Source organism: Conger conger, chromosome 1, assembly GCF_963514075.1.
Source record: "Conger conger chromosome 1, fConCon1.1, whole genome shotgun sequence".
Lineage (NCBI taxonomy): Eukaryota > Metazoa > Chordata > Actinopteri > Anguilliformes > Congridae > Conger > Conger conger.
In genome coordinates, this window is record NC_083760.1 from 69,190,106 (window position 1) to 69,262,194 (window position 72,089).

General features: G+C 37.2%; 7 protein-coding genes across 9 annotated transcripts; all 7 read left to right on the forward strand.

Moving 5' to 3' along the window:
* Positions 1–4,125: 4,125 nt before the first annotated feature.
* On the forward strand, positions 4,126–6,088 carry hoxa13b (homeobox A13b). Its single transcript, XM_061257758.1, has 2 exons — positions 4,126–4,775; positions 5,034–6,088. Exons 1-2 carry the CDS (start codon positions 4,133–4,135, stop codon positions 5,276–5,278), a joined length of 888 nt encoding a protein of 295 aa, XP_061113742.1. The 5' UTR covers positions 4,126–4,132; the 3' UTR covers positions 5,279–6,088.
* A 9,724-nt stretch (positions 6,089–15,812) lies between these two features.
* hoxa11b (homeobox A11b) lies at positions 15,813–18,045 on the forward strand. Its single transcript, XM_061255483.1, has 2 exons — positions 15,813–16,594; positions 17,349–18,045. The coding sequence occupies exons 1-2, from the start codon at positions 15,982–15,984 to the stop codon at positions 17,579–17,581; spliced, it is 846 nt and encodes a 281-aa protein (XP_061111467.1). The 5' UTR covers positions 15,813–15,981; the 3' UTR covers positions 17,582–18,045.
* A 4,834-nt stretch (positions 18,046–22,879) lies between these two features.
* Positions 22,880–26,028, forward strand: hoxa10b (homeobox A10b). The gene is made up of 2 exons (XM_061258087.1): positions 22,880–23,680; positions 24,539–26,028. Exons 1-2 carry the CDS (start codon positions 22,909–22,911, stop codon positions 24,811–24,813), a joined length of 1,047 nt encoding a protein of 348 aa, XP_061114071.1. The 5' UTR covers positions 22,880–22,908; the 3' UTR covers positions 24,814–26,028.
* A 3,211-nt stretch (positions 26,029–29,239) lies between these two features.
* hoxa9b (homeobox A9b) lies at positions 29,240–31,290 on the forward strand. Its single transcript, XM_061246531.1, has 2 exons — positions 29,240–29,874; positions 30,376–31,290. Exons 1-2 carry the CDS (start codon positions 29,337–29,339, stop codon positions 30,612–30,614), a joined length of 777 nt encoding a protein of 258 aa, XP_061102515.1. The 5' UTR covers positions 29,240–29,336; the 3' UTR covers positions 30,615–31,290.
* Positions 31,291–36,649: 5,359 nt separating this feature from the next.
* On the forward strand, positions 36,650–56,694 carry LOC133131236 (homeobox protein Hox-A3a-like). Of its 2 annotated transcripts, XM_061246496.1 has the most exons (5): positions 36,650–36,751; positions 40,037–40,128; positions 50,117–50,168; positions 53,864–54,442; positions 55,903–56,694. In XM_061246496.1, exons 4-5 carry the CDS (start codon positions 53,980–53,982, stop codon positions 56,676–56,678), a joined length of 1,239 nt encoding a protein of 412 aa, XP_061102480.1. In that variant the 5' UTR covers positions 36,650–36,751; positions 40,037–40,128; positions 50,117–50,168; positions 53,864–53,979; the 3' UTR covers positions 56,679–56,694. The 2 variants fall into 2 exon arrangements, with proteins under 2 accessions (XP_061102480.1, XP_061102489.1); XM_061246505.1 differs by lacking the exons at positions 36,650–36,751; positions 40,037–40,128; positions 50,117–50,168 and adding an exon at positions 51,525–51,769.
* Positions 56,695–60,653: 3,959 nt separating this feature from the next.
* hoxa2b (homeobox A2b) lies at positions 60,654–62,584 on the forward strand. Its single transcript, XM_061246518.1, has 2 exons — positions 60,654–61,026; positions 61,583–62,584. Exons 1-2 carry the CDS (start codon positions 60,663–60,665, stop codon positions 62,311–62,313), a joined length of 1,095 nt encoding a protein of 364 aa, XP_061102502.1. The 5' UTR covers positions 60,654–60,662; the 3' UTR covers positions 62,314–62,584.
* Positions 62,585–65,322: 2,738 nt separating this feature from the next.
* LOC133137848 (homeobox protein Hox-A1a-like) lies at positions 65,323–68,011 on the forward strand. 2 transcript variants are annotated; one of them, XM_061256242.1, is made up of 3 exons: positions 65,698–65,825; positions 66,101–66,320; positions 66,575–68,011. In XM_061256242.1, exons 2-3 carry the CDS (start codon positions 66,128–66,130, stop codon positions 66,937–66,939), a joined length of 558 nt encoding a protein of 185 aa, XP_061112226.1. In that variant the 5' UTR covers positions 65,698–65,825; positions 66,101–66,127; the 3' UTR covers positions 66,940–68,011. The 2 variants fall into 2 exon arrangements, with proteins under 2 accessions (XP_061112217.1, XP_061112226.1); XM_061256233.1 differs by having other exon boundaries at positions 65,323–66,320.
* The last annotated feature ends 4,078 nt before the right edge of the window (positions 68,012–72,089 follow it).

The following is a 72,089-nucleotide window of genomic DNA, read 5'->3' on the forward strand; positions in this document are numbered from 1 at the left end:
CATTTTGATGTTACTGATTTGTCATTCGGACACGTTTTTTTGGCAAACATTTTGTTGTTGTTGGTGGTGGTGGTCTGTGTGTGCGTGTCGTGTTATATAAGTGAGATTAATACACCAAACCACAGTATATAATAAATATATTTGCCTATACAAATACAATTACAAAGTTTCAATCAACCCTTCATTTTGACACAACAAAGCCTCAACAAAAACGAATATCTGACCTCTCAAGCAGAGAACGGTTCCATTTTAACATGTTTTTCATGTTTGTCAGTCATTTTTGGTGACAGGTTTAATGCATTCAGTTACATCAGGGTATTTCTAAAAATGAATCTAGTAAGTCTGGGCAACGGAATATATCAGTCTTAGTATTTTTGAAATAGACTAGAAATTTTGGTTAGCTACCATAATATAGCAGCGATCCACCGATTGATGTGATTATACTGTTTTATTTTAGAGCGCTATTATAAGTAAGACACGCCCAATCATATTAACACTATTGAATTACACTCACACAAATGAACACAACGCACAAATACATTTCACAAAAAAGAATTCGCGCTTACGTTCTGAGTACTTTAAGTCAAAACTTACTGTTACTTTAATTATTTCAATGTTGTACTTAAGGAATAGGCAAGATGATGAAATACTTGGCCTAATTATTCTTTAAATTGTTATTGAATGAATACATAATAATCAAACGATAGCCTACGTACATATTTTATTTAAACCATAAAAATAGTCGCATTTCGTATGGTTAGGTGGATGTCAGCTTTAAGATATAAAGCTCTTATTTGGATCAGTAACAATATCTTAAGTCTATTAGCTTATTGAAGGCCTAGACAACCATTGTGGTACAACCTCCGAAACAGATGTATGTCAAATCATATTAATGGTGTTTTCATATAGTGTTTTTGAAGTTCTAAGTAGGCCTAAGTGTTCATTTACGTAATTATTTACTTTTTTAAATTATTTATTCATTTCACGCTGTTGATCATGAATTTAGTTTGGCTGAATAGGCCTACGTGCGTGCATGCAAGTTCAATTAGGCTTGCAAGCGTATATTGTGTCAAAATGTGAACTGTACAAGCAACTTTAACATTTCAAAGCTATGTAGGCTTCATATTACTTTTGTCGTCGTTTTGGCTAAGCCCAAACGTTAGGACACCATTCATCCTCTCTAATTTAATATTAACACGACGTTATTTAGCCTATGTTATGAGACGAAGGTTTTGCCTTTTTAATGCAGGTTTCTTATCTGAATCCTCTCAGGTCTGGATCATATAACAAGGTTTGTCATATTAACACGGCTCTACTCTTTACAAACGTATGTATCTATTGAACGTTTTGTGTAGCCTATTTCCAGAACTAAACTCCATACACTGTTGCTAGGACATTACTGCAATTGTTGAATTTGTGATTTTGCAGAGCATCACAGTCATATGTGGTTCTGGACACTCTCCAGTTGTGCTGCTACTAAACTTTAGACGGCAGTGTAATGAAAGCCTCCATGATGACCACTGCCACGCAATGGGCCTCCCTTGCAAGTGTGCGTTATTAAATGTCCTGGTACCGATTTGATTCTCTATGAAAACACATTTTATCAGTTTATTTTTCCTATTGTTTACAGCATGAGATAGAACATCATGTATATATCGTTTATTATGTACATACAATATTGGCGATTTATGCTACCTTGTTAAAGGATTTTCAAACAATTTCCTCTAGAACATTTTACAGAGTAATCATACTTGCCACTGAGATATGTACCCACGTGTAGGAATACATTGAATCATTAATTTAAACATGGCGTCTTAGTGAAATGTGAGATTCTGAAATAATGTCCCTCAATGGCTGAGCGTGAGTGAGGTTAATATTTAATCTGACGCTGGTATTCTCCACGTTTAGACATATAGCCTACAGGATCTGTCAATGAAGACTTGTGCTAGACGTACATAAATACTACTACATTCTGTAGTCAATTTCATATTTTTAAAGTCGCTAAGAAATAACATTTTATCATATCCTTATGTGTAATAAAGCATTTCCTTGATTACTATTTTTTATATTGTTATTTCCAAAGTATTTTGCTGGCCGCATAATGTTATTTTGTACACACTTTTTATCATGCACATGCAATGCTTTTGCAATTACGATTTTTGCATAATATTAAAGCATTGCACTGAACAGATTATTCCTGATTAAAACGACATTATATAAAAGCTGAAATACTGATAACACAATTAATTCAAGATTTTGGTGTCTGCATATAGGCCCACATTTTACGACTTTAATTCAGTAGGCCTATTGCTTAATATATATACGTTATCTAATTTTAAAGGAATGAAGCACAAAAATAACGTATAGTAGGGCTGCTAACTTTATAAAAGAACGAAATGAAAAGTATCATTAGAGAGCACATGAAAGTGAACAGTCTGCTTTTAATTGTCTATAATCGCAACATTGCGCTGATAAATATCAGTTATTCTACATCATTTTGCTGTCTCAAGGAAAGCTTCATGTTCCAGAGTGAATGTTTACATAGTTTGTTTTTCTTTTCATATCTAAAATAGGTCTATATACAGCCCCACATTTTATTTGCGCTCATATTACCTTTGGAAAAGAGCCACATTGGTAAACACAAACAGGCACACCGGATGCCCATGCTTTTATCTTGAAAAGGCGTCTTTGAGGGATTACATCATTTTCACACCTCTTTGCTAGAACTTGCAAGAACACCGACAGGCAAGTAAATGAACATATCACCGAATCAGAAAAGAAATGGTAAAGCCATATTTTATCGAAAGGTAAAGATAAAAAAAAGTGTAAAAGTGTAAAAGTGTAAAACAAGGGTACACTAAAGGCTTACACAAAACACGAGATAAGCCTGTTTTCTCACCAACCCTATGAAGAATTCGAAGCAGTCCCTCAAAGTTTGAATGACAACAATCACTTTGGCTAGACTGCAACTTTCAACTTGACCTTGGCCTCGAGCCGTGTGTCTAACCCGTATGTAAAACAGCGTTGCCAAATTGTGGGCTGCTTTCGGTCTCATATACTACGTTCTACAAGGCGTGCACATTTTTGTTCATGTACCTTGAAGGCTACTGTTTAAAATGTATATTTATGGGAATGTTCACTGTTTTCAATTCAGCTTGTTAAAACATTTTACTTTCTGTGTTTAGTATCTCGCTCACACGCAGACAATTACCGTGAATATTGTTTTACATTAATTAGAAAAATCTCAGTATATGCTCAATGGCACATAAACAGGCCCCTTAGTACAAGATTGGATTACAGTACGCTACATATGTGTGTTAAATGTGCCTCTAAATAATGCACTTTGGGGAAATCTGTTTTAATGAATCCCAAACAAATGTTGGACCGAATTCACCAACAAAGAAAGAAAGTTTGAAAAGTCAAGAACTAGTTTAATATTTAAGCAAATTATTCGCCCAATATCTACATTTGCTGTTATTGCAGTGATGGCACTGCTTCTTGGTTTGGTCGATACAGTAATTCAAGCAAATTTCATTCGCACACACTATTGTCAATAGCCTAAGGGTAGGGTATCTTTATACAGTCCAAAAGCCATGTTGCTAGCCTATTACACAGTGTAGAAATGAATGATAAGCATTTTTTATTTTTTTATTGACATTTTCCTGTAGGCTATATGTGCGCCTAAATTAGCTCCTCTAATTGTGTAATGAATGGGAGGGACGGGGTTTACCTAGTAACGTTTCAATGTTAAAATGTATGCTTTACGCATAGCTAGTGGACTGAATTCAGAAATTGTCATTTAAAAAATTTCAAGGATTAATAAAGTCGTATGATAATCAAAGGAGAAACACTCGCTTCAGTTACATTGCTCCCGTAGCCTAATAGTTTGAATAAAATTGTACAGATTTAATGTGGACAGGGGTTATAGATTTACAACGTCGCATTTTGTACACTGGGATTTTCTTCGTTGAAAGGGTTTACCAGCTTCTTTGCATATCACGTGCCTCCTACCAGCCAATAAACAGACGGCCGTGGTGCGCACGGTCGCGTCAGTTACTCAGAGATTCAGTATCTCTTTTTTCAGTCTTGGAGCTTTTTAAAAACAGCTAGTAGTCTCAATGTCGGACGTGCTATGACAGCGTCATTACTTCTCCATTCCCGCTGGATTGACCCGGTGATGTTCCTCTACGACAACGGTTTAGATGAAGTGAACAAAAATATGGAAGGATTTGCGGGAGGCAATTTTGCTGCAAACCAGTGCAGGAATCTGATGGCGCATCCGGCATCACTGGCCCCGAGCGCTACATACACGTCGAGTGAGGTGCCAGCGTCTGGCATGGGCGAACCTGTCAAACAGTGCAGTCCCTGTTCCGCCGCACAGAGTTCCACCAGCGCCTCTCTACCCTATGGCTATTTTGGCAGCAGCTACTATCCGTGTAGGATGTCACACCACAGCAACATAAAGTCGTGCGCACAGCCTTCTTCATATGCAGAGAAGTACATGGAGACATCTGTCTCTGGGGAGGAATTCACCTCTAGAGCCAAGGAATTCGCTTTCTATCAAGGTTATACCACCGGTCCTTACCAACCTGTTCCCAGCTATTTGGACATGCCTGTTGTGCCCACCATGAGCGGCCCCACAGAGCCCAGACACGAGTCTCTGTTGCCCATGGAAAGTTACCAACCGTGGGCTATCACCAACGGGTGGAACAGTCAAGTTTACTGTCCTAAGGAGCAGGCGCAGCCCAACCATCTGTGGAAGTCGTCAATTCAAGGTACAATGGGATGTCGCCTCGAATGCTTGAATGGTATTTCGTAGCCTACGTATTATTTGTACGGAAGCAATCGCCACACTTTATTTTAACATTACATTATATTAAACTACCATAGCCTACATGTAAACGATGATCTGTGATAAAATTTACTATGCGCAACAAGTAGGTATTATCATTAAATCAATTCAAGTAGTATACATGTCCAGTTTTTCTCTTTTTTTTGGAGATAAACAGCGTGTTATTCTCTATCTTGTTCAGACGCAGTGACTCACGCGGGAGAAGGCAGCTCTATTCGACGTGGAAGAAAGAAGCGTGTGCCATACACGAAGGTACAGCTGAAGGAACTGGAGCGGGAGTATGCCACTAATAAATTCATTACGAAGGACAAGCGAAGACGGATATCCTCCCAGACCAACCTAACCGAACGACAAGTCACAATCTGGTTTCAGAACAGGCGAGTAAAAGAGAAGAAAGTCGTCAACAAATTCAAGACCGCCAGTTAGCTTTTACAAAAATTAAGAAGAACAAATGTAAAGCTGACTTGAAGATTGTTCTATTTGAAAAGCGAAGCAAAACAACACCTTATGATGAACCATAAAACAGGCCACCACTTTAGTGGATTGTTTCGAATTGGAGTGGTACCCGTCATGCTGGTTGCTGGCCGCCTTAGTTCTCGTGGGTCTGAAGCTAAAATGGAAAATGTTAGACCTCCATCTTGATGTTAAACATTACTTCAGAGAAACGTCGTTCATCCGCTTGACATCTACTTGCCCCAAAGAGTCGGAGATATTACAATTTTCTTTTAAATGCAAATCTCTAGATGCGCTATGCTTAGAATGCACAGGAAGCCAATAAGTATAAAGTGTCTATTTAAACATACAAAAAAATCTTTATTTAAAGTGGCACATGTCTCAAAGAAATTGCAAGAAATGTGTGGTTGAGAATCAACAATGCATTCTACATAAACGGTCGTTTAAAACTCACGTTTGATGAAAGAATCAAATGCTGTCCTTTTCAGCGTTTCTATAACTGTGTGATAGTTTACCTGATTTGCAATTATTGTCATAATCAGGTGCTGATGCAGTGTCACTTATATTTCAAAATATCTATTGGGAACCCAAGGTATTGAGATGTGCCCGTGTACCATAGCTTTTCTATAACATTGGCTTTGTTGTAAATAAAACCAAAGCTATACGAGAAAATTATTAAATATTTGAATTGCTCCATTTATGTGTGTCTACAAACATAGTCAATCTCCACACAAATAAAAGCTGAAATTGTGAAATTGAATGTGAATTTTGAAGAAAATGTTAAAAAGCCTGTCTTTTAATTATTCTAAATTATTTTACAATGTGGCTTTCCATTTTATAGCACATTGTGGATCGTTTCCAACTGAGAACCGAGAAAAATATATTTAACAATGAATAGGCCAAGCAATATATATATATATATATATATATATATATATATATATATGTTTTACTTTGCTCAAGACCTATGGTGAATTATTATTATTATTATTATTATCATTATTATTATTATTATCTATGGCTAATTATTATTATTAACTAAGGCATAACGCCATATTTTCAAGACTATATTGGTAATAATGTACTTCACCTTGAGAAAAACGTGAAGTTTGAGAACAGCCAAATATAAGAATGGCAATATGTAGTGTAGAACAATGTCGCCATCTGGTGATAGAGATGTGGCATTACATTCGTTTTTTAATACTAGCGCGCAGGCGCTGGCATTCGCTTGAAACACTCCCCCCCCCCCCCCCCCACACACACACACACACATCAAAGAAAAATAAATCAACAGGTTAAAAATAATAATGGTGGGATGACATATACACACGTGTGGTGTTTGAATAGATCTCTGGTCGAATGGCTGCTGTTTTGTGAATGAGCGTTACCAGCCAAGTTACCAGTTACCAGCCTTTTAACCTCGGCTACTTGTAGCTAGTAGCATTCACTGCTACATGCACTTATGAGGTTAGTCACTGTTCAATTTCCTCAGAGGCATCAGAAGCCTACAAAAAGAGAGATATGACATGTTCTTTAGGCCAAGCCTCCAGAAGACACCTTTCATTTCTATAAATTAAACAAAAACAATACAAATGTATCAAAACACGCAGTAGCCTACACTGATATTATTAATTATCTACTTTAGATGTAGGCCTATGTATGTATGTGGAAATGCTTTCAGGGTTTTTTATTATATATATCAAACTTGAATTATTGGACATATTTATTATATTCCTTTATTTTTTATTTTAATTGCTCGATAGTATCGCACTACTTAAGGTGTGCATCTAGACGACATGCGCTTTGGTTCATTTCGAGTATTGTAAATTAATGCAAGATTAATGGTTTATCCTTTGAATAAAATGTGGTGCAAGCTTCTTTTTGTACACATAATTGTGCCTGCAGTGCTCCCTCAAATAAGCAACATATGAAACCCCTTGAAATTTTAACAAATCCTTTACATTGGCTTTAAGATTGCCGGAATGAGTGCTCAATTTATATTCTACATTTAGGTTCTACATTTACATCTCCCGCACAGCGTTTCCGTTTATCAAAATGAACGGAAAATGTTGAATGCCAAATGTTCATTTGGCGATGTTAATTATCCATTTGTATGTATGCAGCTGTTGTCCATTAGGTACTGTATGCATTTGCACGCCTATATCCAGGCCGACGTAAGGCTACTTGAAATGTAGGCTACTTTTAAATTGAAATCTTGATTTTGTTACAGTTAAATATTGTGACCATTGTCGAAAGTCATCTTTGTACGCTTATCACGATGCGCTCCAATAAGTGGATGGGAAAAGCACGATTAAAATATAACGGTTCTCATTAAATCTTTAATTTATCAACATTAAATTCTTCAAGCGTCATTTATCAGAAGTGAGGAGTAGCCTAATCTGAATTGGCCTCCCATATACAGTAAAGGTTTTAGGGTTAATCTGACTCTAGTAGAGTCCAAGAGGGATCACATGTACTCCATCAGAATTGGTTTAACGCTGCACACTTTACTGTGGAGGTCGCCCTAAACTGCAAAACCGTTTTGGAGTATTATAGAGAATGTCTTATCTTATAGATTTGTAAACCCATTCGATCTTAAAATGGAATTACGTTTCATTACAGTTTTTCATATGACAAGTATCTTTTTCACTAAAATGATTTGTTATAGTATATGCATTCATGGTGGATACATGTAGGCGCGTGTAGGAATAAATAAGTGAATAGTATATATTTTAGAGAGACGTACATTTTTTATACAATAAAGTAACATGTAAATTGACGGGCATTCACAGAATTGGCCTTGATATTATTTTCTACACCAGCAATAAAATAAAAATGGTGGATATAGGCTACGGCGCATTTTAAAAAGGCCATCATTTTTCATTTCATTCATTTTGCATTTTGTTCTTATCATTTGACAATTTAAGAATTTAAGAAAACACACCGCGTCGAGGAAGGTCGAATTATTTTGACTGAATTAGATTTTGAATAGTCTCATATGTGAGCTGGTAATACGCATTGTGGGGCTAGATGCAAGCTATTATCATCTAGAATGATTTTCACAATTGAGCACTGCAATATTTGTATAGGTAGGTAAGGTATTCATATTCCTATGTGCAACATATATTTATTTTCGATTTATGCAGCTGAATTAATGCTACTTCTGAATGAATACAGTAGCCTTCTGCATTTAAAGCAGTAAATATAGGTGTATTCACGGAGAACGTCATCTTGCAATGCAAAACATTTTGTATAAAGTTCGGCTTGTATTCTCAGTTAAATTGAGCTTTTTCATAAGCTGCCATAATCAATGTTGACCACCGACAGAATCATGAGTTTGGTCTTAGGCTATATTTCCAAGAGTGGAAATGCTAGTTACGTTATTATGAATTACTCATATTATTGTTAATGTGAGTATAGGCTAATGTTATATAGGCCTACAATACATTTCTGTGCGTAGGCCTTTTATATGTAAGTTCTTTTTCTAATGTAAGGCAATGGTTGTAATATAATGTTTTATATTATAAGAACATTGTGTTTAGTTTACAATATAATCATGTTAGCATGTGTTCTTCTGCTAAAGAAATTGAAACGATCTAAAATGAAAATCAATGGAATTTTCCTTTGTGTAATTTCTCAACAGCTAAGCATAGAAATTCTGCAAATGTTAAACTTAGTGGCCCACTCCCCTCAGTACATATCACGGCCTAATCACGGTTCGCCCGACTGCATTGATGGAGAGAGGGAAATTATGGCTAGAGATGATGGGTGGACTCGGACGGGAGTCAAACGCGGCCCTCGCAAAATAACTATTACTCCAGATTTTAGTGGCATTTTACTGCCACCCACTGGCTATATCTGTAAAGGCAGCTCAAATACGGTAGCAAACTATTGACTATTATCGAGCCAACAGCTCCAAGTGCAATGGAGTAGGCGGCCTACAATAAAAGCAAATATGAAGGCGCCGTACATTGGGAACAACGCGTGGAATAGGCCTATACATCCAATATATAAATATGTCCATCATGCTGAAAAATAAAAAGCTCACGAAAATATAATCAATCATAGAACCCATGAGTCTTGTGTGAAAAGCTATTTTGAGGGTATGAAACCACATACTTTTCACAGCACGTTGTTTTTTCAGCACAACCTCGCGCATGCCTTGTCGGGAGCTCGTATCTTTGTCAGAGTGACATAGGTACGTTAGTAGGCTACTACTTTCCGTTTTCCACAGACGCTGAACAAAATAATATTCGACTCATGCTTTGCATCTACCAGCTAATATTTTTGACGTAGCCCTTATTGACCCTTAATGGCAGTGTTTTAAATCACTTGATCTGAAGTTTGATGAATAGAAAGCAAGGCTTACCATATATAGATAGTATTTAATTGTATATAGCTGTTTGAAGCCAGGAGTTGTTCCCCTGCCGCGTGTAATGTCTTACATTTAACACAATCTGTGTGCCAGTCCTTTATTTCTTTGAAATCAGCTTTTTTACAATGTAAGTATTTGTGATAGCCATAGCTTGAATTAAAGGCCCACAGCAACAACAACAACAACAACAACAACAACAACAACAACGATATAGCAGTTGGCTTAGTAGTAATGTCACTGTAAAATAATAATAATAATAATAATAATAATAATAATAATAATAATAATAATAATAATACGAAATAATGTAATTCATGATTCAAATAATAGTGAAACTGCTAATTAAATAAAAGTTTTACTAATTGTAGTACAATTATTTTAGAACAGTTTGATACGAAATGACGTTTATATAAAACGTTTTATAGTAATACCATTTCATATTAGCCTACCAGATTTAGTCAAGTTAAAATGACTTGGGTCACTTAAACGGATAGTCTTCGTATTTAGCTTGCCGTCTTTTCATTGGTTCGAAATATTGATGATTTCATATATGAATGTGATGTATGAATTTGTTCATGTGGCATAGCTCCAACGAGTGTTTTTTTCTGCTGTTCCATAGTGTAGAAAAGCCTATTTGTGTGTGTGTATGTATGTATGTATTTGTGTGTGTGTGTGTCAGTGTGTGTGTAATGGCAGGTATGTAATCTCCAAAGTGTATACGCTATACTGTTTATTGTCATCCAGGATACATGGGTTGGTATTAACACAAGCTAGAAAAGAAGTACAGGCTGCAGTCGAAAAGCGACAGAGATACAAGTACCTTTTGTAATAACGGCTTGAACTTTTCAGGTCGTAGACTCGCATTACACAATATAACAAACTAAATCCAGGAATGAAATATGACAAAAAATAATTTGAAAAGTGACGGATGCCCACATCCTTGAACATGGCCTTTTCTGAAGTTTTTCATAGACATAAAAATAATTCAATCAAGAATGGGAAAGCTTAAAGACTAAATATGCAAAACTAATAGGCAACAACATCAATAATAATTCGAAGTATTATTATTGTTTTTATAATAACAACAACACCGTGAATGTAGACTGCTGAAGGTAGTGAAAGACTGGATAAGTACAGTCTGGATACGTGGGGATACGTCTCTGTTGTCTCAAAGGGCACTTCAGGTCTTCACTCTTACACAATCTGTATCCCTGAGGAGGTTACATTTCCAAAGGTAACATTAGCCAAGTTTAGTGGCAATGTCCTGAGTGAAATCCCAAATGCTGAAATGTTCTCCAGTACAATTTCAGGACTGGTTGCTTTCAAAAAAAGCAGTCCTTTGGTGTCCCAAATCCCAGATTTAACGGGTAGGCTAATTAAAATAAGTCGACTCCGAAGAATGTAATGTAACAAACACGAATAACTGGCTTGAAAGACAGCTAAAAACAACAGGAAGGCACAGAAAAAAACAAGACGCCATGGTGAAATCCGAGATAAAGGAGGCCTCGGTCGTGACTTTGGACTTATGATCATTCACTGTTCGTTTGTGACTTGAAGCCGTCTCTGGTGCTTAAGGAGTTTCGTCATTTTTCGTCACAAAAAGTGAATTTAACACTTTTTTTACACTATTCCTCCATTTTGAACACGGTGTTATGTCTGCAAATGTGTCATCATTCACCTGCGGAAAACGACAAATTTAAGAGGAGGACATGTCATCAGAAAAATGCTCAAACTGTAAATGGCCATATCAAAACAACTGCACTTGGTTTATACTCAGGTACATTCATGCATTATTTCACAAATTCATAATGGATTTGATAATATGTACTACACTATAACATATACATAATAACATTCAAGTTCAAAAGCAATGTCGGCCAAAGCTCAATACAAAGTTCAACTTCCAAACGACGACTGATTAAATCATATAGGGAAGTTACATCAATGTGTTATTTAGTCTACATCGTTATTTCCCTTGAAGTGCTATAAAGCCTATAAGTTGTATGAAGTATACACAATTCAGAACACTTACTTTCCATAGTTGATATCTCATTTCAACGTTCTTCAACGCGAGGTGATATCATATCAAGAAGCTAGACACAATGGCAATCATGATGATACAAAAAAAAAAAAAGATTAATATTAATATTATATTTAAACAAAAAAAAATGTCATGGGCAGAAGGCTGTCTAGGAAATTAAATGACAACGTAGGCTATATGTCTGTGTTCTATCAAATGTATAAAAACATCAAAGGTATTGCGTTTGCTGTTTTAAATGACTGTTCGACACTTGAGTTCTACCCATGGTTTTAGCTACTTTGTTAAATGAAGGTCAGTTTTCATATTACACTGAGCACGGACTGTTAGTTTAAGAAGCCTATGGGAGAGTCTGGATATACTGATAGTCTCTTTTTTAAATTTTTGCGGAAAGTAGCAATTTATAGCCTACACCTATGATTAAGAGCAAACCGAGACATTGTAAAATATAAATGGCAATATACTACTAAGGCTACTATATGCAGAGTTGATATCATTTAAATGCGACATTCTCAACGAATATGAAGCGTTTGTCCTCATCTATTTTCACATTATCTATATTCCTGAAAAGGAAAGTGAAATATTTTTGCATATAGGCGTATTTGAAGTTATATTATATATAATTAATGCCAGCATAACGACTGCAAATTGAATGCTTGTATTATTGCCTACATGCAATGTGGATACAATATGCTGTTTAAATATGTAGAGCTATAAACTATAGATTATTGATATCACACTTAGTTGGACAAGGTAATTCTATATTTTGATTGGAACAGAGGTGATTTGTGAATGACTATCAATCTCTTATTTTGATGAATAAAAATAAATAGAACATCTTCTATAGCATAATCCTTTCAGAATAGCATTACGTTTAACACATCTTAGTTATTTGCCAACAGCGATGATCCAATTTCACATTTAACAGACGGGATTTTCACATTAAGTTTTGTGAAAAACGAATGGCGCACTGTATGTAATTTTGTTTCATCGTGTTAAAAATAACAAAGCTAAAACAAACATACTTCTAATGTATTTTAATAGGCCTACCTTATCTGATATACCTTATTAGATTCAGCATTATATACAGGTTTAGCATAGTGATCCCTAGACCAATTTACACGTTCTTAAAACGAATTAGTAATATGGAAAACATCAGCCGTGGTAGCTCCGTAGCTCAGTGACTGCGGTAGTGTCGGTGACCTTCTCCCACCCGAACTTGAAGTCTGTCCACGAATTCAGCTCTGAGAAGGCCTTTGCATAGATTACAAAGTGTTTAAGCAACTAAAGAAGCACAAAATAAAGAAAGAAAATACCGAGCTATATAGATGAGCCGTTAAATGTATAGCCTATCTAGTCTATTAAAATAGCTTATTTTATAGGCCATACACATTCGAGAGTTTGGCCTAGACACTACACAAATGCTTTGTGTTGAATCAACTCTTGCAGAATACATGTAGACCTAGTCCATATTGGTTTACTATTTGCTATGTTAAAGTGGAATGAACACTGGACTCTGACTGTGTAATACTTCTGACAGAAGTTCAAACACAAGTTTGCTGTGTCTATGCGATCATTGTATTATTTAACATATCCAAACTATCTATATAATTTATTATTATGTGTGTAGGGTACTTGTAACATTACTTCGTGCGTTGTATTTTACCTTTAAGGCTTATTTGTGCTGAGTTGGCAACAATGGGGGGGAATCCTTGCTGCTGGACGCATCAGAGTTCACGAATTCCATGTAGGTGGCGTCTCCTGATCACGCTTGGTCAAGTCTGTCATGTCTGAGCCGACAAAAGCCAATGTTGGCTGCCAAAAGCGCGAAAACACAGGTCTGTCTCGAGCTGCTTTTACTTTTCGTAGACACCTTGTATTCAATTATATCTTAAAAGCCGAATACAACTGCACGAATTTGTTTGTATTCGCGCATAGGTGGAGCTTGCGGCCGCAAAAGTGGAGACTTTGTTGTGTTATTTCAATCATTTAAATGCGTAATCTCCTAACAAGACGACAGATTCTGTATTATTTGCTTAAAAAACGATCGCCTTTGATGTAGACTGCATTTTAATGTCCAGTTAACAATATTGCACTGTAATCCCGCAGTTGTACTACCCAAGTCAATTCCATCTGCTTTGTCTGTGCGCCGTGTAGGCCTTGATCATTTAACCGTAGCTCAGCAGTGGACGCAGAGACCCTGTGGTTTTAATCCTTGTTTAGGCTTCTCATTCACTTGACTCAAGTTCCAGTAATTCAAACCTGTAGCAGTGAGCGCTCTCCACCACAGGCACACACGCACAAGAACAGTGATTTATTTAAAAATCAGATCCATGGAAAATTCACCACTATAATAAACTGAAATCTAACACCGAATAGCACTGATAGGCCTGCACGATACGTTTCTAAAAACATTCCTATGTTTAAACCTATTATGGTGGCATATGAACGTTAAACACATTTAACATGTTTGATTACAGTTCAAACACTGATAGGTATATATGTGTAATAATATATAATATATTATTTCCTAGGCCCAATTTTATTTTGGTTAATTTTGCACGAGCAACCTATTAACCACACTGAGTTTTGCTTAATACGTTCTTGCTGGACACGTATGTTTGTAATCTTGGCCAATGTGCAGCCATGGCACAATTAATACATAAATTAGTAAATTCAATCCCCTTCAAAAAAGAATAATAATGTGACCTATATACGGCATGCATACGGCAAATGGTTCGTTTACGCGTAATGGTGTTATTAAAAGCTACTACTACTACTACTACTACTACTACTACTACTAATACAACTTCTTCTTCTTCTTCTTCTTCTTCTTATTATTATTATTATTATTATTATTATTATTATTATTATTAGCAGCAGTAGTATTAGTAGTAGGCCAATAGTAGTATAACCATCATGATCATCATATAAGCTCGTGTATTGACCCTCATGATGATGAGTTCTTTTATTTTATATTCATCACTATTATTCGTAGTAGCAGCAGTAGGAGAAAGAGGAGGGGAGAAGGAAGAAGAGGACGAGAACTATTAAAATACTGCTGTTATAGTACTATCAAGTTGTAGCACATTATTGGCCTAACATATGCTTTAGCGAGGAATTACGAGCCTCACAATTTGGACATATATTCCTGCGTCTAGTGGCTATGAGTGAGTAACTATCATACCCCCAGTGTTTTTAAAAAAAAATTCTCTCCGCTGTATAGTTTGGACAATTTTCTAAATATAGTCTGGGATTGTGTCCCCAACTGTTGTCCCCAATGTCAGCAATAAAATACAATAATCGATAGAATCGGAGCATTTGTGTATTCAAGCAATATCAAAGACTAAATGGATACAGGCCTACTGCCATTTTTAGTTAGTACCTTTCTTACTTTTAATATGTATGGAGGGCACTACTGTTTGTGTGAAAATGACACACTGTCAACCCTTAAATATAACGTAGAGTAGGCTACAGAGTGGAAATATTTGGACATGACTGAATGTGATCTTTTCCAGTAGAATGTGTTTTATTTCAAATAAGTATGAAACGTCATGTTTGATAAGCGTGGTCTCCCACGAACAAAGGGTTTGTATATTAACGTTTTGTGGCAACCCGAGATGTTAATACGTTTGCGGTTGTACGGTATTGCAGAGACTAATCTTTTTACATATAGCGTCACATCGAACAGTTTGTTATTGTTAATTTTATTAAATAATTGAATATCGCATGTAAAACATTTACCGTATTAAAGGAAATTTGCACTGTCGATTTAAATCTCTAGCCTATCTGAAGGACCCACCCTTAACAAATTTGAATTCTTAAGCAGCCATTTACAGAATATTTTCCATTGTATGCAACTGATGCACGTGACCAGCGTCGATGATATATTGACTTCTATTCCATTTTCATGGAAATCAGTCGATCGGTATATGGGAATCAATTAAAAGTATTCATTAGGATAGACCAATTTATTGTTTGAAAAATGCAGACACGAATATAATGATTAAGATAAAATAGGCAAGTCTATATACTCAGCCTCTCCACATGCAGGAACGAAGTCACAGAGCACCCGCTCAGAATATGTCAATTTCTACTCTCGGTCACATGACTTGGCGCCTCTCTGGAATGGACGGCGATGGATCTCCACGTCAGCCTACGTCTCAAAATTTCAGCTCCACGGATCTGCTTCAAAGAGACTGAAGTAGCAGAGCGAGAGAACCATGCAAAGGACTGTTATTGAGACGAGCCCAAGCTAGAGTAATGATGGATTTTGATGAGCGGGTTCCCGTTGGGTCGAATATGTATTTACCCAGTTGCACGTACTACGTCTCGGGAACAGACTTCTCAAGCCTCCCTTCTTTTTTATCCCAGACCCCGTCTTCTCGCCCCATGACCTACTCATACTCCTCTAACCTGCCGCAGGTTCAGTCCGTGAGAGAGGTAACCTTCAGGGACTATGCCATTGACACATCCAGTAAATGGCACCACAGAGGGAATTTGTCCCACTGCTACTCAGCAGAGGAGATGGTGCACAGAGATTGTCTGTCTGGTCCGACCACTTTAGGGGAAATGTTCGCGAAAAACAGCTCCGTGGGTTTCCACTCCAGCTCCAACTCCACGTCTAATTTCTATGGAAGCGTGGGCAGGAACGGGGTGCTACCCCAAGCCTTTGATCAGTTTTTCGAGACAGCATACGGCAACTCAGAAAATCCATCAACCGACTGCTCGGTGGACAGAAATACCACAAAGCTGCCTAACGCCGCAGTCTCCGGCTCCGAAGCGTGCCAGGAGCCAGACGGGAGAGAGCCACGAGAGGAGTGCAGCAGTCCCGAATCCTCTTCCGGCAACAATGAGGAGAAATCCAACTGCAGCAGTACGTATGAAGACGCGCCCCAGTTATGAGAGAAAGTTTGCAATCTAGCGCGCCGCTGTTAAACATTTTATATGCTGTTTTATAAGCATATAAGGTTTATGGAGGGCCTGTAGATTTACCCAACAAAACTTTGTTATAAACAGGATCACGTGCTTGAAAATCAGGCCATTTTTTCACTGCACGGTTAAGTATTGCAGTTTTAAATACATTATATTATTGTAGCATATGTCATATTTCTGTACTTTGATGATTTGATTTTTATTTTGTGACACACCTGCCATTTGTCCATTTACTCTTCACTTCATAGATCAGCGTTTAAAAGAGGAATTGTTCTATTATATGTCTGTATTCAATACCAAGTGAAGGTGGCCTTTAAATCCGACAATAATAAGCGTATGAAGATTTAAGAAGTCACAGGCTAATATATTTTAAAACAAAAGTATTTTGTATTTTGTTCTAACCAATAGCAGCATGTCAATTTCAAGTCTCGTGAGGTTGATTAGGCTATAGGCCAATTATTTAATTATGAATACGATTTGTCCATATGAACAACCGAATTATCAGCAATGTGTCTACTGTTTAACTTTAAACTATTGTCTATTAACCAGAACTATCGATAATTTAAAGAATTGTTAGAAAATCTGTATAATTATCGCAGATCGTTTATGCGATGTTTTGTGTATAGTGATGTGTCCAACTCATATTCACAATTAATTTTTCTTTGTCGATGTTGATAGTTTTCTCTGTTTTCCAGGTGGCCAGAGGACGCGTAAAAAGAGATGCCCCTACACGAAATACCAAATCAGGGAGCTGGAGAGGGAGTTCTTTTTCAGCGTGTACATTAACAAAGAGAAACGCTTGCAACTGTCGAGGATGTTAAATCTAACCGATCGCCAAGTGAAAATTTGGTTTCAGAACAGGAGGATGAAAGAAAAGAAACTGAACAGAGATCGTTTACAGTATTACACTACGAATCCATTGCTTTAGGATCGTACGGCGTGGACTTGTACTCTACCCCTGTGCTCTATACCGACGCTGAGCGGTTAATTTCAAGTTCGAGGCTGCAGATGTCGACTAAGACCAGCATTTTGAAGACGTTCTCTTGTCATTTGTAGCCTACATTGTGGTGTATGAAAACAACTGGACCCTTTTCTTCACTTCACAACTATATTCTATGTATTTCATACATATCATGATGCTTATAGCTCGCATTTCGCATATCCATTACACTCATCAAACTGACAGAGTTAATGACTATGTATTTTCTAATCAGAGACACGTTGTTTTAAATTCTACATTTTTTAAATATCTACGCTGTTGTAAAATAATTGCGGGAGAAATTATCTTGTACATTTTAGTCTTTGTGGATATTGATCTTGATGTGACCAAATCAGAAACAGGCCGTGAATACAACGGTGTTTTACGTGATACATTGGGCTACATCTGTTTATGCATTCATCACAATCTTTCAGTGTCAAACTTGTACCACTTTAAAGATAAAGTAAAGTTTGAACCACCAAGAGAAAGTGAATGTTGCTGTGATTTTTTAAAAATATGCAGTTTGTTGTTGCAATACACACGGTCATGTGGTGACATGTAGACTAATATATTTCTAGTAGGATACTAGTAAGCAATGCGACACTTAAATATAAATTTAAACAGAATATTCTGTTTTTCGCTGGTAGCCTACTTGGATGCAGCATTACATTTGTTTAGCACACATTTGACTAGAAATGGTAAGTGTTTCATGAACTGTTGCCGTACCGTAGTTGCAATTTTCGACAAAATTGTCAATCAACCATTTGCATGGAAACATAAAATTGAATGCCTAGTCTATGGCGATTTCCTATATTTTTTATTTTCACAAAACACATAGCAGCTATTTATAAGACAGTTTAACAGGCTGTATAGGCTACATTCAATGATCTGTTTTGCATAAGCCCCATTATGTTTCTAACATTATACGCATTGCATTGCAGTCTAGACTATAAATACGCTACAATTAACGTGTATATGAGCATGCAAATATTTCTCATTGTGTATTTTTTAAAACGTGATTTCAGAAAACCAAACAAACACATGTATTTTCCAAAGAGCAACTGTTATTTCATGTTTATCGATACAAATGCTCTGGGTTGGTTGAGCTTCAAAGCTTTGGGCTATTAAGGAAATCAAAATATGGGTAGCATATCACAATTCCTTCAATCTTGATCTTGGTCGCTTTGTGGTTAAACACATTAGAATTAGTGGTTTCGCGTCCACGGGTCTACTGGTCAGAAGCATAAATGTTTTAAATTGACTTTTTTGCCATTTTTATTTTAACCTGCTTTCGACACATTCAATGGCATGGATAGAAATTCGGGAAACTGTAAGTCCAGACATTTTGTACATTGCTGCTCTCGTATGAAATCTATTTTACTAGCTACTTGTTGCCTTTGAACTTCTTGATTCATGTAGGCCTTCCACTTTATCCATCGGACAGGGGGCGAAGAAGGCCCCACATTTTGCTGTACCAACTGGCCGTGACGTAGAAGAAAAATCTTTAAGGGTGAACCCGTCAAAGGGCGATGCGGAATTATCTCGAAAAACGGAGTTACGCATTTAGAACAGAATATATCGTTTGTTTTAAGAACATGAAATAAAACATTTTTCGCTGACATAACCAAAAATACGCTTCAAATTGATGAGTTTTCGCCTGGCGATGTTGCATTAACCCCAGTTATCATTCATATATATGAATTGTGATATATTTAAGAATACCACCATCACATTTTCTACTCACATGTGTGTCAATCAGACTGATTAAAAAGAAGACATGGGGGTTTATTGTAGCTACTCTGTGTGATGGTCTTGCCTCGCGCATCCTTTGACGGTCTCCGGAATTCCGAGCTAATTATGGCACATCCTCCCTGTTGCTGTAGCAACTTGGTCATAAAACTTGTCTGAGTCTGGAGCATTTGTAGAATTTGAGTGCAGTGCAATAAACTGTCTGAGACCAAGGTTATTAACTGTTACTAAGGAGTCGCGAACGACAACTGGAACCATTGAAAACTTCTGTCCAGTGGTCTTTCTGGCTTCATTTGTGAATGTGCTTTCGGCGTTCTGCCGTTGCAGGAACATTAGTAGCCTATGGATTGGTTTCCACTGGGCGGCGCTCTTTAGATCAATGTCATTGCCGTTGATCTCGAAAAGCATGCAGGATCCGTCCTTATGCACCCAAAACGTTCAGACCTTGCTGTAACGGAAACGGATATAAAGGTAAACTATTTTCTATATTGAATGTGAAATGTATTCTTGCTTCAGTGCGCAGTATTTTTAATTGTCCTCTAAAGATATGCGATTCTCTAATAAAATCAAATCCGTATTGTGCTTCCTCCTGAGTAAAATAGGCTAGACCACAACCGGAATCCCGAAGAAATAACGTAGTCTCATAATACATGCAAGTAGATGTTGGATGGTTTCTTTTTATTTAACTGACAAAACCCAACATCAGATGCTAACATTATCTTGAATAATAGCACGGCGCAAGTCGTTGTTTTGACATATGTTAACGGTCCAAATGTTAATAAGTAAACCTTATTAAAATATGTAAAGATCGATATTGCAGTGATCCTAAATATGGACAGAAATGGCTGGTAGCTTGACATATATTATTTTCTAATGCGAAGCTTGGCGATAGAAAATAATATACCTAACCAATACGGTATTTTGTATAGCTGTATTAGCCGGTGTTCAGCGGCAAAATATTCTCACTAGTAATGATGAGTGAACGCATAGCCTAATTTTACGTAGACAGATATAAGGTAAACTGTTGAAATGGCAATGCTGCTCTCAGAGGGAACGCGTGTATGGGAGCTTGTATGTGTGTATGAGATAGAGAGATAAGAGAGATGAGCATGGAAGCGATACTAAGGTGAATAAGCATACCCGTGGGCTTTGTCTCCTGTAAAAATAAAAGCCTCCACTGGATGTAATAAAATGGCACATTATTGAGCATAACGACAGGAACATCCCCAAAATAACACAGAATTGAGATAAATCGTAGCAATAAGCTTGCGCGCGCACACACATACACATTATTATTATTATTATTATTATTATTATTATTATTATTATTGAAGCATAACTTAGTCAAAGATGAATGACAATGTATAAGCCGAAGCTGTCGAATGTTGTTATTGTATGCAAAAATAGGTAAAACGCGCCGCTTCGCTTTGTTTATGATGTCCCAGCTAAGTAGGCCTACTTACTAATAACAAGGCGTGTGCTTGCAATGCCAAGTAAATAAACTCTTCGCGTATTTATACTCAGAGACAGCAGCAATAAAATCTAGATATCATTTCCACGTTATATAGTAGTGCTTAGCCCATGATGCAGTTGCTCTTTTATCACACACTACTGTATGGCCTACTGCTTTTTCCTATCTAACAGAAAAGCGTACAATTGATAGTAGGCCTAAATTGTTGAACGAATTAAGACCAAACACAGCTACAATATGGTCCCTTTGATGCACTTAACTGACAAATCTGTAGAATTTCCTATCAAACGTGACACAATGTTAGAAAACATAAACAAATATTTACGTCCCAAAAGTAACAATGAATGTAGTGAATAAATAATGTGCTATTTGTTATTTTTTTTATATGAGATGATTCTCATTCTAACTTCACGCTACATGACAGCTCGTGAGGTTTGTTGAATGCCTGATATATTTAAATCATTTTGTTGTTGTCATTATGCATTACTTATCTATTCATATTCACTGCATCCTTTGGGAACAAAGCCCAATAATACAGTTTTCTTTTTCACAGTACTAGGTTTTTGTTTTTGTTGTTCTATATTGTTTTTGAGGTGCTAGAAAATCAGCCAGTAATATATCAGACATTCAAATGAAGAACATCATTTCTGTCATTAAATTTTAAAACGAGGAAATTCAGGCTTTCTACAAATGTATGTCATATGTTTCTGTACGTTTTTTTATTTTGGGTATGAAGGTTTCGGTGTTCAGTGATTACGGAGTTTGGTGGTTCCTGGTTCGTACTGTGCCGCAATTTCATTCTGGCCGAGATAAACCGAGTCGAACAGCCCATACAAAAAACATTAATTGTAAGACTAGAATATCATATAAAAACGAGGATAAGTGGTGAATGGCATCACTTAAAAAAAACAAAAAACAACCTGTACTTGCATCTAAAGTGCCACGTGTATAAATACATACATACATACACACACACACACACACACACACACACACACATATATATATATATATATATATATATATATATATATATATATATATATATATTGGCAGGTAGATCGATATAGTCCAATAGTTGGAATTCCGTTGATTCGTTAAAATTTATGAATGCACACTCCCCATGGAAACAACTGTTTCTTCGACAGTATATGAACGGTAAAGCACAGTTACTTTACTATATATTTATATATAAGAGGCCAGTTTCGCAGACACAGATTGAGCCTATTTATTGACAAAACGCTACTTTGAATTGAGATTCTCCATACAAAACTCAATTTAGTCCACGCCTAAACCTAATCTGTATCTGTGAAACTGGCCCATGGAGTCACATGTTTAGTTTTACAGTAACCTTAATATTCCACATATTTCATTGCCGTTATCTATTTTGGAAACAGAGAAATTCAGCTGTTGTTGAAATAAAGAACACTTCTTTAAAATTGGAAAGTAGGACAATATAATTATTTTCTCTATAGGCAATTAATGACGTTTCCAGTGAGAATAATTTGCGGGTGCCTAGTTTTACTATATACTTTTACAATAAAGCTATACCAATTCAAAGGCCTACATACAACCCGTAACTTTGAACAGAAATGTTACACCGCGTGGAACGAACAGTTTACACGAGGGGTGAAAAAACTCGCACAAATAAGCCTATAACGATCGTTTCACGACATTGTTAAACACGAGGTCAATGGGTTTAGTTCAGTAACTATAGGCTACTAGACATATGTTAAAAAACACACGCACGCTCGCACGCACGCACGCGCGCGCGCGCACACACAGACACACATGGGAGAACAATGTTATTCCGCAAATTTACAAAAAGAGCGTATGCATAAGAATTTCTACAATTTTTTAAAAAGATCATAATGGGATATATCAGGCGATTGGTTTTCTTCTCCTTTTATTGAGGGCTGAGATGGATATGACCCCCTTGTCATTACGTGCCTCTGGGTAGGAGGAGCTTCCTTTCTCCGGTCATTTTAATTGGCTGTCAGCTGGCACAGTGTAGTGAGGGTATTGCTAATCATATTCCGCATGTTTTGCACTAGAAATGTCAGCCAGAAAGGGCTATCTTCTCCCTTCGTCGAATTATACAACAACAATGTCATGCTCCGACAGCACAGTGGGGAACTCATTTTTAGTAGACTCCTTGATAAGCGCCCGGACCGAAAACGGCGGACCCTACTACCAAGGAAGCAACGTCTATGTGCCTCCAGCCTCGGATTTACACTATGGACTACCTAACTGTGGTTTTTTTCCTGGATTGAACAAACGGAACGAGAGTCATTCTCAAAATATGGTCCCTGCCTCCAGTTCGTATATTCCAGGGATGGAAGTATGGCTGGACACATCAAGGTCCTGTCGAATAGATCAGCCTCCCGGCGGACAGCAAATCGCCCAGTGCTCATTTTCTCCTAACATTAAGGAAGAGAACGGGTATTGCCTTTATGAATCGAATAAGTGTACAAAAGCGTCACCGGTAGATGAGCTTTCCTACTCCAGGGTAACGTCGGGTAACTGTCCAGTCAGTCACAGCGGCACAGTACCTGTCCCAGGCTACTTCCGGCTGTCCCAGACGGCTTATCACGGTGGCCAGTCCAGTTCTTCCCACTTTTTCCTGCAACCAACAGTTCGGTTCGACACCCCAGTTTCCGTATCTAACTCGGCAGATAGTGGCAAAAGAGGAAACGAGGAGATGGCTTCCAGCAACATACCATGCGCTCCGCACAGAGAGGAGGAAACACAAGAGTCTTCAGTTGAAGAGGCGTCTTCACCCGAACCACCAGTCAACGGCAAAGCGAGTCCCAGCAAAGTAACAAAAGGTGCGTGTTCTAAAATCACGAAGGTGCTTCTTCAGTCACAGTGGCAGCGTGCAGTGTCAAGTATGTAAACATGAAATGCTTGAATGACCCTGTGAGCTTTTTGCACTGTGTATGCTACCCTTTCCTGTTCACTCAGTCTTAAAAAGGCTTTTATTACTGTTGCGCAACCCACGAACTGTATACTTTTTATGTTTTACCTTTGATCTACGGCGGGGCGAGCCGCCAAGAAACAGCTACATTTATATGTTTATAGTCGATAACAGTAAATTAATTCCAATAGTAAGAATACCTCCAAACTAAATTGCTTGTATATATGGCAGTTATTATTGTTGTGTTAACTTTATAGTAATGCAACGGGTTTAACATTCATATAGCTATTGTCCGAGAACAATAGCTTATATTGCATACATATACACAATTGTAATCAATTATATTCAAAGTAGAATGGTAGAAATGTGAAATTTCAGCTTTTTTATTGAATTAGATTTTACCTTTCGTGCATTTTGACGTTAATTTATTTTGTTGTTTAGAAAGAATCAAACCATTCATACTTTCTAAACAACTAAAAAACATTCTTAGAATAAGAATATATTAAACACATTATAAAAAGCCAAGTTATTGAAATGAGATAATTGGATGTTTCCAATTTTATATTTCGTCACCATGACACTTGTTTTGTACATGCAATAATATACCAACAAAACTGTTTTCTTAATTCAAGACGTTGAGACAGGCTAATTCAAGATGTACAATTCAAGATGTACACAAATAGTAGACACTTAACGGATACGGATGAAAACATATTTCAAATGAAATATTCAGTAAATTTTAGCCTGTTTATATGTGTTTTTTCCTCAGGGGACACAAAAATCGAAAATACAGCCAACTGGCTAACCGCGAAGAGTGGCCGGAAGAAACGGTGCCCCTACACAAAACATCAGACTCTGGAACTCGAAAAGGAGTTCCTGTTCAATATGTACCTGACTCGCGAGCGTCGCCTAGAGATAAGCCGCAGTGTCCACCTGACTGACAGACAAGTAAAAATTTGGTTCCAGAATCGTCGGATGAAACTGAAGAAAATGAGCAGAGAAAATAGAATTCGGGAGCTTACAGCCAATTTTAGCTTTTCATGATCAACACTGCATTCAAGAGATGGGTGATGCCTTCCATCAAGTGAAGGACGGGTACATCCGGTTTTAGAGAGTCCCTCTCTGCATTCAGATATGACTGTGCAAGACACTATTGATAAGTGAATGTTTTGATTTGCTACACGTTAATTTTTTGAAAGTTTACATGTCTATATCAGTTGAATATTTTTTCGTGACAATGTGTAGACTATTTATAGAATGTAAAAAAAGAGAATTTACCCTTGTCCATATTGTAGAATATAATGGCGATATATCTATATATAGAACTGGGAAATATATGTTAACCAGTAAAATAATGATTTAAACAATATCAAAATTTACTCTGAGCATAGAGTATAGGCTACCAGTTCAAATAAGCATTACTGATAAAATTAACGTTTGTTTTGAACCATTCAGAACAAAAATAACACTGAACAGAAGCTATATATCTGCGCAATTATGGAATGATTTATTTTGCCAATATGCATTTTACCTTTTGGCAAATGTAGCAGGTATTTCAATACACCCGATTATGTGAAACTTTTCCAAATATTTTAAATTATTGCCAAGCGACATGCGGCGAATTGATATTAAAGTCAATTTAAGTATTTATGCTTATAGGATATTTGAAATTTGAAGGTACGATTACAAGCAAATAAATATATCCAGTCAGTACTGTGAACGGATTTTTTGTTGTGGTGTGGTGTTAGTAAATAAAAACATGCTGGTGTTTCAACGAAAATGTACATGTGTATTCTGCTTTGTATATGGCCTTGTCAATACATAGTTGCGTTAGATTTTTGTATATACATGAATAATTGCACCGTGGGATGTGAAGCATTTTACATAAACTGGATTGATCACTGCTTTGCGCAAGAGGATTTCACAGCAGGTTGCGTAAACAATAGTAGCCTATCAAATTGAACTTGTTCTACACTGCTTTTCTATATTGCTGTCGCAACCTTTGTAAAAATTAGACACCCATAATTCCTCTGGGCCATGAAGCAATGGTGCTGTAAGCTTTGTCGGGTTTGTCGCGTTTTATTGCTTGCTGGTAGACTCAGGATCTTTGCTGTCCTGTGCTAGTGGCTTTAATTGAGCGTTGCTAAGAGGGGAAAAATTACGGAACTTCAGAAAGCATTAACAAGGAATGGACTTAGCCGGAATACCTACCTAACCTTGACCTTTTTCTTGTGTTACAATAACAACAGGTAATCACTGTTCGCTGTGTAATATTGATTATAAAATGTGAAGAATATCATATTCCTCTTATTGTAATTACACGATTTTGACGATGTTCTTCATTAAAAGTGTTTCTGCCTACCGATGCCATGGATAATAATATATTTGCTTTAGTTTAAATGTTTTTTTAAAAGCTATGCAGTGAATGGCCGTTTCAGTTAAATGTATTGCCTTAATTGCATTACGTTTTCTTGATCAGCAGAGTGGACTGTTGAGTGGTTTAGGTAGTTTCATGTTGTTGGGCTCAAGTTTATACTCCCACAACACGAAACTGTCTTAATTGCCCCCAGTTAAATCAGCGCACTGCCATACTTTTGAGAGCAATATTTGTTTGGAATTTATTTAAGGTCCTAAACTGAAGCATCTTCGTTGGATGTATGATCCTGTATGGGCGAAGGCATGTGTATGATATTGTATAGTTATTCCTTTGTAATTACCATTAGTAGTGTATTTATTTACAGCCTACGCATATTACTATTTTACAAAACATAGGCATTGAGCTAAGTCCAAGGAGGCCTATGTTATTCAGTTGGATGAAGACATCTAACTTCCTTAGAATAAATGTACACGTCCATCTGACCTCGGTTTATATTTAACCTGAAAGGTTGGGGAAGAGGGGTGGATTTTGAATTAGGATAATTTCCTATTCCAAGAGTTAAAAAGGTAGCGGCAAGGCCTCGGTTACGAGCTAAACACGTCTGGCCAAATACGTGCACACAACAGCGACCTAAGCGGTAGATCAGGGAAGTGCCGGATGCGCCATCCCGCCACAGAAGAAACAAAAGAACGGCTTTTATTGGCGATATTTAGGCCACATGGGCTGTTATCTGCAGGAAAGGAAGTGAATAGCCCCTGTGATAAACTATTCTGTTTGTATAGCCAACCTAGCCTTAAAAGTGCACCACTACAGCCATCAAAGACATTTATTGAATGTCCAATTTTGATTATTTAAACCCGGTTGTACAGGCACTTCTGTGTGAGCGAAAATGTACTGCCCCAACACAGAGGGGTTTCTTTTTGAGCAGTGATTCGTCTCGCTATAACTCGAAGCCTATGTTCCACTGGCAGAGAGGGCGCATTTCATTCAGATTTTGTGTGGTATTTATGAAACGACCTTTAATATTTTTCTCCATTCGTTGTTTTTTGTATTTAATTAGCTTTATACTACTTGAAACACACAATGCTTGACTCGACCTTTCCCCTTACATCTAACACATTGAAGATGTATAAGTGCATACACACAGTAACAGATCAACAGAAATGCAAATACTTTACTTTAAGTATATGGTGTACTATTTTGGTACATTTATCAACCTTTATACTCGGCCAAAAAACAAATGAATAAATTAACAATCCCAGTGTATTATCAGGCGTTTTAGAATTTACCGCTCACCTCACTGTTTTTATTTTCAATTGTCATTAGATAGCCTAGGCAACTTACTGACAACGTAGATGACTTCACTGGTTAAAGAGTTTCAATACTGTACTTTCTAAAAATCGTAAGTAGGCCTACATATTGCCTGTATAATAAGTAAGGGTATTTATAATTTAATAATATATTTGTAGCTAACAAATACCAGATTATGCTCCCCCCAGATATGGTTATATCATTTATGAATAAAAAATTGGTGACGTATGATACATGTAGGTTAGATACAAAGCAACGTGCTATATACATACATACATACATATATATATATATATATATATATAGGCCTGTTTCGAGTAAATAAATATTGTATTCTTTTGTATTTGCTGATATTTACAAATGAACAATAATCTTTGCTTAGCAAATTTTAATTTGTTAGAATTTATGAATTCTAATAAAATGTTTCTTTAAAATTCTATTTTAGTTCAGCATAAATAGTTGATAAGATTTGAGTTTAGATGCCAATTACATTTAGGAACATAAATAATATTATTGAATTAAAAAATATATTCTTGTAAAAATAAAGACACTGAATAGATCTCAGTTTGTTATTGGATTTGGAATTATTGCCTCAAACAACATGCAGTCATTTGTTTTATTATTGCAAATTATTGTGTCTGTTGCAGGCCATTAGAAAAACTCCCCGACTGGGAATGATTTCAAAAAGCTTCGATACCATTCTCCTTTTTAGTAGCTACTATTCATTCAGCTACTATTAATTCTATATGCTTTCAAATCATTAATATATATATTACAAACATCTATAACGTGGTGTACAGTCAGCAGGAGTAACGCAATCGCGTGTTACATTTCCACCACAGCAATTTTTCCACTGCCACCACCACAAACCAACAGAAACTACAATACAGCAACTATACAAAAATATATACTACTACTACTACTACTACTACTACTACTACTACTAATGATAATACATAAAGGCAAAATAGTTCATATCGTTTTCATATTAGCTTAACCCACGTGTGTTGCTATAACCTAAGTAGCCTATAAGCCTGTGATTTTCTAAATTAATCATTTCTAATATTTCTAGTTAAGGTTTGTACTTCATTACGTTGTCAATGAAAATTACATTTCTAGGAATACGTGAACTGATTAATTCGGTCACTCATATAAAGGTGTTACGATTGTATTTCTAGAGTGTATAGCATATTGTTTGTTTTCTTTTATCATGGCATTTCACAAATATATTGCTTAAAGAAACAACTGAAAAAGGCTTGCTTATTACAAAATTCCTCAAATATAATTTTCTTTTAATAACTAATTACATTTCTGGAAAATAGCCCATATTCTTCGTTGGTTGATACAGCTAGCCTCCATATCTCCCCTTCGCAGTAAAGCATACTAGTATCCGTCGCTGAATAAACATTTGATTAATTCACTGCTGAATAAAATTGGGTATTACTTTTTATGCCATTCAGATATGAAGAATAAAACATAACTGACTGAATTTAAAATTAAGTAGGCCTAGTCCCTTTCATTGTAGAATTCAAGAAATGTACGGTTTTAATCTGTTTTAGTGAGTATCTGTGTTAAGTTTATGGCGCATATCAAATAATATTCCTTTGCGTAAAAACATACGGCTTTTCCATAAAACATATGACTGGAAAACAGAGGCCATTTAGGAGTGAGCGGACTGATTTAGTTTTTATTGCGTTGTCCTTTGATCACGTGCTTACGTCACCCAATCGAATGGCACGTAACGGTAACTTATTCGCTGACTGTTCTCTTGTGCTTGCTGAGGCCAAGCTGCCACTTGATTTCTACAGATTCGTGTGGGCTATTGCGTAGATGGTAGCCTATTGTGCATGTGTTTTCGCGTGTCTTCCTGTACTTGGCCATGTCGACATCAGGGACACTAAGTTATTATGTAGACTCTCTTATTCTGCCTGATCCCGAGAATCTTTTAGTACCAAAATTCTCCTCTGATGTGGGACTCCAACAAGAGAGGCAGCCAGCGCTCACTGGGCAAGGCGAGCTAGAACCTTGTCCATTCCAATCAAAATCGACTATGTTCGGCGCATCCTGGAATTCCGTGCCACCAATGCCTCCGAGCAGCGTGTCCACCGTGTACCACTCGTACACGCAATCCCAGGGTCCTGCAGGAGACGCAGATGGAATGTATATGCGATCTTGGTTATTGGAACCCATTTCTGGATCCTTGCCTTTAACTGGATTATCTTCAAATAGGCAATACGGTATTAAACCCGAGCCACTGACCAGCAGAGGTGAATGCACGACGTTCGATACGCTGCTTCTCTCTGACTTTAAAAATGGATCATCGCCTGCAAGCATGGATAGAATCTCCAGTGATGCCAGTTTCCCTGACCAGAAGGAGGAGAACGCATCTGCCACGGAAAAGACAAAAATAGATCCAAGTAAGGGCAGCATATTTTACATTTGTAATACTGGACCGCATAAGTACTTATGTAAGGAGATCGCTAATATCTTGTTTTGGAAGGAGCGTAGGTTTGTGTGGCGAGTGTGTGTCTTTGCGCGCGCGCGTGCGTATGTTTGTGTTCATGTACGCGCACGTTTGTGTAGCTATGTGTAGATACAGTGCCTCCCAAAGATTTAACCCGTTAATTCCTCTGTGTTGGAATAGGCCATATTTGCTACAGGCGTGTAAGCGTGCAATATGTTTTAATCTAAAGCAGGTTTAAAATAAATTATGAATAACACTAAAAGAGGGAAATTGCCACAATTGTTCACATGTCTTCTGTTGAATTAAATGCTGAATAATTTCTAAACGAACTTGTAGCCTGTAACAGGATGAGCAAGATTAAACAGCTGTATATCACGCTGACCGCAAAATACTTATGTGGCAACTTGGTTGGCTGACACCACAAGACCTATTTACACTCTCGCCCCCTTTTCAGATAACCCTTCGTCCAACTGGCTTCACGCGAGGTCCACGAGAAAAAAGCGCTGTCCGTACTCTAAGCACCAGACTCTCGAACTGGAGAAAGAGTTTCTGTTTAATATGTACCTCACCCGAGACCGTAGATATGAAGTGGCAAGACTTCTAAATCTCACTGAGAGACAAATTAAAATTTGGTTTCAGAACCGCAGGATGAAGATGAAGAAAGGCAATAAAGATCGACCGAAAGACGATTGATATGATATCATTCCGGGGACAAATATAATCTATACAATAAATTGGACACTTTTAAGCCTCATCCAAACATTAATTTAAATTTCAGTATAGTATAGCAACCTGTAAAAACAGCAGTTTCCTCGCCCAAACTTGAATTGCACAAATGTATTTGCACCCTGTTATCAATTACTTTGGGTTTTTTATTGTTGTATAGATGTAAATGTGTATACTTGTTTTAATATATATAGTCCACACGATTGATGTTGGTTTTAATGTAGCTTGTGACTGAACGTGTTTGATAATGTATTTTGTTTAATTTGTAGTTTGTCAATATCTCAGATCCAAAAGAAGCACTGGCTTGGATGTAATCAAACTATTTCTAATTAATGTGTGCAAGAAAAGGCCATTGTGTTCTAGTCGCCTGTAATGTGATGCTAACATTGATTTGGGTGCACGCGCTTGTGCATTAGGCCTTCTATAATATTAATTATAACATCGTGAACGTTAGATGTAATTACGTTACATTGTGTTTTGTGTTGACTACCTATGCTCAACTACCTACATATATCAAGAATGTCAAAACTAATTGGAGCAGTTAACTTGGTATCTCGACATAGTGATTGTGTATTTTGTAAATTTCAAGGGAAAATGTTTATCGAGCGTATACATAATGTGTAAGGACCATACACTGGATGAATACCTCATGGCCTATCGACCAACTGTTTTATTTTATAATGCAGCATCGTTTCTGTTTCACTTTTAAATAAATGCAAAAATACCACAAGAAAATCTCCGCCTCGTAATTACTGTGTTGCTTTGAAAAGCAATTTCAGACTGCATAATACAGCACATATTAAGCTTTAGACAGAATATAACACAAAAAAGTCAAAAATACATCTAGCAATTTAATATGAGCAAGCTGACATTGTATAATAGACGTACTTCATTTCAAGACGCTATAATTCCTGGTCATATATAACATACATCGCAGAACAAAAGTATAATTAAACAATGAAAATTTGCACGAAATAATGCTTGTTTAAATGTAAAATAAAATTTCATTATTGGATACATTTTAAATCATGTGAAAATGCGTTGTAGTTTTGTATCATTCAATTTTGTATACCGTTATATGGAGACAACAGAAATAAATATTACCAATTAACTCATTAACAGTAGCCTAATCATTATTTAAATATTAATTTGCTATTACTTTGGGTCTCATTTTTTTACCTGTTACTTGTTTTTTACACGACTTGGCATACACTACTAATGCAAACGCATGAAATGTCTTTACATCAGTATTAGTAGTTAGTACTGATATTGTAAACACAAGCAAATAAGAAACCTCCTAGATTATTTTGACCTAGTAGGTGTTGAAATCATTGCAATACCTTTGGGGTGAGAACATTACATAGGCCTAAGCATAACATTTTATATGGTGATCAACATATGAGTATGCGGACGAGCTCACGCTCACTATCACACAGACTTGCTTTCAGGATCATGTTTATGGAGTGACAGCAATTGGCATAATGGGAAATATGTGAACCAAAATAAAACGCGCTTTGATTCTGGACAAACAGTCTTACACCACTCGCTCTGCGTCTTGGCAAAGGATGTGGCGCGCTGTATCTACAGCAATAAAAGACAATCACGGCTGTAACAGTTTATGGGGTGCAAAGCGCTTGAGGGCGGAAGGAGAAACATAGGAAAGCTGTTGAGCGCTACGACAGCTGAATCCTAAAATAATGTCGCGAATATTGCATTTCAGTTGTACTGACACAAATACCTGTACTTAAAGAAACAACCACGGCTAAACAGTTCGGCGATGGTTCAACCACGCACAGTAGTATCATAACAGGAACCAAACGCACAGAAAAAGTTACGTTGTGCAGGCAGCGTCGCGTATACAAGCATAACTGAAATAGTATGGGTATTAGGACATTACTGCACAGACAAACAATACTCTGGACAGTCTTATACCCCAACGGTCTGGCAGTTTAAGTGCTGCGCGGCTGCGGTGTCTTGCAGATGGACCCAACTTCAAAGGTTCTTTCTGAAACAGCACAATAAAAAGCGCAGTCTGCCATGCTGTCTGGAATTTCTCTTTTAATTAGTTTATGACTGTCCAGCCGTACTTAGGATGTTTCCAGACTGGAGCATCCATTTGTTGTTCGGCTCTCTGAAACAAAAGGCCAGAGGAAATAACCCATTTTATTGGCTTCCCAGACCATGATCCTCATCACCCTCTCGCTCCCTTTGTTTACATGTTATGGGGAATTTAGTTGAATTTCCACACAAAAAAAAATAGCTAGACGATTTTCTGAAGTATATTGATATTCAAAAAAATCAGAAAATCGTAACGTCAGTAGTACACTGAGTCTACTACTTAACTTTTATGGGTACCCCTATTTGTTCTGAATCAACACATACTTGTGTTAATGCGAGGAGAGAGGAGATTATCAGGAATAGTTTGTTTACCATTGCAGAATGAACAGAAGAGGGCAGCAATGTTCCATTCTCAAATTATCCTCGTTTTAGACACTGGTGGAATTCCTCCAAAATAAAATCATGTTAAACGAAAGCAAATTGTCACCAAATATGAAGGTTTTCTGGTAACCAATATGCATTGCGTCCTCAGTAGGAATATCAATATTTTAGGACCATAAGCCGTTTTTCACGTGAGATTTGGTTGACCAATGGATTTTGACCCTATTACTGTTTCAACCTGGACATAAGCAGTGCTCGTCTTCTCTTCTGAATCTATAAGGAAATATAAAATATATATGGTTTAAATCCCAGCACAATGAATATGGTGGGTGATGCTGCTATTATGACGACTACAAGTATTACTTTATTTATTTTTAGTTTTCTTTCTTATTGAGTTTCTGAACGGGCTTATACTACTACTATTACTACCACTACTACCAATAGTATATATAATATAATATAATATAATATAATATAATATAATATAATATAACAGCTGTTCAGCACATTAAGGCTAGTTGTATACTTTCGCTCGTAAGGATATTCCCACATTCAGTTCGATGTAGTCTTAGTGACAGGGGACGGATCCAATTTCGGTAAGCTTTTAACCAGATAAACCTTCTAAACCATATATATATATATATATATATATATATATATATATATATATATATATATATATAGTAGTCAGTATTCTAGAATGCGTTGTGACCTTGCACCTGAAGTTAAAATTAATTAAAAAAATTAAAAAAAAAACAATATATAAAAACACACAGCTGTCGATAAGTGTGGAGCCATTGAAACTATGATGAAAAAACGCACGAGAATAATTCTGAATTGAATCAGCGTATCATTTCACTGGACCGTAAAAATGACAGAAAATGTCCGCACCATTAATATCTACCATGCATGGTGATATCTTTTTTTCTGAATCTAAAACGACTTGCCTGTTTCATAAAATAAAACAACAACGAAAAATGTAATATAGGCTACCAAAAGTGAAATAAATTAATGAGTATTTTATTGATAGCTGTATAACGATAGGCTATAGCCTACTAAGCAGCTACAAGGAAACGTAGCCTAAAAGTACAACTTTGAATAGTACGGACACAATGTATATTTTGAAAGCATTATCTTAAAGCTTAGGTTGAATGGAAACATGTTAAGCACTTACGAACAAACAAAATGGTACCATTCAGCGGGAATGAAGTGAATTAACGGAGAAAAGTGACATATTATAGACTAATATGCGACGTAGGTCACTTAACCTGGTTGCAGTTTAGATTAGTTTATATTCTGTTACTTCTACTACTACTCCTACTACTACTCCTACTACTACTAGCTACTACTACTAGGCCTACTAGGTTACTACTGCTAATAACAATAATAGGGCCTACCTAATGATAATAATAATAATTATATGTAGGCCTACCTAACAGTCATAATTCGTAATAATAAATGAAATGTAAACATTAGGAAATGATGATTAAGCTATTGAAAGCCAACGTCAATTTTACAATTTTCTACATCCACGTCAATGAACGGCAGGCTATGATTGGTTGATTATAACATGCGAATAAACTTGGTTCTATGGAAAATTGGGTTTAGAGTAAATCTTGGCAGTAATGCCGTCTTTTATGACGTTACTTCATAAAAACGACATGGTAGAGTGTTGGGCAACAAATCACAGGCCAGTGCCAGTAGGCTAGTTCTTCTCCCATTATTCGAATAGTGGTCGGGAATAGGCCGCCGGTTTAAAAAAACAGTGACTTCTCATCTTATTCTATGGAATCCAGTGCACTGAAATCACAATCTCAAAAAGTTCGGTGGCCTCTTATTACTGTATTGTAGTATCGAATTCACCTGAGTCTCTCTGCTGCAGTTACACCTGGATCAGGAGGCCTACCAACACAAGTCCTCTTATCAGGGACGCATCAGCAATATTCTGACCTAGAGACGATTGCAAAAAGCAACAGAGCGGAACCCCCAACCGGTCGGGGATAGCAATTTACAGATGATATCAACGTCATAGTAAACGAACTTCCGGTATGATTTACATGTAACACGAGTAACGATCTAAATGTTTTAAGATGTGCACCAACAAAATCAGCACACTGTTGAAATGTAGGTTCCTGGGAAATTATAAAAGTTGGCTAAACGTTCCTAACATATGTTAAGTTTTGTGATCGTCTTTATAGCACGATTTTGGATTTTCATCATTTCGCTTTTAGGTCGTTATTCATTTTTATAGGCCTAATGCAATTTAAAACGTATTTAAATTGGAGATAGTCATTCATATGAATAATACCAGAAATGTTAGCAATGTTAACAATCCTATCATTTTTACATAAGACGAATCATTGCTACCTATCTGACACGTATCTTGCATGGTAGCGTGCATGGTTTTTTAAACAACATGATAACCAAATTTGTTACGTGTGCATGCTGCTGCTGATGAAGGTAAATATGATGCATCGCTCCCCGGTTTGATTCTGGAATGTGTTCACTGTGAAGAATGAAAGATTGAATTGCGTCTGTGTCAGCAGATGTGGAGTCGACATCTGTGTCCGGAAGCTTACCACATCGAATTGGAAAATGCGTTTAATGTCACCGGTCACGATACATGTCACGATACAATTTATGAAATTTGGGCCTAGTAAGCTCAATTTTCGCAAAGTTTCATACCCATACTGAAGCGCAAATGGGATGGCAGTTAAAAAGTGCTAATTTAAAAAAACTGTACTTGGAATAAAGAAGATGTAGACTTAAAATAAAGTCCTGATGTTTTGTTTCTTCTAGGGTTTCATTTGGCTAGGCTTCAGTTTGAATGCTGCGTCCGGCCTATGTACCTACTACCTATATCTTAAATAATCGTAGAAGCATGTGTTGTACGTTGTGCAACGTTTAAGTGCAACAGTTGGCTATATATGAATACGATGTGATAGGTAGATATAGATAGAGATATGCACTTTACACCTCACTCTCATTTATATTCTCACTTTTGTAATTTAGGCCTACATTCCACTCAAACAGGCCTGTTCATCCATGTGTTTATAAACGTCTTGGCATTATACCACAAAAGTGCGATGCACAAGAATCATATTAAACAGCAGAGAACATTTGTATTTTTTAGTGCCATCTGTCTGCTGATATCAGATACATGAAAGACCTAAGCTCATCCTGCGATCATTCGACCGGTAAAATGGCGGCTGGCAGATTTACTCCCACTCGCAGTGGTGGAACAGCCATAAATCCGTTGTTGTTTATGAAAATTTACAACTTTGCCATACGACTTGACGAGTGGAACCTTCTCTCCATTGGCCACTGTTGGTCATGTGGATTGTAATCGTGAATCTGAACTTTTTTCCTCATATAAGCTACTCCCCTTAGCCTCGGATCCAGGATTTTGCTTTGAGACGAACAAAGTCAATGCAAGTCAATCTAAACGTAGCCTGTCTGAGCTGATCTTCGTCAAGAATCTTTCCAAAGAATTAACAACCATATTCGTGCCAAAGACGATTTTTTTATTGCAGTGTGTGATTTTTTTGGAATGTTCCCGATCCGGGAAAGGCATATTCAGCGTGTGTGCTTCACCTGCGAAGGCATAGGCTAAAGCTACTGCTCAGAGATTCTGCAATTCCTAACTATCCGGACTCCACGTGACGGTAAGAGACCCACGCATTCTGGTCATTCATCATAATCCAAACGGATATAAATCTGAAACTGAAAATTTCTGGGTCTTGAACCTAATGAACAGTTATCATTAATTTAACTTCTTTGACTGATAGGATACATATATTGTTGTTTTATATATGTTTCTTGTCGTTGCCGATGTCGTTTTTGTTGTAATGGTTGCCATTTTAAAATCATTATCCGGCCTACTGTTGTTGAACATGTATCCATCATGATCATGTTGACTTAGCATACACTACTAATGCAAACGCATGAAATGTCTGTCTTTACATCACTGTTTTAGAATGGACCCTGTTTTAATTTAGAAAAATTGTTAGGCGTTTGTAAAGCTTGTTAGGCGTTTGTAAAGCTTGTCTACTATTTATGCCACCTGGCGGTGAGAAAACGTAGATAAGGCATGACCGACCCGACCCGAAGTTTGTCAAGACCTTCTAAATTAACGGCATATGAAAGAGCTTTTTTGTTGTTATTCTGAAGAAACATGTTATGACTTTCATTACAATGAGCATGGTTGTCATATAATAATAATAATAATAATAATAATAATACTATGCATTATTATTAGTTGTAGTTGTAGTAGTCGTAGTAGTAGTATTTTATGACTGCTGTTACTAAAATTTTAAATGAGAAAATTGACACACATATTAGCTTATATACAAAAACATTCTGTAATATTGGATATACAGTACTGTGCAAAAGTCTTATGCACCTGTATAACATTCTGTACAGATAAGATTATTTCAAAAATAATTCAATGAAAGGTCCTAAACAAACGTACTATACATTTTACATTACATTTTAGTAATTTGGCAGAATAGTTAAAAACTTAATCAAATCAATATTTTTTGTGACCACCCTTGTTAAAACTGGATCACTTCTCTGAGATAGCCAATGCTGTCCTATCAGCAGGGAGGTCCAAGCAGGTTGGAGAACTTGCCACTTTGCAGACTTTGGTTGGCTCCTTGCTTTTGATCTCAGACAGCCATGATCAACTTTTTATTTAAAAAATAGTCAATTTCTTACAGTAATATGTAAATATAACAATGTCTCTGTAAAATTAAATCTTTAGGAAAATTAATATTTGGAAATCTCAAATGTGTTCTTTTATAAAAAAATAAAAAAATTGCATATATATAATAAAGTCTAGGGTGCCTAAGACTTCTGCACAGTACTGTATATTTACATTCATATACAGTATGTGGTATGGCAAATTCTGTCATTGCCAATGAACTTCAGCTCGTCGGGGGAAAATCCTCCTTAATTGAGTTGAAGCATGATGCACAGAACTTTCACTTGCACACCCATTATATTTAAGGCAGAAAAAAGCCCTACAGAGCGGACCTGCACATGGACAGGCCTCACTAACGACTGCTGAAAAACGGGCAATGTATACATATTTACAGTATACCTTGAAAAGGTCTGAATAGGTTATGGTAATCAAATGCCTTACACAACAATGCTGCTTTAACAATTTGCACATGCTAGCAAGAAAACCTGAAAACTTAATCAAATCAACATCTGTGGTCACTGTTGGTCACAAAAGTCCATTGCCATGCTCCAAATACCAAAATACACATCCATTTGAAACTGTACAACGCCTGCTTAAGAGACAACCACCAATATCATCATATCAAACCTAATTTTAAAGATGCTTTTTAGATTTTAGACACTTGCACTGTTGCATCTGACATGTAAGTTCCTTTGCATGCATCATCATCAAATTTGAATGGTCACACCCAACACACCAGTGGAAACCAGCATAGCCTATAGAGGAGCAATATAAGAATGAAAACACATTGAATCGATATTGCTATGAAAATGTGAGATATCAAATATGTTATTTTTTTATATGAAAAAATTACAGATGGACACTTTAACTAATTTGTATATTTCAACTACAAATATATTAGTAATACATGTAGAATAATATAATTCTATTGTTCTATTACCATTATACTTATTATTACTTAAGTATTATTGTTCGTAGTAGCAGTTGCAAGCACTATGCATAACAAAAAAGGCCTGCTGCTTACAAATACGCACATTCTTAAGGATGTAGGTCAATGATATTCTCAATCAGATACCTGATGTAATGACTATTCTTTACCTATTTAAATACTGTCCATGTTTATTGTCATATTATATGCGCTGTATTGAAGACTTATTTGTGTAACAATGCAGTCGACTTGGCTATCATATCATTACCCTTTTAGTTCCAAATTAGCCTACTGTACTACAATCTGAACCATCAAGCTTTGTAGCTGCATATCAATATCAATGTAGTATCAGTGCTGTTTTCTGAGATGTGTGCGCATCACAGAGGCTCTCAGCAATGAGAGGGAAGCAGTATTTTTTCTCATTTTTTGAATAGTGTCCTTTAAGGCATTCTTTTGTGTGTTAAGTGTATTAATTTATTAGTTTACTAAAAATGAATTGCATCCTCATTTTGCTTATTGTGAGTAAATATATGATATACTACAATGTCTTCCGCCTTCATTTGACCTAGTTCTTAACCATTCTAAAAGGACAATTTGACATTGTATCCAGGGGGTGGCGCACAATGATAACTCAAGACACCTCCAATATTTTCTGTTTGATCATACCTTTGCCAGTCAAAGTTAAGGGGGGCAAAACAAACAAGCAAACAAACAATATTTTTGTTATTTTGTCCCATGTACTGTAAGAGCAGGCCAAGAACCCAATTTGACTTGCTCCAGTTACTTTCAACTTTCTGTTGAATCACACATTTCACACAGACATGTGAATTTTTTACTGACCGGCTTTCTCAAAATAATTTATTTGGGGCAGATTGCAGTACTAATTAAGCCCACCACTTCATAATCCACAAATATTTAAACATATCCGACTTTCCTGGGTCAACATAATTCAACTTGAAATATCATGAATTATAAAATAATTAACAATAAACAAATAATAAACAAAAATACAATGATAATGATAACAGCAGAAAGTAAAATACAGAAAACATTCCTTCTGAGCAGCCATGGGTATTGTAATTTCTAAATAATCTTTACCAGACAGGTGATTTACCAGACAGAGTTTCCATGCAGGCCTTGTTTTTTTGGATTTGGCTTTGAATTTGATAGTTAAATAGTGTGAAGCAGGCTCTCGTATGATGTCCATAAAGAATCACACACTGGAAATGAAGTTTTATGGCTTTGGAGAGTCGATGCCCAGTAATAACCTTTACCACGTACGCGAGTAATCACACTGAGCATTATTTCACTTTTTTGCAGCCAGATTTCCCTAACCATTAAGACCTGATTTTCATCAAGGATGATGGAGAATGGTAACGGAAGGCTCATGGAGATATGGCGATCTTCTCAAGGTACGTCTCCTCTCAGTGTTTATTCCTAAGTAGCCATGGGTACATGCAGTGTTAAGGTGGAACCTTTTAAATAATCAGACTAATATTTTATAAAATGTTACAATATCATTCTTGGCAGAAATGATTGAATCATCATTTTATCATTTTGATTATAGGCATTCTATACATGCCCTTCCACCCATGTCTTCCAGTTAATGTGGAATGCAGTCGTTTCTTCACAAGCCCATATTTTTATTTTATCCTGCTTTCTTTTATTTATTTGTAAAGCTGTTGGCTGAAAATCCATGAATAAACTGGATGCATTGTGTCACACAGACTACTTCTGAACTGGTAAATTTGTAACTCCTGTTAATATATAAGTGCTGATGGAGATTGCTTTGACTGTGCTCCGGTCATACTCGAAGCTAGCTCTGGCTACAAACACATGCGTGATGTTGGGTACTTCTCTGACATTGTACCAAAGTTTAACTTTAGCCTACTTGCCATATTCTGTTTTGTTTTAGAGTATCATCAAATGGGGTGGCACAGTGGTAAAAAAATGTAATCATTGCTCTCAACACATTTGGTGTAACTGTGAATGTGTGTTGTTTGCCAATTTGCAGAGCTTGTTTTAAATCTGTTTGCTGCTGATGGTGCTGGAATGCATTTTTGTTCTAGTTTAGGTTTGGAAGTAGTCCCCAGACATTCACATGTTGGTTTTATCTCCCTTTCTTCCAGACCTACTTGTTGTAAAGGTGGATTTGTTCTATTTTTATTATATTCTAAATGTGAAATTAAAGAACTGGGTTTGGAACCCAGGTAGCTAGGTGCTGTCATTGCACCTTGATTTATTTAGTAATCTATCCAACTGTAATGGACTATACACTAAAAGGCAAGTTGTGCAAAGTTGGTCTGGATCTGCTAAATGGCTGAATGTAGTGAAATTTAGTGTACATTGAGGAAAAAATTGTTAATCCACCCAAGAACTCACCACTCCGTGTTGATGCTGAGTGCTAAATATGAGCCTCTTTTTTGTGATCAACTTTTTAAATATGAGCCTGGTTTAAAGCCACCTCACAGTTGAGATTGTGGTTTCAGTTTTATGTGTCTTGGTATCAAAAAGCTGTGACTGTGAAGGTTTATGAGCCTGAGGAATTATATACGGTGACTAAATGAATAAGCAAGTTAGTATTTTTTTTAAAATGTTTCTGTTCTATTGCTGTTATAAAGTAATGCAGTAGCTATAGATGCAATTGATTTTATAAAAGAATACTAAATACTTAATATTTTGAAAAATATTAACAACTCATGGCATTCATTCAGTGGCATAGACTCAATGAGCTAAAGGAATCATGTTTGAAATTTCTATGAACATCTTTTATACTTTTGTCTAACGAACCGTCAAAGCTTATTAGGCTATATTTGGAGTAGGGCGACTGTATGCCTTCAGCGGTGCTCAATCCTAACGAAATATTGGATATGGTCTACCGCCGTTAAGCCCAACTGCATTGAACTTCGGAAGCCACGTTATCGTTTGTCCCGACTCGACAATTTGACTTGTTTCACTGGAGCTCAGCTCACTCGTTATTCATCAGCTGTTTTGTGTTATGCTAGTGGGTGGCGCATTGGCTCTGCTTTATCTCATAATGGCTTAGCCTGTGTGCTGCAAAGTCTGAGGTGAACTTTGGGTCACTGCGTTTAGAATATAATGTGAACTCCCAAACGACACGTCTTACTATAAACGCCTTGTTTAACAAAGAATGTCTTTGTCGAAGATTAATAAGACAAAAATGCTAATTCTGTCACTTTTCAGTCAGTTTAATGTTGGACTCGGATCATGTGTGGAAATGTAGGTGATGGTAGCCACACTGCCTTGAGAAAAATAGTCGAGTATATGTGCCCCTTTAATATTGTGTGCATACTAAAAATCTTACTTTTTATACATACTTCAGTATATAAGTCTACTATTAAAAGGTGATGATCGAATTCCCACACTGCGTGGGGTAAAAAAATAAAATAATTCCTCTGTCTAGGAGAAAAATATTGAAAAGACAAAAATGTTTATTTTTGAATGGATGTCATTTAAATATAGTAAAAAAACCTCTAAAAAACAATGGTAACATCAACAGCACTTACAACACTAGGCTTTGTTTATTTTAAAATATAAACTTGTACAATTAATTCCATTTGTGATGTAAAATGAAACATAAAACTCAATAAATGAATTGATTAAAAACAATAGAGTATCACAACGATTACTAGGTTCACTAGTAACTGGGATCACTATTTCCTAATTGCCATGACTCTAGCCTATCTTGACTGCACCGGCACAACTGTAGACAAGTGTAATTATAGCAACAAAAACAATTCTAAGGCATATAGTTTATTTTACAAACTCAGCTATAAACACGTGTGGTAATTTGCAATGTTTTAAATGGTGTAATTTTACGTGATGTGGCGGGGGTTATGTTGGTGTGGGTTATGTTTATTATGCAAGCAACAACACGAGGAAGAATAGTACAAATTAATTTGAAAAATTAATGATTAGAAGTGGTCAACGCAAATAACATTGAATTGTGCTTCATTTTCTGATTCATTAAGGATGGCTTATTTCACGGTTTGAGTCAACTGACACAAGAAGAAACGTACGATGGGAGACCGGGGATTATTGAACACTTTTTGATTCAACATGCATAACTCAATGAGACTTTATGCTAGAGCTCTCTTTTTTATAACCTTCCCCACTTGGGTGAGTTGGGAATGGATGTAACAGGAACAAAACATTTGCTTAAATCGGATCCACATTATTAAATTTGAACTATATATGAACTTTAACAAAACATGTCTGAATACCTCAAGTACATTCTTTTCAGTGAAACAAATGAACAATTTTTATATATTTATACAATTATATATTTCAAATAAAATAAATTATACATTTTAGTCTTTAAACATAAAACAGCTTTATAAAAAAAGAAAAGAAAATCCTTTTCCATACCAATATACTGCAATTGTGTTACAACCATCCCCAATGTGGGTAGCCATCCACATCTGTTTTGGTATGTGGGTTTGAAGCTAGCATGAATTTGAAGCATCACATTTGATGAAAGAAACTGGTTACTACATGACTACCATTGGTAAGTCATATCCCAACTTCAAATGTCCACAGTAACAAAAATGTTCACATATCCATAGTAGCAAAGCTGGAAGGTGACAACACTCTTTACAGCTGCAGCCCCAATTAGGCAATGAATTAGATCCAAACTGTTAGGTCAGTAGCCTAATTAAAGAACCTCGTAAATTTTATCGCTGCATACCTCTTTCTGGGTCACAAGTCTTGTTACATTTTAACCAAAAATGCCTTGCTGGACTGCAGCCAATGTTCTACCAATCTTAAGTAGGCCTACCTGTGAGGTGAAAACATTTTTGCGTAGGTTGTGCCTTTTATAGCATATTTGCACAGGAATTGAAGTAAAAATTGTACAGGCCTGGATTAAACAAGATAACATTGAACATTGAATGTTTCAAATTTTGAGTTTTCTTTAATTTCGAACAGGAACATGGACAGAATCATGACTGCGAAGGATGTGGGCCAATGCATGCTTAAAACCCTTGCTCAAAATTAAGGATAATGCATTTTGGTTCAACTTTATGGAGCCTACATTTTAAATGCAATGTATGACATTAGCACTCATTGTTACATCACCATTACTTAACCAGACATGTGAATTTAGCACGGGAATGGTGCTTGTAAGAAAGAACTCTGAAACAGCCAGATCTCCTTCTGAAAAAGACAAATGAAAACACTCTCATGTACAAGTAAGAACAACTTGCCTCATTGTCCCGGAACTGTGAAGAACTAAAGCAACAGGCAATTTTGCAATTATAAGTAGTATAAGTAGATAGGAACTTTTGGTTCTTGGATTGAATTCTGAGTGGGACACTGCGATGGGTTATGTGAAATTTCACTTGTAAATGTTTACCTGTCCTGTAAGGATTCTTTAGGAGTATAGTTGACAGTACCAATACATTGATGCCCTTAAAATAACATGATAAAGTCCACTTTGGGGTGAAGTTGGAGGAATAACAACAAGCATAGCAGACTTTTAAACACTTCTAAATAACAGTGTGGGGAGACTATATATTGCAATCTTGTTTACTACTCCATGCTTGGGCACAAATACACTGTACAGAGTCCAGTGTGAATTAAACTCAAACAGAGTACAGTGCTGTCTCTGCCTCCTTCCTTTTTTCCTCTCTTATTTCTGAATTTGTCTCACTGAATGGTTTCGGATCTGGACAAAATTTAACTTCAGACAAAGTGAACCTGAATATTTCATGTACAGTATTTAATGAAAAATGTTTTCTTGGGCACAGCAACAACTCATCCAACAAGTTACCAAAGATCCCATAAGCACATCTAAATAATTGCAGGCATCTCTACCTTAGCTAAGGGCAGTATTCATGACAATAAGAAAGACTGGACAAAAATGGGATGCATGAGAGAGTAGCAAGGTGGAAACCACTGCTAACCAAGAGAAACGTCAATGCTCGTCCCACATTTTTAAAAAATATATTTAAAAAACAGCTGGATAACCCCAAGCCTTTTGGAGTAATGTTCTATGGACAGCTGAGTCAAAATGTTTGGGATGAAACGGTCCCATTACTTATGATGTAATACAGAATTTCACATTAAGATCATCATACCAACAATCCCACTTTGTGGTGGTAGTGCGATGGTGTTGGGATGCTTTGTTTCTTCAGGACCTGGACAACTTGCCATTCTAGAAGGAACTATTCTTCCGGAGAATGTCTGGCGATTTGGGTTATGCAGCAAGACAATGATCCAAAACACAAAAGCAAGTCCACACTGAATGGCTGAAAAGAAACAAAATTAAAGTTTTGAAGTGGCCTAGTCAAAGTCTTGACTGGAACCCAATAGATTGCTTTGGCAGGACCTAAAAATGAGCAGTCCATGCTCAAAAACAAACTAACCAATTTGTCTGAATGAGCAGTTATGCAAAGAAGAGTGAGCAAAAATTCCTAAACAGCTGATATCAAGTTATAGGAGGTGTTGGATACAGTTGAATTGCTGCAAAAGGTGGTGTAACTAGGTATTAATTTTAAGGGTGAAATTACCTCTTCACATAAGTGATATGGGTGTTTAATTACATCATTATTTCATTCAATAAATTAAATAATAATTACATTTTAAAAAGTGCTTTGTGTTCCCATTGTCAAATATAAAATTTTGTGAGAAACTCTGAACCCATTCAGTGTGACAAAAAGAGGAAGTCAGGAATGGGGGAAATACTTTTTCATAACACTATACACCGATGAGCCAAAACATTATGATTATGCCTAATATGCTGTTGGTCCTCTGCATGCAGCCAAAACAGCTCTGACCCACCGAGGCATGGACTCTGAAGGTGCCCTGTGGTATCTGGCACCACGTTGGCAGCAGATACTTTAATTCCTGTGAGTTGCGAGGTGGAGCCGCAGTGGATCTTGACTTGTTGGCCCAGCACATCCCACAGATGCTCGATTGGATTGAGATCTGGGGAATTTGGAGGCTAGGGCAACACCGTTAACTATTTGTCATGTCCCTCAAACCATTCCTGAGCAATTTGTGCAGTGTGGCAGGGCACATTATTATCCAGAATGCAGCAGCTCGTCTGGTCTTCAACCTTCCCAAACACTCGCATGTCACCACCCTGCTTACTTCCCTCCACTGGCTGCCTGTCATGGCTCGCATCAAATTCATCATCAGACCCTACACCCCTGCCAGACCTCTTCATTCAGCCACCACAGGCCGAGTGGCTCCTCCCCCTCTCCAAACTTCCACCTCCCGCTCACAACTACTGTCTGTTCTGGCTCCACGGTGGTGGAACAAACTCCCCGTGGAGGTCAGAACAGCACAATCTCTTGTCATCTTCAAGTGCAGACTGAAGACGCACCTCTCCCTGTCTTTACCTGTGATATATGGTGGACAGGGGTTAGCATGGGCACTCTGAGGCACTCTGGGGCTATGCAGCACCATACGCAGCAGGGTGCGATGCCTTGTGTGTTGTGAAAAATTCCTCCCGTAGCCATCATTACAACTTTCTGCAACTTGTACCACAGTAACCCTTCTGTCGGTTCGGACCAGGCAGGGTAGCCTTCGTTGCCCTCATGCATCGCTGAGCCTTGGGCGCCCAACACTATTGACCATTCATGGTTTGTCCCTCCTTGGACCACTGGTGATAGGAACTCACTTCTTTACAAAGTATTCTAAGGTTGCAAAATCTAGCAATTTATTTGAAAATAAATAAACTATTATCAAATATAGTCTTTGGAAAGTTATTTGTGAAGAGCAAATTAATGGACAAATGTTTTCCTTGTGCTGAATACATTTTTTACTACATTTACACTAGCCATGATCGCAACAGTGACAAATCAATCATAACTGAAGTCAATTGAAACAATTTGAGGTTTACTTAGCAAAATCTCGAAATATGAATATGAATGTTCATCCAATATGGATGTAAATACCCTAAAATGAAAGCTAAAAATCTGCACTTTAACCACATAGTGACTGTTTTATTTCAACTGTTTGTTTGCTGCGTACAGACTGAAAAGAACAGAAAATATGCCACTATCCAAATGCTTATAGGCTGTGTAGTCCCCCCAATTTTAGGGGACCAAAAGTAATTTGAAAAATTAACTTAAAGTCATCATATTCAATGTTGGTGGCACGGATGGTGCAGTGAGTAGCACTGCCACCTCACAGCAAGGAGGTCCTGGGTTTGAATCCCCGTCGGCTGGGGCCTCTCTGTGTGGAGTTTGCATGTTCTCCCCGTGTTTGCGTGGGTTTCCTCCGGGTACTCCGGTTTCCTCCCACAGTCCAAAGACATGCAGGTTAGGCTGATTGGAGAGTCTAAATTGCCCGTAGGTATGAGTGTGTGAGTGAATGGTGTGTGTGCCCTGCGATGGACTGGAGACCTGTCTAGGGTGTATTCCTGCCTTTCACCCAATGTATGCTGGGATAGGCTCCAGCCCCCCTGCGACCCTGTTCAGGATAAGCGGGTTAAGATAATGGATGGATGGATGGATATTCCATGTTTTGTTGCAAATCCATTGCAATCGGTGACTGCCTATATCCATTGCAATCTACTACCTATAGAAATCATCGCCCTTGGTGATGCTCTGCCATGCCTGTGCTGCAGCCCACTTCAATGGGTATTTGCTGCTTTTGCCTTCAGTCTAGCCTTCAGCAAGTGAAATGCTTTCTCAATTAGATTGAGGTCAGGTGATTGACTGGGCCAGTCAAGACAATTCCATTTTTTGGCCCAGAAATTCTCATTGGATGCTTTGGCTGTATGTTTTGGATCATTGTCCTGCTGATGAAGTGTCGACCAATCAGTTTTGATGCATTTGCTTGGATCTGAGTAAACAAGATTCTGTATACTTCAGCATTCATCCTGCTGCTGTCAGCAGTGACATCATGAATGAACAGAAGTGATCCAGTTCCAGTGGCAGCCATATATGTACAAGACATAACACTGTTTGACAGATGGAACTCCTAGTATCAACTCTAGACATTCTGCTAGCTCTTCTATGTATGAACTAATGATGAAACTTAACATACCTGTCCAAGAAACATTTTAGAAGCCAATTACCTTTGGTCCCCTAAAATTGGGGGATTATGTATAAAATATTCTGTAACTCTTACACCGTTCACCCAATATGGATGTAAAAACATTCAAATTATAAACGGAAAGTTTTACGTTTTATTTCAACTGTTTGTTTCCTGGAGTACCGAGCGAAAACAACCAAAAATGTGTCACTGTCAAAATACTTACGGACTGCACTGTATCAAAATATTCCCATAATTTAATAATTTTATGTGATGTTTAAAACAATTTAACTCATATTTTAGGTGTGTTAAGCGACGCTGAGCTTTCAACACAAACCTATAAGTTCCAGCATCACTCAAGTAGTTGTGGGAAATAAATGTGTAACACAGGTTGAGTTCCGGGTCTCCGCGGACAGAGGAGGAAAGAGTCCTCAATTTGAACTAATTTCAGGCTGTTCCCCATACCATGTTCCACATACCACCAAGGAGCCCACTTTGCGTTTTGTCAGGTAATTATAAGGCATTTGATTTATTTGACTGTCAGACTGTAGCGCGTGGGAGCGGGGCGCACAGAGTGCGGTAGTCACGAGAGGCGACTCAAGTGCTGAGTGATCATCGCACCACCCATTAGGGGCTTCCTTGCTGAAAAGCCCTCACATTGTGCACATTACAACACTGCTGAGGGCTAAACATTCGCTTCCGCCCCTGCCTTAAACCAAACCAATGTTTAATGGTCTATAACTGTATAGAACATTCCGGCGGACTGACATTTTATGTACCTTTGAAGTATATTTTTATGTTGGTTACAAACGGATACAATAAGGCACATGTTTGTAGATTAATTTAAACCATTCGGGTTAGTATATTGTTGGTATTTTAATGAGTCGCATTGAAGTAAACTATGATTTGGCATTGAGTACAATAATTTACATTGTTGTGGAATTGAGAACGAAGACCCAAACCTACTGTACTTATACTGTCCACGCCTTCTTTGTGGCTTCGGGTGTGCTTCTTGAGGCGAGCGTGTCTCACGGATGGATATACTTTCCGAAAGGATAGAGAAAGAACGCTTCCTGTGGTATGATTAATTTTATTTGAGGTGTTTCCGCTGATTGTCTTTGGGGTAACATTTTCCGAGGAAAAGGTCAAACAAAATACGGTTTGAACCTAATGCAAAGACAAGCACGTACACCTGATAGTGGTTTTTGTATTAGTGTTATGTTGTTGTGGTATTCTATACCTGGCCGTAATCTCAGATAATCTCAACACGGATTTACTGAAAAGTAATCCACATACAATTACTTCCAGAAATGATGTCATGTTTTCAGTTTTAATTTTAGTTGTGAAGCTTTATTTTCATTTAAGCTAAAAATATTAGTTAACAAGGTTCATCTGAATACTATGTAGCAGTTTACGAGCAGGTTTTTTTTTCTCTTGTAAATCATCATTTTAAAGGAAATTACTATAGCTAAAGGTGTATATTCTCAAGACAACGTATAAGCAACGGAAAGTGATAGAAAGGACGTACATGTAGTCCATTGGATGCCGTCAAAAGTACGAGAATATAATATGATACAGAGTGCTATCCAGGACCGACACGATCACACACAGGACACTGCGCGATTCGGTGATTTATGTGTCTGGGATTTTGGACGGCGGCTGCCGCGCTAGTCGCTTCATAGATTCGGCTAATGGCTTTTCGATCCAGATTCGATGACTAGTGGGCTAACTTATAAGGATAATCACATTAGCACGAATAATACGAATAACAATAATAATAATAATAATAAGTATGAAGTTATACGTATAAGAATATGAAGTAGTGGCAATAGGCTAATGATAATAATAATAATAATAATAATAATAATAATAATAATAGGAAAAAGAAGACGAAGAATGGCAGATAATGAAAAACAGGAATGATTACATGCCTCCCGATTTAATTCTAGAACTCTAGAACTTTTTTTTCATTTAGCACTTTTATGTAGCCTAAATAAGGCGTTTAACCTATTTTATAGAACGAAAAGCGATGCAATGGTATAGTTTACTTAGGCTAAATACATTTTTAAAAATAATTAAAATAATAATAATGATAATAATAAGGATTATTATTATTATTATTATTATTATTATTATTATTATTATTATAGCTACATTTTAAAAACATGTATTGGCTATATTTTAGGCCTATTATTCGCCTACTTTCACAATTGCGTACGTTATGATAGAGAATACAAAATTGGTAATCTGCAAAGTACCAGAAAAATATAAAACACCGACAAACATCAGATTCTTTGTGGCAAAATATCTGTAAATAAGTTGGATTTAAAAGACAAATAGCCTGGTTCCATACACTTATATTTTTATTTTTATTCGTATCCTGATTTTCCACAGATTTCATCCGTCATTCGATCGGCGGCCTTGGAGAAAGACGGACTACAATTTTGTAAGTTAAATTTCATTTCTATTTGTCAAATTTTAGAGGTAGTTTAGAATTAAAACCTCGCTTACGCTAAACTATAAACAAAACAAGCAACTTGGTGCTCTGCACTTGCTGTTGTTGTAGTCCAGTGGAATTTGGTTCTAAAAAGGAGATAAAACTCACGTTGGTAATATGCACTTGAAAGGATGCTGTCCCTTTTGAAATTAAATTATCATCCCCGGACATTATGATCTGCGGGCATCTTATGGATTCTTCCTGATTTACCGAAATGACTATTTTTGTGGAAGAAGCAGAAAGATATGATTCTTCTCCATTCTTGGGTTTATTTTAGTGAATAGCGAATGCAACAAAATGTGGATTCCCTTTAGCGCCTTTGTTCTTGAGACATTCAACCACGGTGTTAAAGGAAACCCAAATCAGCACATTATAAAACAAAGCAGTACTTGATTTTTCAAAGGATCTTCAGTGAACATCCTAGCCTACAGAAAGCTTTGATAAAAATGCTTCGGGTGTATTTTTCTTCTTTTCTTCCCTCCCACGTTGCAGTCTTGCTGTTTTTGCTGATATCTGTGTAAAAACTGTGCCTTCTGAAGGGCTCTTTTTCAGACGTTTTTATTACCTTGGTGCTCGAAGCTATAAATCTTGCGTGGCAACAAATGACAAAAAGGCATTTGTATGCAGAGAGGTACCTCACTCATATCCGTTATATTTCTTATTTCTGTTTTTATTTAATTCTATTGTTTCCTCACTTAATCTACAGTTATTTGCTTCACCCACTGAAGCATACATTCTGTACCAGGTGTATAAAATGTTTTGAATCTTTTAAGTGATTAGTTTAATGCTTCTCATAATAATTTTACTCCTATATGTGATTTCACATTGAAGCCGCTTTAGTAATGATTTGGTTCATTGATTGATTTAGCCCATTGATTAACACCAGGATGCATCGTGAAAACGTTCAGCACATGCATGGATAGGCTATTACCTTTTTGAGCTTTTGTAATCTACTTAAAGGTAGCCTATCGGTCTTCGGTTTCTTCTTCTCCTCTGGCCGCATGGAATCGGAAGATATATTAAATCTGAGCAATTTATTATGAGGCAATAACAAATTTTGAATGGGTGTTTTGGTTGTATGATGATAGCTTTGCAGACTTTATTGGAAGAACCCACTGCGCCAGTCCTCGGGGCTAAAATACGACTTAATTTGCATAATTTTCCTTGTCTCTGGTGACGCCGTGTTTAGGGGGAGTTCACTGTCGCTTGCAGGGTACTTCTGCAGCGAGCAACATTTTTAAAACAGACCCAGTTCATAATTGGTCAGTTGCTGTGAACCATTATTTCACAACGTAATTTTTTTTTTTTTTTAGTAATACTGGCCTTTGGAGTTAATACTGCTGGACTCCTGACAACGGATTTTTGGCTTTTAGGTGAGCATCCAAGGATTTTTTTCAACGTTTCACCTACTCCTTTGTTGCTCCGATTAGCCCACAGTCTGCCTATTACGATTTGCGAAAGTTTCCGCTGTATGGAACTGGATTCTTTTCATCGATTTCGGCACTGAACGAGTACATTTTGTTGTCCTTTATTTTTGTTCACAGGCTAAGGTAAGCAGGCCAGAAATAGACCTTCGGTTGTAAACTCCAAAGCTATGTCCCCATGATTTATGACCATATGGCTAAAATCTCGGTTCAAGAAGAGTTCACATGCTCTAGTTTCCCGTTGTGCAGGACAGCTATACGAATAACTTTTCTCACTCTCTTGGACTCATCGAAGCAGATTTTGCTTACTACAAGCCCACTTTTTTTGTTCATAATATTCAGAATGCTGAAGGGATAGTATTTGTTAACAAATATCGATGTCATTGTCTGCATAATTCCAAACTTTTTTTTTGAAATGTAACGTGTTCAAAGATTTGGATACGATGTAATTTAGCATTCATCGGTATTGTATGGTGAAAACTGTAAGCATGTTATATGGCTGTGAACCAACCCTCAATGTGTGGTAGTTCTATCTCCCAGTACAGCTCAGGGACATTTTATTGTAGTTCTTTAGCAGTTTTACGGTTTTGTGTGTGTGCGTGTGCGAGCGTGTGTGTTTTTTCAAATATTTTGTATTAATAATAAGAAAATGCTTATTTTAAAAAAAAAGTATAGTATGAGTGGCTTTGTAATACTTATTAAATAATAATAATAATAATAATAATAATAATAATAATAATTATTATTATTATTATTATTATTATTATTATTATTATTATTATTATTAGTAGTAGTAGTAGCATTAGTAATATATAATAGTATAACTATAAAAGTTGAGCAGTAATGTCAGTCAATTTAATATTAAATTGTTTTTGTCTTTGTTGAGTCAAATGTCTGTAGGAGTATAGACATAAATGTAGTGAAATATAGTGAAGTAAATATAGTGAAGTAAAATAAATAAGTAAGACACTAAGTAAGAATAATAAGACACTTGTAGTTATATATATATATATATATATAAATATATATGTGTATATATACACACATATATATATTTATATATATATAGTGATATGTGAACATTTATAACTCACATATTCAATTTTTAATTTTGTAGGTTTGTAAGTGGTCATTACTTTTTCTTTTTTTTTCTTTTGAGAAGAAAGATTTAGGGACATGAAAATGCCTCAACTGAAGTTGGGGAATGCACTGAATTCCAGTAAATACAAGGTTATTAAACCAAACTCAGTATTATTTGCCGAGTAAACAATTAAGATTCACAAGCCATGCTCTCCAAGACTACAGCAGGTTTCTAGGTCCATTGACTCTTGCAACCATTCCAGCCTTTTGACCCTAATACATCAACCCTCACAGTGGCATCAGACAGGAGCCTTTATAGTGGGGCCAGTAGAAAAGTTCAAGATGTGGTCATGGAGCTGGGTGCCTAGTTTTTCTGGTTCTTTGAGTGTTCAATCCATCTTAGTTTTGCACAATTGAAGGTGGGGAGTTTAGTTGTTGCTCATTCTCAGGAGGGCTATAGTAACAGTGTAGGTTCACTCTGTCATGTCCGCAATCGCTTACTTTAGATGTGCTAAGTATTTAGAAGAAGCTGTGGCTTTTTAATAGAGCAAAAATTACCTAGCTCTATTGAGCATCTCATTACTCTGGACAAAGTGGTCTGGGTGTAAAACACATAATTCAGCACAATAGCTAAATGTATTCCGGTTCATCATCATTAAAATCACTATACTTATCACATGTGCATATTACAATACAATAGTATCAAAAAATGATCTCATGAAAGTAGGAGTCCTGCCGCTGTTATCGATACTGCTGCTATTTCAGAAATATTACTGCAAATTCAATTTTCTTGAGCTAATATGCAAGGTAAACATTTAATATAGTCAATATAGTCAGTATTAATTAGTCTATTTAATGTGTGCAGGAGGTTATATTATGCCATAACTTCTAATTAGAACATTAGTTGCTTATCTTTGTATTTTCAGCGTTGTTAGAGCAGTTCTTTGTAATATTTATTGTTTGGTGTTCCACTATCATGCTGTTTTATTTCTGAGTTACAAATCAGCCTTAAGGTAAATCTTCAACATCAGAAAAGTGCTGTTTGTATTTCTCTTTATGGCTTTACATGTCAGGTAGCTATTGAAAAGTAAGATGGATGGATATCTTTCCCTCATTGCACCATGCCTCTTCTTACCCTAGGTCTGTCCAAGGAGGACATTGGCGGAGAGGTGTCACGTGACCGCGGGCGCCAATGTTACACTACAAGGGTGTCAGCACCCTGTCAGTTTCCAAACTAAATACTGGGAAGCAACGAGATGCAAAAGGCGGCCTTTTTTGACAGCTCAGCAATATACAGCAGCTATCCGTATCAAGGAGCAAATGGTTTCAGTGATCGTGCCAATCAGCCGGCTTACACCCCCTCTCAAGTGGAAAATGACCAGCACCCACCTGCCTGCTCCCTGCAGTCCCCTGGCAGCTCAGCTCCACTTGCGGAGACTGGGGAAATGACCGAGAGCTGCATGCAGAGCAGTGCCTCACAGGCCGGCCTCACTCCGGACATCCCCAGCTGCCTCCAACCCCTGACCCTGGACACTGTACCACCTCCTCCGTCTGGTGCTCCCATTTCACCCATCCAAACCCCAACAAGAAATTCCTTTCAGTCTAACGGCAAAAACCCAATGCACAGCTTTCCTACTGATGCCTCCAGAAAACACATCTTCCCATGGATGAAGGAAACGCGTCAGAACTCCAGGCAAAAAACTGACAGCTCCAGTTCAGGTACTGTCACGCTACAACACCTTGTCTTGTTTCCACTTTATTACTCATCTGCACAGTATGCAGTTCTATATACACTCAAGTCAGAATGTATATTACATGTAGTTCATCTAATTGTGTTAATTATGTGTTTCAGAGCATTAGTATTCATTCATCAGCGGCCCCATAGACCAAATGTATCGCTAATATTTTTAAACTGAGGACCATAATAATCTATAAAACTGGCAGCTGGAATAATATATTAATAGCATTGATAACTATAAAATACGATAAGGTTTGAATTTTTTTTTGATTTTCACATTTTGTGATTAGTTGGAATTTACATTGGATCAAACTGTGTTAAACATGTGGAATTATGATATATACACATGTTTTGTAAATTTGTTCTCTGTACTAATGAATAATGTAATGATCATTGTATGATCATGTCCCAGCCAGTTTGAAAGGTCAGCATTGGCCTATACTATACTCACAGTCTCCATCCAGTGTTACCCATGGAATTGTTCTGGCTAGATATCTGCCTTAAACTTGTTTTTAATTAAAACATATTCTCCCATGCTGTAAACAAAAGGCAAAGTGGCACACCAATGGGGGGCAGCCTTACATGTACATGTGTATGTATTTCGCAAATAGTCTCATCCAAAAGTATTTACAGATAGAGCATGTTAAACAGCTATGGCATTGTGTAAAACAAACTGTAGTGAGCTATGCTTCATGCATATTGTAACATGTTTACTGTGAGCATAGAACCACCAACAGCAGTTGATACTTTTAGCTCACTAAGTAGCATATTGTGCTGCTTTAATATGTCCAAACCAGATGCAAATCGTCTTCTGATATTTTTGTTGTCTATGTCACTGATTAACTCAATGTCAGTACACAAAGTAACATAGAAACATGCCCGTGGTATTGTACATACAAATCTAGGATTTAAACCCATGGCAAACAGAGGACTATCCCTGTGATCTAGGTAATGTTGATGCCATACTCTGTGTATAGGCTCTTCCTGTGGTTATGTGTATTGGGTGTTTGCATTTGTTTATTCAAATGTGATTATAGAAACTCATCTTGGTATTGAGAAAGCAAGAAAAGGCGTTTTGGCCACAATACGAACAGTGAATTATTTATAACAACATTTTCTGCAACCCCCTCCCCCCAATGACCAAACCACTTCCACCAACAAATGGGACCAACCACTGTCAGCATTCATGTACCACAGATAAACGATATGTTGATTTACAATTTGCAAACTTTTAAGAGATTTGCTTAAGTCTATCCTGACCTTGCACCAAATAGCTTAGTGTTGTGGAAACAGATTGTTTTTATTTGTAAACATCAGCGCTATAACAGGCTTCGCTTGGCATTTTTACAATTGTGCTTCATTATTAATTGATATTTTTTTCGGAAGCACGAGTTCTATTTCATGCCGTGGTTATTGATGTCGGGTATCTTCTTCCATTCAGCTGAAAGTGGTGTAGGAGACGGGAGTCCGCCAGGATCCGCTGCATCGAAGAGAGCCCGAACGGCTTATACAAGTGCGCAGCTTGTGGAGCTGGAAAAGGAATTTCATTTCAACCGTTACCTTTGCCGGCCTCGGAGGGTTGAAATGGCTAACTTGCTTAACCTCACCGAAAGACAAATAAAAATCTGGTTTCAGAACCGCAGGATGAAGTACAAGAAGGATAAAAATGTAAATGGAACAGCGTCATCCCCCGGATGCCAGTCCCCTCGAAGTCCAGTTGCCCAGTGTTCGGCAGGAGGATACCTCGATTCTATGCATTGTCTCGTAAATCGTTTACAATATGAGCCACATTCACCCCGATCTCGGTCTTCAAATGGACTTCAACAAAATGCATATAGTTTGGCCACGTCATATCCGGTGCATGTGAGCCACTCTCCACATAACTGCCCGCCTCCACAGAAGGGATGTGCGGTGGCAGGCGTGGTCACTCCAGAACATCCCCATCAAGGCAGTGGGGAATATGGGAGTCACTTACAGAGTAGCCAGTTTTGTGCCAGTGGAGGCTATGCAGATTCTATAGCTAACTCACGGTCTTCAGGTTTTGATCTGGCTCACATTACTCATCATGCATCATCTAACATGGACTACAATAGCGGGAGCGCGATGGGCAGCTTCCACCACCATGGACCATGCGACCCACAATCCACGTATTCAGAACTTACTTCGCAATATTCTCAGGAAATGATGCAGGAAGCGCCCAGACTGACACATCTGTAATGAACATGTTGTAGCTCTGATGAAGTGTTCTCACTTTGTCTATTATCTTACCTCTTCAATGTCCTCACTTGATTCCATAGGAGACATTGTTATGTACTAGTAATGCACATCTTACAACGGGCAGCAGATAAGTCTGTTTGTTCCGTAAACACTTTTTACAAAGGCCAATCAGGGTATACGAATCATGATCTATGATATCTTTTTTTTCATTGTTATTTATACTAGCTTAATAACTAGCTTTTTTGCACTTTTGGAGGAACTTATCGAAGGCTGATTGAGGTCTACCTCATTCCTTCAATTGCTTGCATTTGTCATGCATTCAAAAGTATTTATTTTATTCCGAAGAAAATGATATTGTTAGTGCGCAAAGTGCCATATGTACAATTTCTGGTAAGAAGGCATACTACACGTGGGTCTTTGTTGTCGATGCCCCTAAACACAAGACACATACGGAACACAAAAGACAGTTACTCAAAGGATGGTTTATGTAATTTAATGATGCAACCATGAACATGAACAATACAAACATTTTCATTTAATTCATGTTTTTCTTTATAACCCCAAGTGAAATCATCACAATGTATTATGTCTGTCACACACTCCGTGTTGCTCCGTTTAAAAAAAGATAAATAAACAACTATGAATACATCTCAATTTACATCACACGTTGCAGTATTTCCTGTACAGTATATAGTACAAATTGAAATAACGTCACAAGTTGTTATACTCCTACTTTAAATAATAATAATAATAATAATAATAATAATAATAATTAAAAGGCCAGCCCTGTGAGCTTGTGTTAAGATTAAAGCCGCCATTATTATTATTATTATTATTATTATTATTATTATTATTATTATTATTATTATTAATACAAATGATCACTTAATACCGACCCTCGGAGTTCTGCAGCTGAACATTTTGCTGGTAGTTGCAGATAAAGGTAGTGCATTGAGATGTTGGAAAGGCTAACCAGCATATATTTATTTGTTTTTATGTGTCAGCAAACTTATTTCTGTGTGTTTTATTATGCTGTTGTGAGATTAATCTTTCACAATTTTCATGAGATGTGTTCCACCGATGTGTTTGCTCCCAGTTGCCTGTCTTTTCATGGCGAACAGATGTTTAATAGCCGCATTCCCGTCTACCACTGCGGGCACACCTATTAAAATTAAGCTCATGGGACGTTAAATGGTTCCTGGGAAAAATAAATAAATAGCAAGAAATAACTGATATTTCAAATATAACACATTTTAAATAATGTTAAGATCGATTTCAACGGGGCATTGACAGTGGAGAGAGTTCATAATGAAAAATTAAATATTTCCAGAAAATGCACAATATGAAAATATCTTAATTTAGTAAAAGATTCAAATAGGCCAACCGCATGAGGACAGAATAAAAATACACCCAAAACAAAATGTTGTTTAGCATTTGGCAAAATGTACAGGCGTCTGATGAAATATTTTTCAGAAATAGTCATGGTTGCCTAGCTTTAATGACTTTTTCTTTTCCTTTTTTCTGATTTTTAAAATTATTATTTTATTTCATTTTCGTTTGTTCTCCACTGAACTTCCACAAATGCAATTCACCATACAGGCCTACTGTCGAATTAGTTGCCATTTCAACGCAAATCAACTAAATGCATTTTTTTATAATACCAAAGCAGTTTTACGTTCCTTCCTCTAATTTTTCCTCTCAAGTTTCCTTCAAGACATTGGTTTTAAAAATAGAGTTACTTTGCACAAACCACCTATGTATTTTGTGTATACACAATAGGCTATACTTATACAATCTGTCGATTGTTAAATAGGCCTATGTTCGAGGACCGCCTTTGTCTTATTCAAGTAGTTAGCATAGCTTGCCACACACATAATACATGAATAGGCGATTTGAAAATAGATTAATATCACTGTAATTGTACAGACGCATATTTTACGCCAGATCACACAGTTAACAGATCTAACAGTTATTTGCAATTAATTAAATATACTTACAATTTTTACTTCAATGAGGTCCTCTCATATTATTGTCTGAGACCTGCTCCTGGAACGGATTGCTTTCCCTGACATATGGTTTGTAGGAACAACACGAATAATTGATCCGAGATTATTTCCTCCGTGAATGAATAGACTAGAAATGCAAGTACAGTTATACAGAAATATTGGCATACGCGAAATCCACAAAATTGTCCATTTATGGTCCTCGGTTAGATTTGAGTCTGGGGGGACACTGTATTAATCCAAGCTAAAAAGTGTGTGGGATTGAATAGGATTTTTGCAGAATGCCAACACCCACTCTCTTTCCGCGCACAAAGCTTGTGTGTAATTGCAAAGCCATCCGTCTTTTTCTTACCAGCTTGGTTTATCCTACACATTTGCTTGTTTTAAAAAGGCTAAAGCCTTTGTAAAGGAAAATGTTGGCGTATTCAATAAAAAAAAAGAATCTAAAGGTTGCCCCGCCGAATGCGTAATAGTGCAATCTGAAAAAAAAATGCAAAGCTATGTTTTCGGTAATAAAATCCTAGCAAAATAAGAGCATGAAATGAAACGCTTTCCTTCTTAAAGTATGGTGTTGTTCGCCTCTTCCTGGCTTCCTATGATCTAAGAGAGAGTTAGAAGGTTTAAATGTGGTCTTAGGGCACGAAGCTGTCAGACCTTTGGCGAGCAAGATTGATAGCGCACAGACTTCCACAGCTCTTTGTTTGGAATATAAGCAGTAAACTGCACAAGGCCTACTACCATTTCTCCATTTAGACTATGAAAGACACATTCACAAAATATCACTTCACAAGTACATTATTTTAAACAAAATACGTATAGATGGTTCAGAATGTGATTTAAAACATTCAGAAGAGTTCGTATTCTGAATACTAATCTACTGAGTACTGTAAATTCCACGAGCTGCTTTCAAAAACAGTGATGTGAACGAAATGAATGTTGGTTAATGGGTGAAAATAAACAAAAGACAAAATACCAAATGAAAGTTCCATGGCTGCGAAATAATTGTGCAAATTGAGATAGTCATCGGCTTATGTTATATACTACATTTCATCAAATTAAAACGGGATTAAATGTTCATGATTTATTATTGTTATTATTATTATTATTATTATTATTATTACACCAGGGAACGTATCACCTGTTCTCAAACAATGATATCTGCCCTGGTACCAAACAATGTATGATAATTTAAATATATTTTTGTTGACTTATTATGTGCTAATGTCTTGCATCCCTTGTCTGACATTGGTTTAGGCTAATGCAACACGAATAGGCATGTGGAATTAAATGTAAAGTTATCATTTTAAAAAATCTATGATTGCGTTATCGGGGTTGGAGGTGAAGAGAGCGTATGTGTGCGTGTGCGAGTGTGTGTGCCTGGATATATTTTAATCTGACATAAGCATATTATTGCCTCCCTCCTCCTGAGAAGACTCAACTTGCCCGGTTTTTCTGTCGGAACTTTAAAGATTAATGGGTTACTCTGTTAATGACTGCAGGCGTCATATGTAGGTGTCGTGATGATTTGTGAGGTGCGGGGCATTCTTCTGACATTCAGAAACAATACACTGAGCATGCATGAGCCCTCGTGGCGGACACACACGCACTGCCTCACCGACTCAAAAATGTATATTTTAGTGCTATTGAACAGAAGCGGACTAACGGGACAAAATGTGTAAATAAAAACAGTCATACTCCCAGAATGAGGCGTTCCTTGCAGACTTTTTGGATCAATCACGCAGACAGTGGCTTCTTTTGATTAAACCCCAAATTGTCATTGGGCAGAGGTAATCATGTGACAAGCAATTCGGTCCAATTTCAACCTTGTCTCCATGAATGCAATAGTTTAATAGTAGCGCGGTCCCCACACGGCCGTAATCAGTGATTTAGAAAAAAACACCAGCAGAGATCTTTATGATATTTCACCTGGGCCACAAATTTCAAATAAGAACTAAGTTTTCAAGGCTGAAAGGGAGAGGAGATGAATTACGAATTCGAGCGAGAGACTGGTTTTATCAATAGTCAGCCGTCGCTTGCTGAGTGCCTGACATCTTTTCCCCCTGTCGGTGATACATTTCAAAGTTCATCAATCAAGAACTCGACGCTTTCACACTCGACACTGATTCCTCCTCCTTTTGAGCAGACCATTCCTAGCCTGAACCCCGGCAGCCACCCTCGCCACAGCCGGCCCAAGCAGAGCCTTAATGGCTGCAGCCCGCTGCCAGCCGCGTCTCTTCCTCCGGAGTACCCCTGGATGAAGGAGAAAAAAGCCTCGAAGAAAAGTCAGCTGCCAACTTCCACAGCAACAGCCGCAGAGCCGGGACCTATTTGTTTTTCTCCGAAAGGTAAGAGGGGCAAAGAGGATGAAAAACGTTTCCAAGACAACAACGCGAATTTATTTCGAAACATAACCTAATTTAAACTGTGTTTGGTAATAAATTCGCATTGTTTCCAAATGGACTCTAATGTTATTGTTTACGCGGTTGTTATTAAAAGTTTCACAAAGTTATATAGTTTATTGGATTTTCCGTCTAAGCTCCCAAGCCGACCGGTGCCAGAGTTTTGATATTTGACAGTAATCAAGAGTGATAGATTGCTGTAGCTCAGCTCGGCAGCTGGTGCATTCATTAGGCTGGAGCCAGGCTGGTCCACGCTTCCATGGCCTTATTCTTGTTTTGGATTTTAGGTCTTAAATTGATTGAGCCTCTTGGCTGGATTTCCACGAACCTTGTAACTAAAGCTCAAGAAAGTAGGCGACGGTATATTTTCGCGGGTTTATTTTAATTGGTGGGCGGAAGACATCCCTTTTTATAGCGTATATTTAAAAGTAAACGATGACTATACTATTATTGTTGCTATTTTAATGAAATGTGTGGGTGTTTCTTTGTGTTTCTGTTACAGACTCGCCCGAGATTCCTGAGAGCGGTGGCGGGGCATCTCGTAGGTTGAGAACTGCATACACAAACACCCAGCTATTGGAGCTGGAGAAGGAATTCCATTTCAACAAGTATCTATGCAGACCGAGAAGGGTCGAGATCGCCGCTTTACTGGATTTAACTGAGAGGCAAGTTAAAGTGTGGTTCCAGAACCGTAGGATGAAGCACAAAAGGCAGACACAGTGCAAGGAGAACCATAACGGCGAGGGGAAATTCAAGAGTCTGGAGGACGCAGGACACAGCGAGGAGAAGTCCCTCTTTGAACAAGCGCTCAACAATGTGTCAGGGGCTCTTTTGGAAAGGGAGAGCTACTCATTTCAGCAGAACTCTTTAACTTCACAAGCCTCTCCGAATGTACACAATGGAGATTCCCAAAGCTTTACTGCTTCACCGTTGAACAGCAATGACAAAAATCTGAAACATTTTTCAAATCCGTCACCCACTGTTCCAATCTGCGGGTTAACAATGGGGTCGGACTGTGCATCTGGCCTGGACAATGGCTGTTCTTCGGCCCTGGATGTTTCGCCTTTACAGGACTTTAACGTTTTTTCAGCAGATTCCTGCCTCCATCTCTCAGATGCCGTCTCTCCGAGTTTGCCCGAATCTCTAGATAGCCCTGTGGACATATCTACGGACAGTTTTGATTTTTTCACGGACAGTCTAACAACAATCGATTTACAGCATCTGAACTATTAAAAAAAAAATCATTTCAGAAAAAACAATGCCGCCTTCTTTTTTTAAAATGTTTTCCCCTTAATGTGGTCTATATATCGTTTATTACTTACTCGATTAGTTTATTAATCAGGAAGAGAAAAGAGGTAAGGTTGAAAAGAATGAAAGGAACCTTTGAATATGTTTCCAAAGCCAATAATGGGAAAAGTAGACATGAATATCTGTCGTTTTATTTTTGTATCACTTTCGGGTACAATGTCATAAATATTTTCTTAGAATAAATTTCTATTTGCAACTTTGTTATTGATTGGTTTTTATTTAAAGCAGTATTTTTATATGTATGAAAAAGATTAAAATTCAAGAGACATCAAGTACATTTTTTATTTGGAAAAAAATTGACTTTGGTTATACAAAATATTGTATTGAAAAATATTCAGAGCAACAGGCTAATTAAAAGTATAGCTTTGACAATGAAATGCAATCTTTTCAAATTCCTTAAAATATTAGAAATACTTTTCTGAATCGAACAAACAAAGTGTGAAGTATACCCTACAATGTGGCTTATTTCTAAGAAGGTAATATGATTTTTAAAAATGCCTAGGTCTGCGAATGTTTTAGTATCAGAATTTTATTGATTTAGTAACGGTTGGAGATATTTCAACAAGTATGTTACTAATATAATTTCTCCATATAGGCTAGTAAACGTTTTGAGTTTGAGATTTAAAGTCTAATTTGTCAGGAAAGGCCATACTCTTTCAAACGCGTGTTTTGGAACTATATTGTCTTAGGCTCAGAGTTTACAACATGTAGCCAGTGCTGTTTTACAAGCTGAATGGTGAAAGTAACCCGCAAAACTCGTGCCACTGAGCCTTAAGAACTTTTACTATATATACATTTAAGTCGATAGAAGAGCGTAAAGTTGTCTGGAATAAATTTTCGCGGATTTCATAAATCTAAAGTATTTTATGAAAGATAATTTAATTGAGGTTAATGAGGCTATTGAGATCTGTTGCCGAGGAATACGCACATATAAAATCGTTACATGTTTTAACAGCAAATGGAATTCCCCGGCCAAGCGCATTAAACTTTAGGGCTTTCAGTAGATTTTTATGGCGTTTTAAACCCTCAACATGAGCCAATACACAAGGCCACGCGGAAAATAATTCAGTTCTCAAAAAATAAAAAAGGAAATATTTAAAAACTTTTTTGTGTGTTCGTCCTTCATTGTATGTCCACTTCTCAAAACAAGCTCACCGAATTGCAAAGAAGGCCCACATAAATGAACAAGGCATTTAATTTAGGGTATTTTATGTAAGACCAATTTATTAAAATATAATTGAATGAAACAGCCCAAATGTTCTTGTGGTCTTATAAAGGTAGTCTGTTTTTGAATGCAGAATGTATTTGTGCTACTGGAGTAAAATAATGTATTGGAGATTATCATCCAAATAGATGCTCTGCACTTGCTTGGTATAAATAGTGTAATGTTGCAGGGTCATATTTCGTTTAAGCGTTGTTTCTTAGCGACATTTCGCTAGCAATCCGTAACCATTAGTCAAGACTTCACACAAGCTGTAACTGCGTTAAGGTAGCATGTTTTCTAGGTTATTCGGTTCTGCGTTTTGCAGTATACAAACTTATTTTCGTCTACAAAACAAACAATACTAGCGATGACAGGATTTCTGTGAAACAAAACATTCCTTCATTACTATTTGTTCCGTCACCACAATACAGATAGAAGAAATGAAGGCGACTTGGAGTCTTCCCGAGGCTGGAGCTCTGATATGGGCCAGTCCCCCGCTCTTCTGGGGCGTTTGTTCAGTATTTTTTGTAGCCCATGTGCTGCTGTTGCATTGCCTTGTATCATATACTTGGCCTGTATGTGATCACGTCTTATTTTAATGTAGACCTAGATGGTACAGAAGCTACTACACACGTTTCAATTTACAAAGGTCGTTGAGATCTGAATGAAGAGTATCCGCCTAATCGTGTATTCTCCCAATTGTGCCGGGAGCGCCATTTTATTACTGACCACAAGGCCGCATGCTCACCATATCCAGTGCTAGTGGTGTGGACCTCCTCAGTGGTAGACTATTTTCTTTAAAACTTAACGGTGGTCTGAGCTGTCAGTTTTCGGCACATCCAATTAAACATATGAGACATATATGGCACTTTGTGGAGACTATTTCACCAGCAATCTGAACAACATTATAGTAACATTTATGGATATTGCCGAAGACATTTTCGGTTTGTTTGCACTGGGGGGGTAGCTATGGAATGTCGTGTTCCATCGTTTAGACTACGTTTTCTTTCAAGATCATCCACGCCTGTATGGAAAAAAGGGAAAGATGTTCAATTATAAAATAGCCTACGTCTTCTGTTACAGATAATGCAGATAATTTAGAGATTAATTAATTATTTATTAAAACAATATTCATATGTTCTTGTAGTATAGCCATCTGAAACATTTAGGCTAAACAATTCTAAATAATCTTTAATACAGTAAACTGCGTTGGCAAATGGCTATCACAACACACATTGTATACATGTTTGACTATTGTGTTAATTTTGTTTGTCCCGATTGAAAATATAGTCCTGAAATCGTATATTATGTGTGGTGTACACATAACAACTGTCAACCCCTACTCTCCACTGGAAATATTTCATATTAGATATCCTGTTGCAAGAAGTGTATAAAGATCAACCTATAGCTTAGCTACAAGAAACCGAACTGAAGGTTTGCCTGGTTGTGCTCTGTAACTTTGTGATAGCTCCAGGGCATTAGGTTTCCACAGCCCCTCATCTCCATGCCAACAGCTGTGATTATAGACAGATAGCTGGATGAAGTTCATTTGCCTGCATTTCTAGATAAGTGACATATATCTGCAGCCAATGAACCCAGAACCAATTACACATTAGTATGTCATATTGCAAACAAGCGCAGAAACGCGCAGGCGAATTTTAAAAAGGATGTTGTGCTATCTTACCTCGTGTGTTTTGATGATTCACTGATGGGTCGTTCGAGTGAAGAGGTGAAAAGATCACATTTAATACATCCTTCAGATTAGTATATTTTATTTTCTAGAGCGCCCTACGATCCCTGTGAAATGAACGTTGTCCACTGTCTTCTGCTTTGCCCATTGTTTGCACAACCAATACATTAGGGCTGATGTGCGTCACCTTGATCGAGGGGCGTTTGGTATTTAAATGCCTCTTAAAAGGTGATCTATCATTTGCGTGGGAAGGCGATCGCAGCCATTGCGGCGCTCACTGGCTGACCCGAGTCACGTGACGACCTACCATTCACTCTTACAGATTTGAGCCGGCTCGATGGAGGAATCAAGCAGGTTGGCACGGTCATCCAGGTTGATACATACTGATCAGTGACGACCTGATCGGTCAGTGATACACAGAAAATGCTACAATGAGCTCCTTCCTAGATTACTCTGTGATTAGTGGCGACGGAGGATCCTGCTCGACCAAGGCTTTTCATCCAGACCACGGAATTTCAAGTTTCCAGTCGTGTTCTGTCACAGGTAATACTTGCGGCGATGAAGATCACTTTATCGTGAGCAGACTTTCGCCAGGTGGTATTCCTTCCCACGCACACCAGTCGGGATCCTACCCAACTCACAGTTCTTTAGGCTTCACATATGCCACCCATACCGGTTGTGGCTCCAGCTATGGCACACAAAGTGTTTGTCCAAGTTACAATCACTACCCACTGAGCCAGGACGTGGACTCCAATGTTAGCTACTCGCAATGTACCCCTATAGTTTACTCTGGGAACATTTCGTCATCCATGTTGCAGCATCACCAAGGTTACAGTGGAGCTACGATGGGACAACTACAGTACACGCACGCGGCATACGGACACGAGCAAGCGAACCTGTCCTTCGCTGCGTGCGGGAGCCACCTGTCCCCTCTAAATGTCGCCACCCATGACACCTGCTGCTCACCATTGTCTGAGAGTACTTCACCGGCGCAGACTTTCGATTGGATGAAAGTCAAGAGAAATCCTCCAAAAACCGGTGAGTGTCATTCCTTCTTCAGTAAGACCACTGAAGGATATTGTGAAATACGTTTGGCAAATAGCATTTCGCTTGACAACTGTACTAAATTGTAAACAAAGTGCACACGTTTAGACTTGCCATCTTTGGCCATTCCTGTTACATGCTTTTCAGTTTCCGCGCACGTAATTGTGCACGGTAGTTTGTTTAAGTTGTCTTTCCCTCATCCGGATTTCACCAGCAGGCAGTTACCTCAACTCACCTCTCACCCTCAGGCAAAGCTGGAGAATATGGCTTCGCTGGTCAGCCCAACATGGTGAGGACCAACTTCAGCACCAAACAGCTAACAGAGCTCGAGAAGGAATTTCACTTCAACAAGTACCTGACCCGCGCCAGGCGCGTAGAGATCGCAGCAGCGCTTCAGCTCAACGAGACTCAGGTGAAAATTTGGTTCCAGAACCGAAGAATGAAGCAAAAGAAGCGCGAGAAGGAAGGGTTACTATCAAAATCGCCAGGCACACAGACAGACAGCGACGAGAAAACCGAAAATCAGTCAAGGAAATTACCCTCCCCGGCCACCACACCATCCCCCGCCTCATCCACAGCGTCCTCTACGGCTGAACCCTATACATCGGGATAAAGTAGTTCTCATTATTCAGGACACAACGATCACATGTAGCCTGTCCCCCAAACAACAAAATGGCTTCATATACAGTTGTTGACATTTTAAGTTATGGGTAATGGACTTTCAATGCTTGTATTTAAATAGCCAAGCCAAAGAAATGCACAATTGGAGTGCTTACAATCAGATTATTACCTGGATTTTTTTATTAATTGAAGGTCTTGTGATTTGTGTGATCTACTGTGTATGTGTACTTAGATTCACTAAGTGCAAAATCCTAAAAGTGTTGTTTATCTAGAGAGTGATAAATTTATGCCGCTTACATCGAATTATGTTTAATGCAGATTGCACAGATGACTATAGTGAAGGCCTTGTTTGGTTGACCACAACTTAAGTTGTGTTGTGCAAATTCTGTTTTTATTGAAATGGAAATAACTAAAAGTGGTGTAATTTGTGTTGCCTTAATGTCCTCATGGAAAGTTGTGGCAAAAGCGAAACTTAATTGGCTCTCCAGACTGTAGGCTTCAGTATAGACTGTAGCCATTTTTGCCTGCCATAAAATAATGTTACCTTCCGACTGTGATGAATTAAGTTTTTGTTATATTGCTTTCCATTGAAAATACTATGTTTAAAGTTATAATTCCCTTTTTATCAGTGGCGCAAACAGAAGTGTATGGCCAAGTAGGCTATTATTTCCTATATTACTCTCATTAATATATATTTTCAGAAATGGAAAGCATTTAATCACACTGCTTGATAAAAGGCTAAACTTAAAGCTTAATCTGTTGTGAAACAAATACCTCATGAACACAATACGTTCAAGTAAAGTTGAAATGTAATTGCACTACGGTAAGCCTACTTTTGAAAGTGGTATACAGAGCAGGAATCGGGGTGTAAACCTAAATCGGTATACAGTATTTAATTTCAACCTGTCTCCAGGTCATATTTGTTTGTGTCACGAGAGTGCTTTGGGGCCATATGAATGTATGATCAAGTTTCACAAAAACGCCACAATGAATCATATCATATACTGAGTTTTATCAGTTGTTTTTGTTAATGTAAAGAGTATGCTATATTTATGTGTCATGTAATCATGAATTTACGGGTCAGTATTGATTAAACATCTTCGCTTCTATAAAGAAATGTATTTGTTTTTTATTTTATCCTCTGAATTCAACTAATAAACTTTCTATCTTTCTCTCTCTCTATCTTTCTCTCTCTTTCTCTCTCTCTCTCACACACACGCACGCACACACACGCACACGCACGCACACTGCCTGAGTATGTTTTTTGATCCATTAAAAGCAGGTTTATATTCGAGGTAACTTGCTTACTTATCATTGATGCCATGATGTGTACTTCGTCAAGTATATAAGGAATATAAAGAATCCTTATGCAGGCTATTTGTTTGGAATTCACTTTTAACTACATGACACGATTAAAACATTCACATGGAATTACTTGCTGAAAGCTTGACCTTTTAATCAGTGTGCACACTATTGACAAGGAAACGGGGCAATTGATCCTCTCTGCCTGGGCAAATGTTAAAGGGGAGGACTGCGGTAAAATAAACTGACGTCCATCGTACTGTAGGTTAGTGTCCACCAGTATTGTGATTTGTTAAGGTTGTTGGTGAAATTACAGTGATTGACCTACAATTTGATTCAGCAATAGTCTTCATATTTTAAACAATATATAAATCTAAATTAATTTGGTCAAAATAAAGATAACCATTCACTATTAAGAGAGTTGCATGTTGTTCTATTGTTCATTTGTATAGTTTGACAATGCTTTGGAAAGTGAACATGGATATGTACACAGTAAAACTGAACAGTTTCTCAAACTAAGACAGCTTGTGTGTTAAACTGGCGTTTTATGTCATGACTTCAGACCATGAAGCTTCATGTTCATGCATAAACAGTGAAGCTGGCAAGCTAAGCTACTGCATATTACACTTGTCTGAGGGTATATGCTAGTTATGCTTCTCTAATTCAAGACACAATGGATATAATCAATCATGAAAATTGAATCCACAATGAATTGTCGATGATGGGAAAGTAATAGTACTGCCCTAAAAAAGATGAAGCAAATATGTTTTACAATCTGCTGACAATACAGAGATCAATCATAGCATAGCCAGATGAAGAACAATGTGAATATATTGTTGAACAACATTAACACCCATATTAGCAAACAATTTCTTGTGGATTCTGGAATGATATGCTACACAACAAACATATTCATATTAAATCAACTAATTTAACAGTGTTAAATTAACTCTAACAGAGTCCAATAGTCCAGTTAAAATGACTATATTTTCACTGAAGATTTTTTTGTGTAGTCTATAGGCTGCAACTCGATGAAAATAAAGAGAATAGTCTACTTTAGAAAGCAGATACTATTGTAATCGCAACTCAGTAAACAGTCGTCACTTGCATCAATGAGCTTCCAGATACAATTAATGACATGGCAAATGTGCATTACAGATAGCCTGCTCAGTAGAATGTTCAGTGTTAAATCAATCCTTACAGAGTATATATGGTCCCTATTGGACTCTCTATATGTGCTCTTTTAGAGTTTAATTAACACTGGACATTTTAATATGGATCTATAGGCAACATCCAACTTTTACGAATCGTGGAACGCATTCGGTAAAACACAGCAGGTAAACTCGCAAATTGTCAACTGATTTTAAATATTGAATGAAATCCTTCTTGGAAAAACAATTACCTCATATAAATCTCGTAAAAACGTAGCCTATAGTTTCAAATAATATGCCTCCTTAAAATGTCAACTTACGCGTTTGAATTTTAAAGCTGGGCACTGCATAAAATAATAATAAAATATTAGAACAGTTACTATATTAATATATTAGCTATTGAGGTATTCGAGAGAGATCTGGATATTTGCTCGGTATGAGTTGTGCACGTGGGTTAGGGGTGGCAGTGTAACAGTTATAGGCTACACCTGCCATTGGTATTTCGAGGTTGCAGGAGCAAATATTTTGTACGAACAGTTCTGTAAACATTCAGCAGTATAAATAATAACGTTTATTGTGCAAATGATTAACAATAGTAAGGGCTTTATGACTTGTTCGTAATGCCCCAACTGTTCGCTGTTCTGATATATTTTATGGTTCGATTCAAACTTGTTGAACAGTCTTACAGCCTTTCAAACCGAATAAAGGAAAAAATATTGCGTAATAAAAATGAAACATCAAGGCGATGTATATGTATTTAAAGTCAATGAAATATCCAGAGCAGGATCATTTTTAGCTGATGTAGCCTAACCCGATGACTAACCTACTGACTTGTAATAAAAAAAAAAATTATCGACTATAGCCTACTATTACTATTAAGGCTAAATAAAAACGATTCAAAACTGTTTAATTGTAATGAATATTTGAACGGTAAATGGTTGCAATAAGTAGCCTACCTTATTATTAATATTTTTTTTTTTTTTCGTCAATTGCTCTTATCTTCTATTCCATATGTAGCCTATTACCCGAAAAATACCCGATAAAAATAACTAAAATAAAAATAAAAACGTAGAACCTTACATTTCTCTTTGCCTAGACGCTTCCTTCAGTCTTATTTTTATACTCCGTGAAGCACAGCTTTCCCATTGTTCAGCGACTTTGCAAATTATTTGATATATAGGACAATCAGATGTTGATATTATCATTTTATTTCTTTATTTCCAAAACTAATCACCAAGGAAAATATTAATGTGTATCATTTCTGGTAAAATGTCCCTCTAACATATAGAAACTTTAAATACGAACTGCATATGCCGAAATATGTTAGAGGGACATTTAACCAAACATTAAACGCAATTATATATATATATATATATATATATATATAAACATAAAATGTCTTTGAATTAAATAATGGAATAAGGGCTGCTGCCATTCCCTGGTCAGAAATATGCATTTCCACATACTGTATTAAGGTATTATATACATATCTGTAATGCTGCTTTTTAATGTGTTGCTATCCACAAAGGAAGTCAAATGAAGTACTAAAAAAGTAACCAATTAGGTTTGTAAACAGGAGATACCTATGAACGTTCTACTGGTAAATCATAAACACACACACATTCACGGACTCACAGACAGACACACCAATGATTATTCCACAAAATAATGTTCTATCATCTGTTTCCAGCATGTTTCTCTGTAAAATGGCATCCACAAAGCACCAAGAGGGTGAAAGATGAAAACATATGCAAAGGTTACAATATACCAGCTCTAAAATCAGGACTAGTTGGAAATAATTTGCAGTGAAAAACTGCCAAGAACATAAGGTGTCCAACTATGACAAACAACAAGAGCATGATGGACAAATACATTAAAAAGTCAGGCAACTTGAAAGAAATTGACACTTATGTTACATATGTATATGGTCTTTAATATAAGACCAGTTGTGTAGTGGTGGATAAGAAATTGATATGTTTCTAATGATTAAAAATTGGATAGACTGTATGACAAGATTTGTAACACAGACACACGGGCACACAAGCAAGCTCACCCGCAAGCACACACACACACACACACACACACACACACACACACACACACACACACACACATACACACAGCATTCTGTCATCTATGTAGGCATGATCAGGAAAACAGTTACATTTGGAATTTAACTAAACCTTTCCTGCTGCAGACAGGAAGACCACATTTTACTCAAGATGCATTAATGAAGTTTGGAACATAATTAAGAAGAAAGAGAGCACAGGCAGTTGTAATGGTAAATCGGAAAGGTAGGCCAAGGAAGACATCTACAGTTGATGAATGACAAATTCTTGTCATAATAAAGAAAAACCCCATCAGGAGGCAGGCATGGATGTGCCAGTGACTACTGGTCGCATAAGACTTCCCAAACAGATCTAGAAAGCCTACACTGCAAGATACAAGCCACTAGTTAGTGAAAACTGCAGGATAGCCAGGTTACAGTTTGCTAAGAAGTACCGAAAAGATTTCTGGAAAAAGGTCTTGTGGACAGATGAGACCAAAACCGACTTGTATCAGGGTGATGGCAAGAGCAAAGTGTGGAGGCCAAAAGAAACTGCCCAAGATCCAAAGCACCCCCCCAGTAGAATTAGAATTTATTTTGAAGTGTACACAGCCTCTTACCTGCTCTAGTTCAACCAAATGC

Excerpts from the sequence above, each read along its gene's own strand:
- hoxa13b (XM_061257758.1), top strand. The coding sequence starts at position 4,133 with ATGACAGCGTCATTACTTCTCCATTCCCGCTGGATTGACCCGGTGATG. Across the intron at positions 4,776-5,033 it reads GTGGAAGTCGTCAATTCAAG|ACGCAGTGACTCACGCGGGA; the intron begins GTACAATGGGAT and ends TATCTTGTTCAG.
- hoxa11b (XM_061255483.1), top strand. The coding sequence starts at position 15,982 with ATGATGGATTTTGATGAGCGGGTTCCCGTTGGGTCGAATATGTATTTA. Across the intron at positions 16,595-17,348 it reads GGAGAAATCCAACTGCAGCA|GTGGCCAGAGGACGCGTAAA; the intron begins GTACGTATGAAG and ends TCTGTTTTCCAG.
- hoxa10b (XM_061258087.1), top strand. The coding sequence starts at position 22,909 with ATGTCAGCCAGAAAGGGCTATCTTCTCCCTTCGTCGAATTATACAACA. Across the intron at positions 23,681-24,538 it reads TCCCAGCAAAGTAACAAAAG|GGGACACAAAAATCGAAAAT; the intron begins GTGCGTGTTCTA and ends TTTTTTCCTCAG.
- hoxa9b (XM_061246531.1), top strand. The coding sequence starts at position 29,337 with ATGTCGACATCAGGGACACTAAGTTATTATGTAGACTCTCTTATTCTG. Across the intron at positions 29,875-30,375 it reads AAAGACAAAAATAGATCCAA|ATAACCCTTCGTCCAACTGG; the intron begins GTAAGGGCAGCA and ends CCCCCTTTTCAG.
- LOC133131236 (XM_061246496.1), top strand. The coding sequence starts at position 53,980 with ATGCAAAAGGCGGCCTTTTTTGACAGCTCAGCAATATACAGCAGCTAT. Across the intron at positions 54,443-55,902 it reads AACTGACAGCTCCAGTTCAG|CTGAAAGTGGTGTAGGAGAC; the intron begins GTACTGTCACGC and ends TCTTCCATTCAG.
- hoxa2b (XM_061246518.1), top strand. The coding sequence starts at position 60,663 with ATGAATTACGAATTCGAGCGAGAGACTGGTTTTATCAATAGTCAGCCG. Across the intron at positions 61,027-61,582 it reads TATTTGTTTTTCTCCGAAAG|ACTCGCCCGAGATTCCTGAG; the intron begins GTAAGAGGGGCA and ends TTTCTGTTACAG.
- LOC133137848 (XM_061256233.1), top strand. The coding sequence starts at position 65,714 with ATGAGCTCCTTCCTAGATTACTCTGTGATTAGTGGCGACGGAGGATCC. Across the intron at positions 66,321-66,574 it reads GAGAAATCCTCCAAAAACCG|GCAAAGCTGGAGAATATGGC; the intron begins GTGAGTGTCATT and ends TCTCACCCTCAG.